At 38.0% G+C, this 66,006-nt stretch overlaps 1 protein-coding gene and 1 pseudogene across 2 annotated transcripts; one reads left to right on the top strand and one right to left on the bottom strand.

Annotated features, from left to right (window-relative positions):
* The first annotated feature begins 49,156 nt into the window (after positions 1–49,156).
* LOC143613684 (uncharacterized) lies at positions 49,157–52,694 on the top strand (annotated as a pseudogene). The gene is made up of 2 exons (XR_013150163.1): positions 49,157–51,805; positions 52,100–52,694. The product of XR_013150163.1 is annotated as an uncharacterized LOC143613684 (transcript).
* A 6,999-nt stretch (positions 52,695–59,693) lies between these two features.
* Positions 59,694–65,071, bottom strand: LOC143613683 (protein arginine N-methyltransferase 7-like). Its single transcript, XM_077087330.1, has 14 exons — positions 64,706–65,071; positions 62,934–63,177; positions 62,726–62,851; positions 62,489–62,653; positions 62,276–62,394; positions 62,126–62,208; positions 61,804–62,051; positions 60,934–61,170; positions 60,781–60,854; positions 60,602–60,695; positions 60,342–60,482; positions 60,195–60,269; positions 59,978–60,074; positions 59,694–59,894 (listed from the first exon to the last, which is right to left on the bottom strand). Exons 1-14 carry the CDS (start codon positions 64,996–64,998, stop codon positions 59,761–59,763), a joined length of 2,130 nt encoding a protein of 709 aa, XP_076943445.1. The 5' UTR covers positions 64,999–65,071; the 3' UTR covers positions 59,694–59,760.
* Positions 65,072–66,006: the final 935 nt, after the last annotated feature.

The raw sequence follows: 66,006 nt of genomic DNA, 5'->3' as shown, positions 1-66,006 counted from the left end.
TCTCCGTCTCGGTAAACATACCCCTTTGACAATACAGGAAAAATTTCGAACGGGCCCCGGGGTTGCGGCAGAGCAAAATTATTGATCTGATTCTTTCGTATGTGTATAAAATATTGAATGGAAGTCTCCATGACCGAATTTCTGATCCGATTCAGTGGTTCGACCCATACTCAGTTTTTCTCCGGCTCGGCTAACATACCCCTTTGGCAATAATGGCAAAATTTCGAACGGGCCCAGGGGTGGCGTCAAGTCATAATTATTGATCTGATTCTTTCATATGTGTATAAAATATTGTGTAAAGTCGCCAAGACCGAATTTCTGATCCCATTCAGTGGTTCGACCCACACTCAGTTTTTTCTCCGGCTCGGTGAACATACCCCATTGACAATAATGGCAAAATTATGAACGGGCCCCGAGGTGGCGTCAAGGCATAATTATTAATCCGATTCTTGCATATGTGTATAAAATATTGTGTAATGTCTCCAAGACCGAATTTCTGATCCAATTCAGTGGTTTAACCCATACTCAGTTTTTTCTCCGGCTCGGTGAACATACCTCATTAGCAATACCGGCAAAATTTTGAACGGGCCCCGGGGTGGCGTCCGGGCATAATTATTGATACGATTCTTTCGTATGTGTATAAAATATTGTATGAAAGTATCCAAGACCGAATTTCTGATCCAATTCAGTGTTTTTGCCCCATACTCAGTTTTTTCTCCGGCTCGGTAAGCATACCCATTTAACAATACTCGCGAAATTTCGAACGGGCCCCGGAGTGACGTCAGGGCATAATTATTGAGATGATTCTTTCGTATGTTTATAAAATATTGTATGGAAGTCTCCAAGACTGAATTTCAGATCCGATTCAATGGTTCGACCCACACTCAGCTTTTTCTCCGGGTCAGTGAACGTACCCCTTTGACAATACTGGCAAAATTTCGAACGGGCCCCGAAGTGGCGTCAGAGCATATTTATTGATCCAATTCTTTCGTATGTTTATATAATATTGTATAAAGTCTCCAAGACTGAATTTCTGATCCTATTCAGTGGTTCGACCCATACTCAGTTTTTTCTCAGGCTCGGTGAACATACCCCTTTGGCAATACTGAAAAAATTTCGAACGGCCCCGGGGGTGGCGTCAGGGCATAATTATTGATTTGATGCTTTCGTATGTGTATAAAATATTGTAAGGAAGTCTTCATGACCGAACTTCTGATTCGATTCCGTGGTTCGACGCATACTCAGTTTTTCCTCAGGCTCAGTGAACATACCTCTTTAGCAATACTGGCAAATTTTTGAACGGGCCCCGAGGTGGCGTCAGGGCATAATTATTTATACGATTTTTTCGTATGTGTAAAATATTAAATGGAAGTCTCCAATACCGAATTTTTGATCCGAGTCAGTGTTTCGACCCATACTCAGTTTTTTTCTCTGGCTCGGTGAACATACCTTTTTGGCAATACTGGTAAAATTTCGAACGGGCCCCGGGGTGGCGTTATGGCATAATTATTGATCCGATTCTTTCACATGTTTATAAAATATTGTATGGAAGTCTCCAAGACCGAATTTCTGATCCGTTTCATTTGTTCGACCCATACGCAGTTTTTTCTCCGGCTCGGTGAACATACCCCTTTGGCAATACTGTCAAAATTTTGAATGGGCCCCGGGGGTGGCGTCAGGGCATATTTATTGATCTGATTTATTCGTATGTGTAAAATATTATATGAAAGTCTCTATGACCGAATTTTTGATCCGAGTCAGTGTTTCGACCCATACACAGTTTTTTCTCTGGCTCGGTGAACATACCTTTTTGGCAATACTAGCAAAATTTCGAACGGGCCCCGGGGGTGGCGTCAGGGCATAATTATTTATCCGATTCTTTCGTATGTGTATAAATTATTGTATCAAAGTCTACAAGACCGAATTTCTGATCCAATTCAATGTTTTGACCCATACTCAGTTTTTTCTCCGGCTCGGTGAACATACCCCTTTGGCAATACTGGCAAAAGTTTGAACGGGCCCCAAGGTGGAATCAGGGCATAATAATTGATCTGTTTCTTTCGTATGTGTTTAAAATATTGTATGGAAGTCACCATGACCGAATTTTTGATCTGATTCAGTGGTTCGACCCATACTCAGTTTTTTCTACGGCATGGTGAACATACCCATTTGGCCATAATGGCAAAATTTTGAACGGGCCCCGTGGTGTCATCAGTGCATAATTATTGATCTGATTTTTTTCATATGTGTATAAAATATTGTATGGAAGTCTCCATGACCGAATTTCTGATCCAATTCAGTGGTTCGACCTATACTCAGTTTTTTCTCCGTCGCGGTGAACATACAGCTTTGACAATACAGGCAAAATTTCGAACGGGCCCCGGGGATGCGGCAGAGCAAAACTATTGATCCGATTCTTTCGTATGTGTATAAAATAATGTATGGAACTCTCCATGACCGAAGTTCTGATCCGATTCTGTGGTTCGACCCATATTCAGTTTTTTCTCCGGCTCGGTGAACATACCCCTTTGGCAATAATGGCAAAATTTTGAATGGGCCCCAGGGTGGCGTCAGGGCATAATTATTGATCCGATTCTTTCGTATGTGTGTAAAATATAGTATGGAAGTCTCCAAGACCGAATTTCTGATCCGATTCAGTGTTTCGACCCATACTCAGTTTTTTTTCCGGCTCGGTGAACATACACCTTTGGCAATACTGGCAAAATTTCGAACGTTCCCGGGCTGGCGTCAGGGCATAATTATTGATCCGATTCTTTCGTATGTTTATAAAGTATTGTATGGAAGTTTCCAAGACCAAATTTCTTATCCGATTAAGTGGTTCGACCCATACTAAGTTTTTTCTCCGGCTCGGTGAACATACCCCTTTGGCAATACTGGCAAAATTTCTAACGGTCCCCGGGGTGGCTTCAGGGCATAATTATTGATCCAATTCTTTCGTATGTGTATAAAATATTGTATGGAAGTCTCCATGACCGAATTTCTGATCCAATTCAGTGGTTCGACCTATACTCAGTTTTTTCTCCGTCTCGGTAAACATACCCCTTTGACAATACAGGCAAAATTTCGAACGGGCCCCGGGGTTGCGGCAGAGCAAAACTATTGATCTGATTCTTTCGTATGTGTATAAAATATTGAATGGAAGTCTCCATGACCGAATTTCTGATCCGATTCAGTGGTTCGACCCATACTCAGTTTTTCTCCGGTTCGGCGAACATACCCCTTTGGCAATAATGGCAAAATTTCGAACGGGCCCCGGGGGTGGCGTCAAGTCATAATTATTGATCTGATTCTTTCATATGTGTATAAAATATTGTGTAAAGTCGCCAAGACCGAATTTCTGATCCCATTCAGTGGTTCGACCCACACTCAGTTTTTTCTCCGGCTCGATGAACATACCCCATTGACAATAATGGCAAAATTATGAACGGGCCCCGGGGTGGCGTCAAGGCATAATTATTAATCCGATTCTTGCATATGTGTATAAAATATTGTGTAATGTCTCCAAGACCGAATTTCTGATCCAATTCAATGGTTCAACCCATACTCAGTTTTTTCTCCGGCTCGGTGAACATACCTCATTAGCAATACCGGCAAAATTTTGAACGGGCCCCGGGGTGGCGTCCGGGCATAATTATTGATCCGATTCTTTCGTATGTGTATAAAATATTGTATGAAAGTATCCAAGAACGAATTTCTGATCCAATTCAGTGTTTTGCCCCATACTCAGTTTTTTCTCCGGCTCGGTAAGCATACCCTTTTAACAATACTGGCGAAATTTCGAACGGGCCCCGGAGTGACGTCAGGGCATAATTATTGATCTGATTCTTTCGTATGTTTATAAAATATTGTATGGAAGTCTCCAAGACTGAATTTCAGATCCGATTCAATGGTTCGACCCATACTCAGCTTTTTCTCCGGCTCAGTGAACGTACCCCTTTGGCAATACTGGCAAAATTTCGAACGGGCCCCGAAGTGGCGTCAGAGCATATTTATTGATCCAATTCTTTCGTATGTTTATATAATATTGTATAAAGTCTCCAAGACTGAATTTCTTATCCTATTCAGTGGTTCGACCCATACTCAGTTTTTTCTCAGGCTCGGTGAACATACCCCTTTGGCAATACTGAAAAAATTTCGAACGGCCCCGGGGTGGCGTCAGGGCATAATTATTGATTTGATGCTTTCGTATGTGTATAAAATATTGTAAGGAAGTCTTCATGACCGAACTTCTGATTCGATTCAGTGGTTCGACGCATACTCAGTTTTTCCTCAGGCTCAGTGAACATACCTTTTTAGCAATACTGGAAAATTTTTGAACGGGCCCGAGGTGGCGTCAGGGCATAATTATTTATACGATTTTTTCGTATGTGTAAAATATTATATGGAAGTCTCCAATACCGAATTTTTGATCCGAGTCAGTGTTTCGACCCATACTCAGTTTTTTCTCTGGCTCGGTGAACATACCTTTTTGGCAATACTGGTAAAATTTCGAACGGGCCCCGGTGTGGCGTTATGGCATAATTATTGATCCGATTCTTTCACATGTTTATAAAATATTGTATGGAAGTCTCCAAGACCGAATTTCTGATCCGTTTCATTTGTTCGACCCATACGCAGTTTTTTCTCCGGCTCGGTGAACATACCCCTTTGGCAATACTGTCAAAATTTTGAATGGGCCCCGGGGTGGCGTCAGGGCATATTTATTGATCTGATTCATTCGTATGTGTAAAATATTATATGAAAGTCTCTATGACCGAATTTTTGATCCGAGTCAGTGTTTCGACCCATACACAGTTTTTTCTCTGGCTCGGTGAACATACCTTTTTGGCAATACTAGCAAAATTTCGAACGGGCCCCGGGGGTGGCGTCAGGGCATAATTATTTATCCGATTCTTTCGTATGTGTATAAATTATTGTATCAAAGTCTACAAGACCGAATTTCTGATCCAATTCAATGTTTTGACCCATACTCAGTTTTTTCTCCGGCTCGGTGAACATACCCCTTTGGCAATACTGGCAAAAGTTTGAACGGGCCCCAAGGTGGAATCAGGGCATAATAATTGATCTGTTTCTTTCGTATGTGTTTAAAATATTGTATGGAAGTCACCATGACCGAATTTTTGATCTGATTCAGTGGTTCGACCCATACTCAGTTTTTTCTACGGCATGGTGAACATACCCATTTGGCCATAATGGCAAAATTTTGAACGGGCCCCGTGGTGTCATCAGTGCATAATTATTGATCTGATTTTTTTCGTATGTGTATAAAATATTGTATGGAAGTCTCCATGACCGAATTTCTGATCCAATTCAGTGGTTCGACCTATACTCAGTTTTTTCTCCGTCGCGGTGAACATACAGCTTTGACAATACAGGCAAAATTTCGAACGGGCCCCGGGGATGCGGCAGAGCAAAACTATTGATCCGATTCTTTCGTATGTGTATAAAATAATGTATGGAACTCTCCATGACCGAAGTTCTGATCCGATTCTGTGGTTCGACCCATATTCAGTTTTTTCTCCGGCTCGGTGAACATACCCCTTTGGCAATAATGGCAAAATTTTGAATGGGCCCCAGGGTGGCGTCAGGGCATAATTATTGATCCGATTCTTTCGTATGTGTGTAAAATATAGTATGGAAGTCTCCAAGACCGAATTTCTGATCCGATTCAGTGGTTCGACCCATACTCAGCTTTTTCTCCGGCTCAGTGAACGTACCCCTTTGGCAATACTGGCAAAATTTCGAACGGGCCCCGAAGTGGCGTCAGAGCATATTTATTGATCCAATTCTTTCGTATGTTTATATAATATTGTATAAAGTCTCCAAGACTGAATTTCTTATCCTATTCAGTGGTTCGACCCATACTCAGTTTTTTCTCAGGCTCGGTGAACATACCCCTTTGGCAATACTGAAAAAATTTCGAACGGCCCCGGGGTGGCGTCAGGGCATAATTATTGATTTGATGCTTTCGTATGTGTATAAAATATTGTAAGGAAGTCTTCATGACCGAACTTCTGATTCGATTCCGTGGTTCGACGCATACTCAGTTTTTCCTCAGGCTCAGTGAACATACCTCTTTAGCAATACTGGCAAATTTTTGAACGGGCCCCGAGGTGGCGTCAGGGCATAATTATTTATACGATTTTTTCGTATGTGTAAAATATTAAATGGAAGTCTCCAATACCGAATTTTTGATCCGAGTCAGTGTTTCGACCCATACTCAGTTTTTTCTCTGGCTCGGTGAACATACCTTTTTGGCAATACTGGTAAAATTTCGAACGGGCCCCGGGGTGGCGTTATGGCATAATTATTGATCCGATTCTTTCACATGTTTATAAAATATTGTATGGAAGTCTCCAAGACCGAATTTCTGATCCGTTTCATTTGTTCGACCCATACGCAGTTTTTTCTCCGGCTCGGTGAACATACCCCTTTGGCAATACTGTCAAAATTTTGAATGGGCCCCGGGGTGGCGTCAGGGCATATTTATTGATCTGATTTATTCGTATGTGTAAAATATTATATGAAAGTCTCTATGACCGAATTTTTGATCCGAGTCAGTGTTTCGACCCATACACAGTTTTTTCTCTGGCTCGGTGAACATACCTTTTTGGCAATACTAGCAAAATTTCGAACGGGCCCCGGGGTGGCGTCAGGGCATAATTATTTATCCGATTCTTTCGTATGTGTATAAATTATTGTATCAAAGTCTACAAGACCGAATTTCTGATCCAATTCAATGTTTTGACCCATACTCAGTTTTTTCTCCGGCTCGGTGAACATACCCCTTTGGCAATACTGGCAAAAGTTTGAACGGGCCCCAAGGTGGAATCAGGGCATAATAATTGATCTGTTTCTTTCGTATGTGTTTAAAATATTGTATGGAAGTCACCATGACCGAATTTTTGATCTGATTCAGTGGTTCGACCCATACTCAGTTTTTTCTACGGCATGGTGAACATACCCATTTGGCCATAATGGCAAAATTTTGAACGGGCCCCGTGGTGTCATCAGTGCATAATTATTGATCTGATTTTTTTCATATGTGTATAAAATATTGTATGGAAGTCTCCATGACCGAATTTCTGATCCAATTCAGTGGTTCGACCTATACTCAGTTTTTTCTCCGTCGCGGTGAACATACAGCTTTGACAATACAGGCAAAATTTCGAACGGGCCCCGGGGATGCGGCAGAGCAAAACTATTGATCCGATTCTTTCGTATGTGTATAAAATAATGTATGGAACTCTCCATGACCGAAGTTCTGATCCGATTCTGTGGTTCGACCCATATTCAGTTTTTTCTCCGGCTCGGTGAACATACCCCTTTGGCAATAATGGCAAAATTTTGAATGGGCCCCAGGGTGGCGTCAGGGCATAATTATTGATCCGATTCTTTCGTATGTGTGTAAAATATAGTATGGAAGTCTCCAAGACCGAATTTCTGATCCGATTCAGTGTTTCGACCCATACTCAGTTTTTTTTCCGGCTCGGTGAACATACACCTTTGGCAATACTGGCAAAATTTCGAACGTTCCCGGGCTGGCGTCAGGGCATAATTATTGATCCGATTCTTTCGTATGTTTATAAAGTATTGTATGGAAGTTTCCAAGACCAAATTTCTTATCCGATTAAGTGGTTCGACCCATACTAAGTTTTTTCTCCGGCTCGGTGAACATACCCCTTTGGCAATACTGGCAAAATTTCTAACGGTCCCCGGGGTGGCTTCAGGGCATAATTATTGATCCAATTCTTTCGTATGTGTATAAAATATTGTATGGAAGTCTCCATGACCGAATTTCTGATCCAATTCAGTGGTTCGACCTATACTCAGTTTTTTCTCCGTCTCGGTAAACATACCCCTTTGACAATACAGGCAAAATTTCGAACGGGCCTCGGGGTTGCGGCAGAGCAAAACTATTGATCTGATTCTTTCGTATGTGTATAAAATATTGAATGGAAGTCTCCATGACCGAATTTCTGATCCGATTCAGTGGTTCGACCCATACTCAGTTTTTCTCCGGTTCGGCGAACATACCCCTTTGGCAATAATGGCAAAATTTCGAACGGGCCCTGGGGTGGCGTCAAGTCATAATTATTGATCTGATTCTTTCATATGTGTATAAAATATTGTGTAAAGTCGCCAAGACCGAATTTCTGATCCCATTCAGTGGTTCGACCCACACTCAGTTTTTTCTCCGGCTCGATGAACATACCCCATTGACAATAATGGCAAAATTATGAACGGGCCCCGGGGTGGCGTCAAGGCATAATTATTAATCCGATTCTTGCATATGTGTATAAAATATTGTGTAATGTCTCCAAGACCGAATTTCTGATCCAATTCAATGGTTCAACCCATACTCAGTTTTTTCTCCGGCTCGGTGAACATACCTCATTAGCAATACCGGCAAAATTTTGAACGGGCCCCGGGGTGGCGTCCGGGCATAATTATTGATCCGATTCTTTCGTATGTGTATAAAATATTGTATGAAAGTATCCAAGAACGAATTTCTGATCCAATTCAGTGTTTTGCCCCATACTCAGTTTTTTCTCCGGCTCGGTAAGCATACCCTTTTAACAATACTGGCGAAATTTCGAACGGGCCCCGGAGTGACGTCAGGGCATAATTATTGATCTGATTCTTTCGTATGTTTATAAAATATTGTATGGAAGTCTCCAAGACTGAATTTCAGATCCGATTCAATGGTTCGACCCATACTCAGCTTTTTCTCCGGCTCAGTGAACGTACCCCTTTGGCAATACTGGCAAAATTTCGAACGGACCCCGAAGTGGCGTCAGAGCATATTTATTGATCCAATTCTTTCGTATGTTTATATAATATTGTATAAAGTCTCCAAGACTGAATTTCTTATCCTATTCAGTGGTTCGACCCATACTCAGTTTTTTCTCAGGCTCGGTGAACATACCCCTTTGGCAATACTGAAAAAATTTCGAACGGCCCCGGGGTGGCGTCAGGGCATAATTATTGATTTGATGCTTTCGTATGTGTATAAAATATTGTAAGGAAGTCTTCATGACCGAACTTCTGATTCGATTCAGTGGTTCGACGCATACTCAGTTTTTCCTCAGGCTCAGTGAACATACCTTTTTAGCAATACTGGAAAATTTTTGAACGGGCCCGAGGTGGCGTCAGGGCATAATTATTTATACGATTTTTTCGTATGTGTAAAATATTATATGGAAGTCTCCAATACCGAATTTTTGATCCGAGTCAGTGTTTCGACCCATACTCAGTTTTTTCTCTGGCTCGGTGAACATACCTTTTTGGCAATACTGGTAAAATTTCGAACGGGCCCCGGTGTGGCGTTATGGCATAATTATTGATCCGATTCTTTCACATGTTTATAAAATATTGTATGGAAGTCTCCAAGACCGAATTTCTGATCCGTTTCATTTGTTCGACCCATACGCAGTTTTTTCTCCGGCTCGGTGAACATACCCCTTTGGCAATACTGTCAAAATTTTGAATGGGCCCCGGGGTGGCGTCAGGGCATATTTATTGATCTGATTCATTCGTATGTGTAAAATATTATATGAAAGTCTCTATGACCGAATTTTTGATCCGAGTCAGTGTTTCGACCCATACACAGTTTTTTCTCTGGCTCGGTGAACATACCTTTTTGGCAATACTAGCAAAATTTCGAACGGGCCCCGGGGTGGCGTCAGGGCATAATTATTTATCCGATTCTTTCGTATGTGTATAAATTATTGTATCAAAGTCTACAAGACCGAATTTCTGATCCAATTCAATGTTTTGACCCATACTCAGTTTTTTCTCCGGCTCGGTGAACATACCCCTTTGGCAATACTGGCAAAAGTTTGAACGGGCCCCAAGGTGGAATCAGGGCATAATAATTGATCTGTTTCTTTCGTATGTGTTTAAAATATTGTATGGAAGTCACCATGACCGAATTTTTGATCTGATTCAGTGGTTCGACCCATACTCAGTTTTTTCTACGGCATGGTGAACATACCCATTTGGCCATAATGGCAAAATTTTGAACGGGCCCCGTGGTGTCATCAGTGCATAATTATTGATCTGATTTTTTTCGTATGTGTATAAAATATTGTATGGAAGTCTCCATGACCGAATTTCTGATCCAATTCAGTGGTTCGACCTATACTCAGTTTTTTCTCCGTCGCGGTGAACATACAGCTTTGACAATACAGGCAAAATTTCGAACGGGCCCCGGGGATGCGGCAGAGCAAAACTATTGATCCGATTCTTTCGTATGTGTATAAAATAATGTATGGAACTCTCCATGACCGAAGTTCTGATCCGATTCTGTGGTTCGACCCATATTCAGTTTTTTCTCCGGCTCGGTGAACATACCCCTTTGGCAATAATGGCAAAATTTTGAATGGGCCCCAGGGTGGCGTCAGGGCATAATTATTGATCCGATTCTTTCGTATGTGTGTAAAATATAGTATGGAAGTCTCCAAGACCGAATTTCTGATCCGATTCAGTGTTTCGACCCATACTCAGTTTTTTTTCCGGCTCGGTGAACATACACCTTTGGCAATACTGGCAAAATTTCGAACGTTCCCGGGCTGGCGTCAGGGCATAATTATTGATCCGATTCTTTCGTATGTTTATAAAGTATTGTATGGAAGTTTCCAAGACCAAATTTCTTATCCGATTAAGTGGTTCGACCCATACTAAGTTTTTTCTCCGGCTCGGTGAACATACCCCTTTGGCAATACTGGCAAAATTTCTAACGGTCCCCGGGGTGGCTTCAGGGCATAATTATTGATCCAATTCTTTCGTATGTGTATAAAATATTGTATGGAAGTCTCCATGACCGAATTTCTGATCCAATTCAGTGGTTCGACCTATACTCAGTTTTTCTCCGTCTCGGTAAACATACCCCTTTGACAATACAGGCAAAATTTCGAACGGGCCCCGGGGTTGCGGCAGAGCAAAACTATTGATCTGATTCTTTCGTATGTGTATAAAATATTGAATGGAAGTCTCCATGACCGAATTTCTGATCCGATTCAGTGGTTCGACCCATACTCAGTTTTTCTCCGGTTCGGCGAACATACCCCTTTGGCAATAATGGCAAAATTTCGAACGGGCCCCGGGGTGGCGTCAAGTCATAATTATTGATCTGATTCTTTCATATGTGTATAAAATATTGTGTAAAGTCGCCAAGACCGAATTTCTGATCCCATTCAGTGGTTCGACCCACACTCAGTTTCTTCTCCGGCTCGGTGAACATACCCCATTGACAATAATGGCAAAATTATGAACGGGCCCCGGGGTGGCGTCAAGGCATAATTATTAATCCGATTCTTGCATATGTGTATAAAATATTGTGTAATGTCTCCAAGACCGAATTTCTGATCCAATTCAATGGTTCAACCCATACTCAGTTTTTTCTCCGGCTCAGTGAACATACCTCATTAGCAATACCGGCAAAATTTTGAACGGGCCCCGGGGTGGCGTCCGGGCATAATTATTGATCCGATTCTTTCGTATGTGTATAAAATATTGTATGAAAGTATCCAAGACCGAATTTCTGATCCAATTCAGTGTTTTGCCCCATACTCAGTTTTTTCTCCGGCTCGGTAAGCATACCCTTTTAACAATACTGGCGAAATTTCGAACGGGCCCCGGAGTGACGTCAGGGCTTAATTATTGATCTGATTCTTTCGTATGTTTATAAAATATTGTTTGGAAGTCTCCAAGACCGAATTTCAGATCCGATCCAAGGGTTCGACCCATACTCAGCTTTTTCTCGGGCTCAGTGAACATACCCCTTTAACAATACTGGCAAAATTTCGAACAGGCCCCGAAGTGGCGTCAGGGCATATTTATTGATCCAATTCTTTCGTATGTTTATATAATATTGTATAAAGTCTCCAAGACTGAATTTCTGATCCTATTCAGTGGTTCGACCCATACTCAGTTTTTTCTCAGGCTCGGTGAACATACCCCTTTGGCAATACTGAAAAAATTTCGAACGGCCCCGGGGTGGCGTCAGGGCATAATTATTGATTTGATGCTTTCGTATGTGTATAAAATATTGTAAGGAAGTCTTTATGACCGAACTTCTGATTCGATTCAGTGGTTCGACGCATACTCAGTTTTTCCTCAGGCTCAGTGAACATACCTCTTTAGCAATACTGGCAAATTTTTGAACGGGCCCCGGGGTGGCGTCAGGGCATAATTATTTATACGATTTTTTCGTATGTGTAAAATATTATATGGAAGTCTCCAATACCGAATTTTTGATCCAAGTCAGTGTTTCGACCCATACTCAGTTTTTTCTCTGGCTCGGTGAACATACCTTTTTTGGCAATACTGGTAAAATTTCGAACGGGCCCCGGGGTGGCGCCGGGGCATAATTATTGATTCGATTCTTTCGTATGCGTATAAAATAATGTATGGAAGTCTCCAAGATCGAATTTCTGATCCGAGTAAGTGTTTCGACCCGTATTCAGTTTTTTCTTCTGCTCGGTGAACATATGGCGATACTAGCAAAATTTCGAACGGGCCCTGGGGTGAATTTAGGGCATAATTATTGATGTGATGCTTTCGTATGTGTATAAAATATTTTATTGAAGTCTCCGAATTTATGATCCGATTAAGTGGTTTGACCCATACCTAGTTTTTTCTCCAGCTCGGTGAACATACCCATTTGGCAATAATGAAAAATTTTTGAACGGACCCCAGGGTGGCGCCAGGGTATAATTATTGATCCGATTCTTCCATATGTGTATAAAATATTGTATGGAATTCTTCAATACCGAATTTCTGATCCGAGTCAGTGTTTCGATCCATACTCAGTTTTTTCTCCGGCTCGGTGAATATACACTTTTGACAATATTGGCAAAATTTCAAACGGGCCCCGAGGTGGGGTCAGGGCATAATTATTGTTCCAATTCTTTCGTATATTTATAAAATATTGTATGGAAGTCTCCATGACCAAATTTCTGATCCGACTCAGTGCTTCGACCCATACTCAGTTTTTCCTCCGGCTCGGTGAACATACCCCTTTGACAATACTGGAAAAATTTCGAACGGGCCCTATGGTGGCTTCTGGGTATAATTATTGATCCAATTTTTTCGTATAATTATAAAATATGTATATAGTCTTAAAGACCGAATTTCTAATCCTATTCAGTGGTTCGACCCATTCTCAGTTTTTTCTTCGGCTCGGTGAACATATCCCTTTGGCAATAATGGCAAAATTTTGAACGGGCCCCAGGGTGGCGTCAAGGCATAATTATTAATTCGATTCTTTCATATGTGTGTAAAATATTGTATGGAAGTCTCTAAAAGCGAATTTCAGATCCGATTCTGTATTTCGACCCATACTTAGTCTTTTCTCCAACTCGGTGAACATACCCCTTTGCAATACTGGCAAAATTTCGTACAGGCCCCGGGGTGGCGTCAGGGCATAATTATTGATTCGATGCTTTCGTGTGTGTAAAAAATATTGTATGGAAGTCTCCATGACCGAATTTCAAAACCGTTTTAGTGGTTCGACCCATACTCAGTTTTTTCTCTGGCTCGGTGAACATACCCCAATGACAATACTGGCAAAATTTCGAATGGGCCCCGTGGTTGCGGCCGGGAATAACTATTGATCCGATTTTTTCGTATGTGTATAAAATATTGTATGGAAGTCTCTATAACCGAATTTCTGATCCGATTCATTGGTTCGACCTATACTCAGTTTTTCTCTGGCTAGGAGAACATACCCCTTAGGCAATAATGGCAAAATTTCGAAAGTGCCCCGGGGTGGCGACATGGCATAATTATTGATCTGATTTTTCGTATGTGTATAAAATATTGTATGGAAGTCTCCAAGATTGAATTTCTAATCCGATTCAGTGTTTCGACCCATACTCAGTTTTTTCTCTGGCTCGGAGAACATAACCCTTTGGCAATAATGGAAAATTTTCGAACGGGCCCCGGGGTGGCGTCATGGCATAATTATTGATCCGATTCTTTCGTATTTTTATAAAATATTGTGTGGTATTCTCTTAGACCGAATTTCTGATCCGATTCAGTGTTTCGACCCATATTAAGTTTTTTATCCGGCTCGGTGAACATACCCCTTTGGCAATAATGCAAAATTTTCGAATGGGCTCCAGGGTGGCGTCAGGGCATAATAACTGATCCAATTCTTTCGTATGTGTGTAAAATATAGTATGGAAGTCTCCAAGACCGAATTTCTAATCCGATTCAGTGTTTCAACCCGTACTCAGTTTTTTCTCCAGCTCGGTGAACATACCACTTTGGCAATAATGGCAAAATTTCGAGCGGGCCCCGGGGTGGCGTCAAGGCATAATTATTGATCCGATTCTTTCATATGTGTATAAAATATTGTGTAAAGTCTCCAAGACCGATATTCTGATCCGATTCAGTGGTTCGACCCACACTCAGTTTTTTCTCCGACTCGGTGAACATAACCCATTGGCAATAATGGCAAAATTTTTGAACGAACCCCGGGGGTTGCGGCAGGGCAGAACTATTGATCCTATTTTTTCGAATGCGTATAAAATATCGTGTGGAAGTCTCCATGACCGAATTTCTGATCCGATTCAGTGGTTCGACCCATACTCAGTTTTTTCTCCGGCTCATTGAACATACCCCTTTGGCAATACTGGTAAAATTTTGAACGACCCCCGGGGTTCGGTAGGGTATAACAATTGATCCTATTTTTTCGTATGTGTATAAATTATTGTATGGAAGTCTACAAGACAAAATTTCTGATCTGATTCAGTGTTTTGACCCATACTCAGTTTATTCTCCGGCTCGGCGAACATACCCCTTTGACAATACTGGCAAAATTTCGAACGGGCCCCGTGGTGGCCTCAGGGCATAATTATTGATCTGTTTCTTTCGTATGTGTATAAAGTATTGTATGGAAGCCTCCATAACCGAATTTCTGATCCGATTCAGTGGTTTGACCCAATACTCAGTTTTTTCTAAGGCTCGGTGAACATACCCCTTTGGCAATAATGGCAAAATTCGAACGGGCCCTGGGGTTGAAGCAGGGCATAACTATTAATCTGATTCTTTCGTATGTGTGTAAAATATTTTATGGAAGTGTCCAAGACCGAATTTCTGATCCTATTCAGTGGTTCGACCCATACTCAGTTTTTTCTCCGGCTCGGTGAACATACCCCTTTAGCAATACTGGCAAAATTTCAAACGGTCCCCGGTGTGGCGTCAGCGCATAATTATTGATCCGATTCTTTGGTATGTGTATAAAATATGGTATGGAAGTCTCCATGACCGAATTTCTGATCCGATTCAGTGGTTCGACCCATACTCAGTTTTTTCTAAGGCTCGGTGAACATACCCATTTGGCAATAATGGAAAATTTTCGAACGGGCCCCGTGGTTGCGGCAGGGCATAACTATTGATCCAATTTTTTCGTATGTGTATAAAATAATGTATGGAACTCTCCATGACCGAAGTTCTGATCCAATTCAGTGGTTCGACCCATATTCAGTTTTTTCTCCGGCTCGGTGAACATACCCCTTTGGCAATAATGGCAAAATTTTGAATGGGCCCCAGGGTGGCGTCAGGGCATAATTATTGATCGGTTTCTTTCGTATGTGTGTAAAATATAGTATGGAAGTCTCCAAGACCGAATTTCTGATCCGATTCAGTGTTTCGACCCATACTCAGTTTTTTTCCAGCTCGGTGAACATACACCTTTGGCAATACTGGCAAAATTTCGAACGTTCCCGGGCTGGCGTCAGGGCATAATTATTGATCCGATTCTTTCGTATGTTTATAAAGTATTGTATGGAAGTTTCCAAGACCAAATTTCTGATCCGATTAAGTGGTTCGACCCATACTAAGTTTTTTCTCCGGCTCGGTGAACATACCCCTTTGGCAATACTGGCAAAATTTCTAACGGTCCCCGGGGTGGCTTCAAAGCATAATTATTGATCCAATTCTTTCGTATGTGTATAAAATATTGTATGGAAGTCTCCATGACCGAATTTCTGATCCAATTCAGTGGTTCGACCTATACTCAGTTTTTTCTCCGTCTCGGTAAACATACCCCTTTGACAATACAGGCAAAATTTCGAACGGGCCCCGGGGTTGCGGCAGAGCAAAACTATTGATCTGATTCTTTCGTATGTGTATAAAATATTGAATGGAAGTCTCCATGACCTATTTTCTGATCCGATTCAGTGGTTCGACCCATACTCAGTTTTTCTCCGGCTCGGCGAACATACCCCTTTGGCAATAATGGCAAAATTTCGAACGGGCCCCGGGGTGGCGTCAAGTCATAATTATTGATCTGATTCTTTCATATGTGTATAAAATATTGTGTAAAGTCGCCAAGACCGAATTTCTGATCCCATTCAGTGGTTCGACCCACACTCAGTTTTTTCTCCGGCTCGGTGAACATACCCCATTGACAATAATGGCAAAATTATGAACGGGCCCCGGGGTTGCGTCAAGGCATAATTATTAATCCGATTCTTGCATATGTGTATAAAATATTGTGTAATGTCTCCAAGACCGAATTTCTGATCCAATTCAGTGGTTCAACCCATACCGGCTCGGTGAACATACCTCATTAGCAATACCGGCAAAATTTTGAACGGGCCCCGGGGTGGCGTCCGGGCATAATTATTGATACGATTCTTTCGAATGTGTATAAAATATTGTATGAAAGTATCCAAGACCGAATTTCTGATCCAATTTAGTGTTTTGCCCCATACTCAGTTTTTTCTCCGGCTCGGTAAGCATACCCTTTTAACAATACTCGCGAAATTTCGAACGGGCCCCGGAGTGACGTCAGGGCATAATTATTGAACTGATTCTTTCGTATGTTTATAAAATATTGTATGGAAGTCTCCAAGACCGAATTTCAAATCCGATTCAATGGTTCGACCCATACTCAGCTTTTTCTCCGGCTCAGTGAACGTACCCCTTTGACAATACTGGCAAAATTTCGAACGGGCCCCGAAGTGGCGTCAGGGCATATTTATTGATCCAATTCTTTCGTATGTTTATATAATATTGTATAAAGTCTCCAAGACTGAATTTCTGATCCTATTCAGTGGTTCGACCCATACTCAGTTTTTTCTCAGGCTCGGTGAACATACCCCTTTGGCAATACTGAAAAAATTTCGAACGGCCCCGGGGTGGCGTCAGGGCATAATTATTGATTTGATGCTTTCGTATGTGTATAAAATATTGTAAGGAAGTCTTCATGACCGAACTTCTGATTCGATTCAGTGGTTCGACGCATACTCAGTTTTTCCTCAGGCTCAGTGAACATACCTCTTTAGCAATACTGGCAAATTTTTGAACGGGCCCCGGGGTGGCGTCAGGGCATAATTATTTATACGATTTTTTCGTATGTGTAAAATATTATATGGAAGTCTCCAATACCGAATTTTTGATCCGAGTCAGTGTTTCGACCCATACTCAGTTTTTTCTCTGGCTCGGTGAACATACCTTTTTGGCAATACTTGTAAAATTTCGAACGGGCCCCGGGGTGGCGTTATGGCATAATTGTTGATCCGATTCTTTCACATGTTTATAAAATATTGTATGGAAGTCTCCAAGACCGAATTTCTAATCCGTTTCATTTGTTCGACCCATACGCAGTTTTTTCTCCGGCTCGGTGAACATACCCCTTTGGCTATACTGTCAAAATTTTGAACAGGCCCCGGGGTGGCGTCAGGGCATATTTATTGATCTGATTCATTCGTATGTGTGTAAAATATTATATGAAAGTCTCTATGACCGAATTTTTGATCCGAGTCAGTGTTTCGACCCATACACAGTTTTTTCTCTGGCTCGGTGAACATACCTTCTTGGCAATACGGGCAAAATTTCGAACGGGCCCCGGGGTGGCGTCAGGGCATAATTATTTATCCGATTCTTTCGAATGTGAATAAAATATTGTATGGAAGTCTCCAAGACCGAATTTCTGATCGATTCAGTGTTTCGATCCATACTTAGTTTTTTCTCCGGCTAGGTGAACATACCCCTTTGGCAATACTGGCAAAAGTTTGAACGGGCCCCAAGGTGGAATCAGGGCATAATAATTGATCTATTTCTTTCGTATGTGTTTAAAATATTGTATGGAAGTCACCATGACCGAATTTTTGATCTGATTCAGTGGTTCGACCCATACCAGTTTTTTCTACGGCATGGTGAACATACCCATTTGGCCATAATGGCAAAATTTTGAACGGGCCCCGTGGTGTCATCAGTGCATAATTATTGATCTGATTTTTTTCGTATGTGTATAAAATATTGTATGGAAGTCTCCATGACCGAATTTCTGATCCAATTCAGTGGTTCGACCTATACTCAGTTTTTTCTCCGTCGCGGTGAACATACAGCTTTGACAATACAGGCAAAATTTCGAACGGGCCCCGGGGATGCGGCAGAGCAAAACTATTGATCCGATTCTTTCATATGTGTATAAAATATTGAATGGAAGTCTCCATGACCGAATTTCTGATCCGATTCAGTGGTTCGATCCATACTCAGTTTTTTCTCCAGCTCAGTGAACATACCACTTTGGCAATACGGACAAAATTTTGAACGTGCCCCGGGGTGGCGTCAGGGCATAATTTTTTATACGATTTTTTCGTATGTGTGTAAAATATTATATGGAAGTCTCTAAGACCGAATTTTTGATCCGAGTCAGTGTTTCGACCCATACTCAGTTTTTTCTCTGGCTCGGTGAACATACCTTTTTGGCAATACTGGCAAAATTTCGAACGGGCCCCGGGGTGGCGTCAGGGCATAATTATTTATCCGATTCTTTCGTATGTGAATAAAATATTGTATGGAAGTCTCCAAGACCGAATTTCTGATCGATTCAGTGTTTCGATCCATACTTAGTTTTTTCTCCGGCTCGGTGAACATACCCCTTTGGCAATACTGGCAAAAGTTTGAACGGGCCCCAAGGTGGAATCAGGGCATAATAATTGATCTATTTCTTTCGTATGTGTTTAAAATATTGTATGGAAGTCACCATGACCGAATTTTTGATCTGATTCAGTGGTTCGACCCATACCAGTTTTTTCTACGGCATGGTGAACATACCCATTTGGCCATAATGGCAAAATTTTGAACGGGCCCCGTGGTGTCATCAGTGCATAATTATTGATCTGATTTTTTTCGTATGTGTATAAAATATTGTATGGAAGTCTCCATGACCGAATTTCTGATCCAATTCAGTGGTTCGACCTATACTCAGTTTTTTCTCCGTCGCGGTGAACATACAGCTTTGACAATACAGGCAAAATTTCGAACGGGCCCCGGGGATGCGGCAGAGCAAAACTATTGATCCGATTCTTTCGTATGTGTATAAAATATTGAATGCAAGTCTACATGACCGAATTTCTGATCCGATTCAGTGGTTCGATCCATACTCAGTTTTTTCTCCAGCTCAGTGAACATACCACTTTGGCAATACGGACAAAATTTTGAACGTGCCCCGGGGTGGCGTTAGGGCATAATTTTTTATACGATTTTTTCGTATGTGTGTAAAATATTATATGGAAGTCTCTAAGACCGAATTTTTGATCCGAGTCAGTGTTTCGACCCATACTCAGTTTTTTCTCTGGCTCGATGAACATACCTTTTTGGCAATACTGGTAAAATTTCGAACGGGCCCGGGGGTGGCGTCAGGGCATAATTATTGATCTGATTCTTTCGCATGTTTATAAAATATTGTATGGAAGTCTCCAAGACCGAATTTCTGATATGTTTCATTGGTTCGACCCATACTCAGTTTTTTCTCCGGCTCGGTGAACATACCTTTTTGGCAATACTGGCAAAATTTCGAACGGGCCCCTAGGTGGCAACAGGGCATAATTATTGATCTGGTTTTTTCGTATTTGTATAAAATATTGTATGGAAGTCTCCATGACCGAATTTCTGATCCGATTCAGTGGTTCGACCCATAATCAGTTTTTTCTCCGGCTTGGTGAACATACCCCTTTGACAATACTGGCAAAATTTTGAACGGGCCCCGGGGTTGCGACAGGGCATTAATATTGATCCGATTTTTTCGTATGCGTATAAAATATTATATGGAAGTCTCCATGACCGAAATTCTGTTCCGATTCAGTGGTTCGACCCATAATCAGTTTTTTTCTCCGAGTCGGTGAACATACCCCTTTGGCAAAACTGGCAAAATTTTGAACGGGCCCCGAGGTGGCGTCAGGGCATAATTATTGATCCAATTCTTTCGTATGTGTATAAATTATTGTGTTAAGTCTCCAAGATCGAATTTCTGATCCGATTCAGTGGTTCGTCCCATACTCTTTGGCAATACCGGCAAAATTTCGAACGGCCCCGGGGTGGCTTTAGGGCATAATTATTGATCCGATTCTTTCGTATGTGTATAAAATATTGTATGAAAGTCTCCATAACCTAATTTCTTATCCGATTCAACGTTTCGACCCATACTCAGTTTTTTCTCCGTCTCGGTGAACATACCCCTTTGACAATACAGGCAAAATTTCGAACGGGCCCCGGGGTTGCGGCAGGGCATAACTATTGATCCGATTCTTTCGTATGAGTATAAAATATTGTATGGAAGTCTCCATGACCGAATTTTTGATCCGATTCAGTGGTTCGACCCATACTCAGTTTTTCTCCAGCTCAGTGAACAGCAATACTGGCAAAATTTTGAACGGGCCCCGGGGTAGCGTCAGGGCATATTTATTGATCCGATTCTTTCGTATGTGTGTAAAATATTATATGAAAGTCTCTAAGACCGAATTTCTGATCCGAGTCAGTGTTTCGACCTATACTTAGTTTTTTCTCCGGCTCGGTGAACATACCTCTTTGGCAATACTGGAAAAATTTCGAACGGTCCCCCAGGCTGGCGTCAGGGCATAATTATTGATCTGATTTTTTTCGTATGTGTATAAAATCATGTATGGAAGTCTCCATGACCGAATTTCTGATCCAATTCAGTGGTTCGACCTATACTCAGTTTTTTCTCCATCACGGTGAACATACCCCTTTAACAATACAGGCAAAATTTCGAACGGGCCCCGGGGTTGCGGCAGAGCATAATTATTGATCCAGTTCTTTTGTATGTGTATAAATTCTTGTGTAAAGTCTCCAAGACCGAATTTCTGATCCGATTCAGTGGTTCGACCCATACTCAGTTTTTTTCTTCGCCTAGTTGAACATACCTCTTTGGCAATACCGGCATAATTTCTAACAGGCCCCGGGGTGGCGTTAGGGCATAATTATTGATCCGATTCTTTCGTATGTGTTTAAAATATTGTATCAAAGTCTACAAGACCGAATTTCTGATCCAATTCAGTGATTTGACCCATACTCAATTTTTTCTCCAGCTCAGTGAACGTACCCCTTTGGCAATACTGGCAAAATTTCGAACGGGCCCCAAGGTGGCATCAGGGCTTAATTATTGATCTGTTTCATTCGTATGTGTATTAAATATTGTATGGAAGTCTCCATGACCGAATTTCTGATCCGATTAAGTGGTTCAACCTATATTCAGTTTTTTTTCCATCTCGGTGAATATACCCCTTTGGCAATACTGGAAAAATTTTGAACGGGCCACAGAGTTGCGTCAGGGTATAATTATTAATCAGATTCTGTCATATGTGTATAAAATATTGTATGGAAGTCTTCAAGACAGAATTTCTAATCCAATTCAGTGGTTCGACCCATAATCAGTTTTTTCTCCTGCAATGTGAACATACCCCTTAGGCAATACTGTCAAAATTTCGAACGGGCCCCGAGGTTGCGTCCGAGCATAATTATTGATCTGATTCTTTCGTATGTGTATAAAATATTGTATGGAAGTCTCCATGACCGAATTTCTGATTCAATTCAGTGGTTCGACACATACTCTATTTTTTCTCCGGCTCGGTGAACATAACCCTTTGACAATAATAGCAAATTTTCGAATGGGCCCCGGGGTGGTGTCAGGGCATAATTATTGATCTGATTCTTTCGTATGTGTATAAAATATTGTACGGAAGTCTTCATGACCGAATTTCTAATCTGATTTAGTGGTTCCACCCATACTCTATTTTTTCTCATGCTCGTTGAACATACCCCTTCGGCAATACTGGCAAAATTTCGAACGGTCCCCCGAGTTGCGGCCGGGCATAATTATTGATCCGATTCGTTTGTATGTGTATAAAATATTGTATGGAAGTCTCCATGACCGAATTTCTGATCCGAGTCAGTGTTTCGACCCATACTCGGTTTTTTTCACCGGCTCGGTGAACATACCCATTTCGCAATAATGGCAAAATTTCAAACGGGCCCTGGGGTGGCGTCAGGGCATAATTATTGATCCGATTCTTTCGTATGTGTATAAAATATTGTTTGGAAGTATCCAAAACTGAATTTCTGATCCGAGTCAGTGTTTCGACCCATACTCAGTTTTTTCTCCGGCTCGATAAACATACCCCTTTGGCAGTAATGGAAAAAATTTTGAACGGGCCCCGGGGTGTCTTCTGGGCATAATTATTGATCTGATTCTTTCGTGTATGTATAAAATATTGTATGTAAGTCTCCATGAACTAATTTCTGATCCGACTCAGTGTTTCGACCCATACTTAGTTTTTTCTCCGGCTTGGTGAACATACTGATGTGTGGGTAAAAGTACACGCCTTAAGCGTTTTGTATTGTTTGTTTTATTTGTTTATATGTATCGAACACAAATACTTTGAGAGGTTTTAGGTTTACAGGTGTGTGGAGCTTAACGGAGCTTAAAGAAGCTAATTTGGGTCATTCATGATGGAGTGGAAATGAAAGTGATGATCTATGAGGTGATAGAGAACTGAAATACGAAGACGTGGCTGCAAACGAGGAGGAAAACGGAGTTGAAACGAAGATTCTATCAAGGAAACAGTGTTTTGGCCTAGCAGACCGTAAAGCAGATTGACCAGACCGTAGCTTACGGTCTGAGCGTAGCTTATGGTGGCCAGACCGTAGCTTAAGGTCTGGTCTGACGGAAATTGTGATTTTGGTGATTTTTCTTCCATATTTAAGCCACAAAAACCCTAATATCGAAGGCATTCAATAATTATCAGGAGAGGGACTTCTTGGAGGCCATCTTACACCATCCTAACACCTACCAATCACCACAATCATCCATGTTCTCATAATCTCAATCAAGAATCAAGATCTTCAAGATGCATATGCTAGGCTAAAGCTTTTGTGACCATCTCCGGACGTAGGGTTGTGTTTGTGGTTAGACTCTTTGATATTTTGAACCTTAATATTAGATTTGGATTTGGTTAATCATTCGGTTAATTGAATCTTTACATTTGTTTATGCATTTAACAGTTTTAGCCAATAGTTAAGTCTTTTGATTTATATATTTTAACACGAAAACACCCAAAGAAGTTTATCAATTCCTTAACTTGTTGCAAAACCCGAACCCTGGAGTTTAGTTATTCTCATATCATCATTTACAAACTACTCATTTAAACCGATTGACATCGTCTGTCCACTTTAATTATTTTTACAATAAAATTTGAGTTCCACTTGCACTTTCCACTGATTCCCTGTGGATTCGACACCTTACTTTCCCTAGCTAGTAAAGGTATTTTTATAAGTGTTTTTGATTGACCTTTCGACATCGATCAAAATGGCGCCGTTGCTGGGGAATCAACGCGCAAAGTGCTAGTTTAGTGTTTTGTTTACTTTTAGTTTTATTTTATTTTTGTCAGTTTTATGTTTGGTATTTGTGTGTCTCATGTGTGCAGGTAACTAAAGATGACGTAGAGTTGGGTCTCTGACCCACATGAAGGATATAAGGCCGTGGAGGACGATGACTTGTACCGTACACATACATATCATGGCCCACCTTCACCAAACTCTCAAGGCTCCTACGAGTCAGATAACCAAAGGAGCTTCAACCAGCAGGGTCGCAACATGTGTTCTCAATCTGAGAAGAGAATTAATGATTACCAGTTTGAGGATGATTCGGAGTATAATAGTGAAGGATCCGATACGCCAACTTTTGTAAGTTATCAAGAGGAGGATTACTACTACTACCATGAACATCCTCAACCAATCAAAGGATTTATCAACAAGATCAAGAAGATTCCTTGAAGCAAATGAAGATAGATAAAGAGATTCAGAATAAAAATCAAGAGGCTAAAAATAAGGCTTTAAATCAAAGGATAGATCTTCAAGAATCGTCTAATGCTGCCCAAGATAAACTGGTGAGTCGACTATTAGAAGAGGTGGCTCAAATTGAACGAGAACAAGAAAAGTTGGCTAGTGGTGTCATGGTTGATGAGGAAGTGATAGAAGAGGATCTTGATCAATCAGAGAATGAAGTTGAGGATGTGGTTGTGGAGACTAATACTACACCAATTCCTCCGGTTACTAAAGAGCCATCGAATGCAACGGTTATAGTTGCTGATTATGAAGTTGAAGGACATGATCCAGACTTGTTGGAGCATAGAACTGAATGCCTAGACCCGGATGAAGAGATATCGCTAGAAGAAGCAGAGACTAAGATAGTTTCAAATCATCCCGATAATCCTCTATTACACATTATTCATATTGATAAAGTAGGGGATGATGAATTGAACTCGAATAAAGAGAAGGTGAATGTGAAGAATAGTGGGAAGAATGGTAAAAAGTGGGGTCATGTGGGCTCTATAGACATGTCAACCATGAGGAATAAGGTATGGGACCAACACCTCAACTACCAAGCATACACGGGAAACTCAGTTGGAAAATGCTCAGATCGGCCCCGTTCATTATTTGATGTTTCGAAGATAAGAAAGAGTGTGTGGGCTCGATGTCTTCACTACAGAGCATATGCTGGAAATTCTGAAGGTAAATATGCATTTACATCGACCCGCTTTGGTTTATCGGACATGCTGAACATGAAGAATGAAGTAGAACCGAGGCGTGTCAACTACCATGCTTTTATAGGAAACTCAGTAGGTAAATGTTCCATACGACCACCATAACCACAAAATGAGGTAACGGTCTGGCTGAAGACCTTAACAAAAATTTTGCGTTGACCGGGAGGCAACCCGACCTTTTTGTTTTGTTTTGTTTTCTTTATTTTTGGTTTTCTTTTTGTGTGTTACTTTTTGTTTGTGTTTTGTGGTCATAGTGAACCCTAAGTGTGGGGAAGCTCATGGTGGTTTTGTCAAGATTCGGTGAAGTAGATATTGGCATATCATTTTTAAGAAGTGTGGGTCAAGGTTGCAAAAGTACTCATCAGCAGGACCCGTTTGACATAAGAGATTTGAATAAGGTCCATGTGTCTCTCCCTATCTTTTATTTGTTGTTGATTGTATAATAATTGTGTTATGGTTGGTCGGGTGGTGTGATGAACTTTTGGGTCGTGTGGTTGATGCTAGTGTCTATGCTTATGTTTAAAAACTTTATGTGTTTCGTTTAATGGTATGCAACTTTATTTAAATCTGAAGATGGGTAATTGGTTGTCAATTGAATTGCAATCGGTATGAATATCCCGTGTTTGCATATGTTTTTGAAAATCTGAGTTACATTGAGGGCGATGTAAATCTCAAGTGTGGGGATGGAAAAATATGGAGAAAATAAAAATTTTTAGCCTTAAGAGTAGCTTAATTGTGCGCAAAAGCCGAAATTGTAATTTGTTAATTGTTATTATTAATGCCAAGTAGAGGTCTTTGGTCATGGTCAATTTTTAAGTTTCTCGAAAGTCTTCCCATGAAAATGTTTTTCAAAAATTGGACAATTAAAATGAACGGTTTAGATGGGGATAACGAGTCATGGGGACAGGTACACATGTTTCATGTCGGCAGCCTAATTCCTCCGGTACGTGTGTAAGATTTGCCTTATATATAATACACATATAATATATAGTATATACACATGTCATTTGAGAGCCATTATCGAGAGTAACCGTTATGTCCATGATATCTAGAGCTTGGTTGTCTCATGCATTTCGAGATCTTAATACCACCACCTGTATGGAGATATAGGACTGTAGAAAACCTACTTTATATTGGCCTTATAAAAAAATAAAAAAATAATACTCCCTATCCTACATTATCCCTTAGGAGCCAAGTTTGTGCCTTTTCCCTTTCGTTTGCTTAAACCCACATTACAAGCCGTGTTAGCCTTAGCCTTTTGTTTTAACCCTGTGGATGAAACTTGGTATGTTAAAAGATGTATTTAAGTTATTTGTCGAGCATAGTACACAATGTACGTATGTCTCGGGTCAGTTGTTTGTGTATATTGATGTTAGTATTTGTCAGTTAAAAAAAAGAAAAATCAAAGAAAAACTCAAAAAGAGTTCGTGTTTAAAGTCGTTATTGGTTGTAAATGATAGTTAGTGAGTTTGTTTGTTCGTTTGTTTGTTGGTGTCAATAGATTGGGTTTCATCCACCATAAGTCACTAAATAAATCCACTTCCGCACCCTAACCTAAGCCATATCAAAACCCTTAGTTCTTTTCTCTATACAACCGGCGGGTAATGGGTGGAGATATGACTTGCTACCAAGCTTATTACATTGTGTTCATACTTGGTATAGAGGGTAAAGAGATACTAGCACATTTTTTGTTGGTCCATATATTAAACCGAGAGGAGAGATGTTATATTATGAGGGGTATGAACATGTGTGTCTTAACCGGAAACAAAGTACACTCATTTGGGCGGTTTCATAGTTTTGAAATGTATCATTAAATTATTTGGTGGGTTATCAACCTTGACAGTGTCAGTTCTTGGGAATTGGGTATGACTTTATACCTCACTAGTATTAATACTGATAATTGATGAACCGTCGATCGAGGTGTATGTGTTGCATGAGAGTTTGCTTAAGGGCAAGTAAATGATAAGTATGGGGATGTGATGTGTGGGTAAAATTACACGCCTTAAGTGTTTTATATTGTGTGCTTTACTTGTTTATATGTATCGAACACAAATACTTTGAGAGGTTTTATGTTTACAGGTGTGTGGAGCTTAACGGAGCTTAAAGAAGCTAATTTGGAGCATTCATGATGGAGTGTAAATTAAAGTGATGATCTATGGGTAAAATTACACGCCTTAAGTGTTTTATATTGTGTGCTTTACTTGTTTATATGTATCGAACACAAATACTTTGAGAGGTTTTAGGTTTACAGGTGTGTGGAGCTTAATGGAGCTTAAAGAAGCCAATTTGGAGCATTCATGATGGAGTGTAAATTAAAGTGATGATCTATGAGGTGATAGAGAATTGAAATACAAAGACGTGGCCGCAAACGGGGAGGAAAACGGAGTTGAAACGAAGATTCTATAAAGGAAACAGTGTTTTGGCCTAGCAGACCGTAAAGCAGATTGACCAGACCGTAGCTTACGGTCTGACCGTAGCTTACGGTGGCCAGACCGTAGCTTACGGTCTGGTCTGACGGAAATTGTGATTTTTCTTCCATATTTAAGCCCAAAAACCCTAATATCGAAGGCATTCAATAATTATCAGGAGAGGGACTTCTTGGAGGCCATCTTACACCATTAAAGCTCATCCTAATCACGAGATTGATCCATGAAATCATTCCTACACACAACCATCAAGAGCATGAAGATCAAGATGCAAGGCTAAAGGCTTCATAACCATCTCCGGGTGTAGGGTTGAGTTGCATGTTATGTTTTGATATTCTAAACTTTAACTTTGGATTTGTAATTGATCAATCATTCGGTTGATCTATTGTTTGTGTTTGATTTTGTGCTTAAACGGTTTTTATTAATTGATTACTTAATCATTTATCAGTTAATTGATTTGGGGTCATCAACAATTAGGATTAAGTTCTTTCGTCATTGACCCATTTATCGTTAACCATATTATTGATTTTGTGTTTCAACAAGTAAAACAAACTATCAATTAGATTTTCATTAAGCCGTTCAACTGTTCGGATTCAGTTCTGACAATCAACATAGCCAATAGTTAAGTCTTTTGATTTATATATTTTAACAGGAAAACACCCAAAGAAGTTTATCAATTCCTTAACTTGTTGCAAAACCCGAACCCTGGAGTTTGGTTATTTTCATATCATCTTTTACAAACAACTCATTTAAATCGCTTGACATCGTCTGTCCACTTTAATTATTTTTACAATAAAATTTGAGTTCCACTTTCACTTTGCACTGATTCCATGTGGATTCGACACCTTACTTGCCCTAGCTAGTAAAGGTATTTTTATAAGTGTTTTTGATAAACCTTTCGACGTCGATCAATACCCCTTAGGCAATAATGGCAAAATTTCGGACGGGCCACGGGGTGGCGTCAGGGCATAATTATAGATCCGATTCTTTCGTATGTGTATAAAATATTGTATGGAAGTCTCCAAGACCGAATTTCTGATCCGAGTCAGTGTTTCGATCCATACTTAGTTTTTCTCCGGCTCGGTGAATATACCCCTTTGGCAATAATGGCAAAATTTCGAACGGGCCTCGGGGTGGCGTCAGGGCATAATTATTGATCTGATTCTTTCGTATGTGAATAAAATATTGTATGGAAGTCTCCAAGACCGAATTTCTGATCCGATTCAGTGTTTCGATCCATACTTAGTTTTTTCTCCGGCTCGGTGAACATACCCCTTTGGCAATAATGGCAAAATTTCGAACGGGCCTCGGGGTGGCGTCATGGCATAATTATTGATCTGATTCTTTCGTATGTGTATAAAATATTGTATGAAAGTCTCCAAGACCGTATTTCTAATCCGAGTCAGTGTTTCGACCCATACTCAGTTTTTTCTCCGGCTCGATGAACATACCCATTTGGCAATAATGGCAAAATTTTGACCTGATTCTTTCGTATGTTTATAAAATATTGTATATAAGTCTCCAAGACCGAATTTCTGATCCGACTCAGTGGTTCGACCCATACTCAGATTTTACTCCGGCTCGGTGAACATACCCCTTTGGCAAAAATGGCAAAATTTCGAACGGGACCCGGGGTGGCGTCAGGGCATAATTATTGATTCGATTCTTTCGTATGTGTCTAAATATTGTATGGAAGTCTCCATGACCGAATTTCTAATCCGATTATGTGGTTCAACCCATAATCAGTTTTTTCTCCGGCTCGGTGAACATACCCCTTTGGCAATAATGACAAAATTTCGAACGGTCTCCGGGATCGCGTTAGGGCGTAGTTATTGATCCGATTCTTTCGTATGTGTATAAAATATTGTATGGAAGTCTCCAAGACCGAATTTCTGATCCGAGTCAGTGTTACGACCCATACTTAGTTTTTTCTTCGGCTCGGTGAACATACCCCTTTGGCAATAATGGCAAAATTTCGAACGGGCCTCGGGGTGGCGTCAGGGCATAATTATTGATCTGATTCTTTCGTATGTGAATAAAATATTGTATGGAAGTCACCAAGACCGAATTTCTGATCCGATTCAGTGTTTCGATCCATACTTAGTTTTTCTCCGGCTCGGTGAACATACCCCTTTGGCAATAATGGCAAAATTTCGAACGGGCCTCGGGGTGGCGTCAGGGCATAATTATTGATCTGATTCTTTCATATGTGTATAAAATATTGTATGGAAGTCTCCAAGACCGAATTTCTAATCCGAGTCAGTGTTTCGACCCATACTCAGTTTTTATCCGGCTCGATGAACATACCCATTTGGCAATAATGGCAAAATTTTTAACGGGCCTTGGGTGTCGTCAGGGCATAATTATTGATCTGATTATTTCGTATATTTATAAAATATTGTATATAAGTCTCCAAGACCGAATTTCTGATCCGATTCAGTGGTTCGACCCATACTCAGTTTTTACTCCGGCTCAGTGAACATACCCCTTTGGCAATAATGGCAAAATTTCGAACGGGACCCGTGGTGGCATCAGGGCATAATTATTGATTCGATTCTTTCGTATGTGTCTAAATATTGTATGGAAGTCTCCATAACCGAATTTCTAATCCGATTATGTGGTTCAACCAATAATCAGTTTTTTCTCCGGCTCGGAGAACATACCCCTTTGGCAATAATGACAAAATTTCGAACGGTCTCCGGGGTCGCATAAGGGCGTAATTATTGATCCGATTCTTTCGTATGTGTATAAAATATTGTATGAAAGTCTCCATGACCAAATTTCTGATTCGAGTCAGTGTTTCGACCCATACTCAGTTTTTTCTCTGGCTCGTTGAACATACCACTTTGGCAACAATGGCAAAATTTCGAACGGGCCCCGGGGTGGCTTCATGGGAATAATTGTTAATCCGATTTTTTCGTATGTGTATAAAATATTGTATGGAAGTCTCCAAGAACGAATTTCTGATCCGAGTCAGTGTTTCGACCCATACTTAGTTTTTTCTCCGGCTCGGTGAATATACCCCTTTGGCAATAATGGCGAAATTTCGAACGAGCCTCGGGGTGGTGTCAGGGCATAATTATTGATCTGTTTCTTTCGTATGTGAATAAAATATTGTATGGAAGTCTCCAAGACCGAATTTCTGATCCCATTCAGTGTTTCGATCCATACTTAGTTTTTTCTCCGGCTCGGTGAACATACCCCTTTGGCAATAATGGTAAAATTTCGAACTGGCCTCGGGGTGGCGTCAGGGCATAATTATTGATCTGATTCTTTCGTATGTGTATAAAATATTGTATGGAAGTCTCCAAGTCCGAATTTCTAATCCGAGTCAGTGTTTCGACCCACACTCAGTTTTTTCTCCGGCTCGATGAACATACCCATTTGGCAATAATGGCAAAATTTTGAACGGGCCTCGGGGTGGTGTCAGGGCATAATTATTGATTTGATTCTTTTGTATGTGTATAAAATATTGTATCGAAGTCTCCATGACCGAATTTCTAATCCGATTATGTGGTTCGACCCATAATCAGTTTTTTCTGCGGCTCGGTGAACATACCCCTTTGGCAATAATGGCAAAATTTCGAACGGTCTCCGGGGTCGCGTAAGGGCGTAATTATTGATTCGATTCTTTCGTATGTGTATAAAATATTGTATGGAATTCTCCATGACCAAATTTCTGATCCGAGTCAGTGTTTCGACCCATACTCAGTTTTTTCTCCGGCTCGGTGAACAAACCACCTTGGCAACAATGGCAAAACTTCGAACGGCCCCCGGGGTGGCGTCGGGGCATAATTATTGATCCGATTCTTTCGTATGTGTATAAAATATTGTATGGAAGTCTCCAAGACCGAATTTCTGATCCGAGTAAATGTTTCGACCCATACTCTATTTTTTCTCCGGCTCGGTGAACATACCCCTTTGGCAATAATGGAAAATTTTCAAACGGGCCCCGGGGTTTCTTCACAGCTTAATTATTGATCTAATTCTTTCATATGTGTATAAAATATTGTATATAAGTCTCCATGACCGAATTTCTGATCCGGGTCAGTGTTTCGAACCCATAGTCAGTTTTTACTCCGGCTCGGTGAACCTACCCCTTTGGCAATAATGGCCAAATTTCGAACGGGCCCCGGGGTGGCGTCAGGGCATAATTATTGATCAGATTCTTTCGTATGTATATAAAACATTTTATGGAAGTCTCCAAGACCGAATTTCTGATCCTAGTCAGTGTTTCGTCCCATACTCAGTTTTTTCTCCGGCTCGAAGAACATACCCCTTTGTCCATAATGGCAAAATTTTGAACGGGCCACGGGGTGTTGTCAGGGCATAATTATTGATCTGATTTTTTTCGTATGTGTATAAATATTGTATGGATGTCTCCATGACCGAATTTCTGATCCAATTCAGTGGTTCGACCTATACTCAGTTTTTTCTCCGTATCGGTGAACATACCCGTTTGACAATACAGGCAAAATTTCGAACGGGCCCCGGGGTTGCGGCAGAGCAAAACTATTGATCCGATTCTTTCGTATGTGCATAAAATATTGAATGGAAGTCTCCATGACCGAATTTCTGATCCGATTCAGTGGTTCGACCCATACTCAGTTTATCTCCAGCTCAGTGAACATACCTCTTTGGCAATACTGGCAAAATTTTGAACAGGCCCCGGGGTGGCGCAGAGCATAATTATTGATCCGATTCTTTCGCATGTTAATAAAATATTATATGGTAGTCTCCAAGACCGAATTTCTGATCTGTTTCAATGGTTCGACCCATACTCAGTTTTTTATCCGGCTCAGTGAACATACCCCTTTGGTAATACTGGCAAAATTTCGAACGGCCCCTAGGTGGCGACAGGGCATAATTATTGATCTGGTTTTTTCGTATGTGTATATAATATTGTATGGAAGTCTCCATGACCGAATTTCTGATCCGATTCAGTGGTTCGACCCATACTCAGTTTTTCTCCGGCTTGGTGAACATACCCCTTTGGCAATACTGGCAAAATTTCGAACGGGCTCCGGGGTTGCGGCAGGGCATAACTATTGATCCGATTTTTTCGTATGCGTATAAAATATTGTATGGAAGTCTCCATGACCGAAATTCTGATCCGATTCAGTGGTTCGACCCATAATCAGTTTTTTCTCCGGGTCGGTGAACATACCCCTTTGGAATACTGGCAAAATTTTGAACGGTCCCCGAGGTGGTGTCAGGGCATAATTATATCCAATTCTTTCGTATGTGTATAAATTATTGGGTTAAGTATCCAAGACCGAATTTCTGATCCGATTCAGTGGTTCGTCCCATATTCAGTTTTTTCTTCGGCTTGGTGAACATACCTCTTTGGCAACACCGGCAAAAGTTCGAACGGGCCCCGGGGTGGCGTTAGGGCATAATTATTTATCCGATTCTTTCGTATGTGTATAAATTATTGTATCAAAGTCTACAAGACCGAATTTCTGATCCAATTCAATGTTTTGACCCATACTTAGTTTTTTCTCCGGCTCGGTGAACATACCCCTTTGGCAATACTGGCAAAAGTTTGAACAGGCCCCAAGGTGGAATCAGGGCATAATAATTGATCTGTTTCTTTCGTATGTGTTTAAAATATTGTATGGAAGTCACCATGACCGAATTTTTTATCCGATTCAGTGGTTCGACCCATACTCAGTTTTTTCTACGGCTCGGTGAACATACCCCTTTGGCCATAATGGCAAAATTTTGAACGGGCCCCGTGGTGTCATCAGTGCATAATTATTGATCTGATTTTTTTCGTATGTGTATAAAATATTGTATGGAAGTCTCCATGACCGAATTTCTGATCCAATTCAGTGGTTCGACCTATACCCAGTTTTTTCTCCGTCTCGGTGAACATACAGCTTTGACAATACAGGCAAAATTTCGAACGGGCCCCGGGATTGCGGAAGAGCAAAACTATTGATCCGATTCTTTCGTATGTGTATAAAATATTGAATGGAAGTCTCCATGACCGAATTTCTGATCCGATTCAGTGGTTCGATCCATACTCAGTTTTTTCTCCAGCTCAGTGAACATACCACTTTGACAATACGGGCAAAATATTGAACGTGCCCCGGGGTGGCGTCAGGGCATAATTATTTATACGATTTTTTCGTATGTGTGTAAAATATTATATGGAAGTCTCCAAGACCGAATTTTTGATCCGAGTCAGTGTTTCGACCCATACTCAGTTTTTTCTCTAGCTCGATGAACATACCTTTTTGGCAATACTGGTAAAATTTTGAACGGGCCCGGGGGTGGCGTCAGGGCATAATTATTGATCCGATTCTTTCGCATGTTTATAAAATATTGTATGGAAGTCTCCAAGACCGAATTTCTGATCTGTTTCATTGGTTCGACCCATACTCAGTTTTTTCTCCGGCTCGGTGAACATACCTTTTTGGCAATACTAGCAAAATTTCGAACGGGCCCCTAGGTGGCGACAGGGCATAATTATTGATCTGGTTTTTTCGTATGTGTATAAAATATTGTATGGAAGTCTCCATGACCGAATTTCTGATCCGATTCAGTGGTTCGACCCATAATCAGTTTTTTCTCCGGCTTGGTGAACATACCCCTTTGGCAATACTGGCAAAATTTCGAACGGGCCCCGGGGTTGCGACAGGGCATAAATATTGATCCGATTTTTTCGTATGCGTATAAAATATTATATGGAAGTCTCCATGACCGAAATTCTGTTCCGATTCAGTGGTTCGACTCATAATCAGTTTTTTTCTCCGGGTCGGTGAACATACCCCTTTGGCAAAACTGGCAAAATTTTGAACGGGCCCCGAGGTGGCGTCAGGGCATAATTATTGATCCAATTCTTTCGTATGTGTATAAATTATTGTGTTAAGTCTCCAAGACCGAATTTCTTATCCGATTCAGTGGTTCGTCCCATACTCTGTTTTTTCTTTGGCTTGGTGAACATACCTCTTTGTCAATACCGGCAAAATTTCGAATGGGCCGCGGGGTGGCGTTAGGGCATAATTATTGATCCATTTCTTTCGTATGTGTATAAATTATTGTGTTAAGTCTCCAAGACCGAATTTCTTATCCGATTCAGTGGTTCGTCCCATACTCTGTTTTTTCTTTGGCTTGGTGAACATACCTCTTTGACAATACCGGCAAAATTTCGAATGGACCGCGGGGTGGCGTTAGAGCATAATTATTGATCCGATTCTTTCGTATGTGTATAAATTATTGTATTAAAGTCTACAAGACCGAATTTCTGATCCAATTCAATGTTTTGACCCATACTCAGTTTTTTCTCCGGCTCGGTGAACATACCCCTTTGGCAATACTGGCAAAAGTTTGAACGGGCCCCAAGGTGGCATCAGGGCATAATTATTGATCTGTTTCTTTCGTATGTGTATATAATAATGTATGGAAGTCACCATGACCGAATTTCTGATCCGATTCAGTGGTTCGACCCATACTCAGTTTTTTCTCCGGCTCTGTGAACATATCCTTTGGCAATACTGACAAAATTTTGAACGGGCCCCGGGGTTTCGGCAGGGCATAACTATTGATCCGATTCTTTCGTATGTGTATAAAATATTGTATGGAAGTCTCCATGACCGAATTTCTGATACAATTCAGTGGTTCGGCCCATACTCAGTTTTTTCTCCGTCTCGGTGAACATACCCCTTTGACAATACAGGCAAAATTTCGAACGGGCCCCGGGGTTGCGGCAGAGCAAAACTATTGATCCGATTCTTTCATATGTGTATAAAATATTGAATGGAAGTCTCCATGACCGAATTTCTAATCCGATTCAGTGGTTCGACCCATACTCAATTTATCTCCAGCTCAGTGAACATACCTCTTTGGCAATAATGGCAAAATTTCAAACGGGCCCCGAGGTGTCGTCACGGCATAATTATTGATCTAATTCTTTCGTATGTGTATAAAATATTGTATGTAAGTCTCCAAGACCGAATTTCTGATCCGAGTCAGTGTTCGACCCATACTCAGTTTTTTCTCCGGCTCGGTGAACATACCACTTTGGCAACAACGGCAAAACTTCGAACGTGCCCCGGGGTGGCGTCAGGGCATAATTATTGATCCGATTCTTTCGTATGTGTATAAAATATTGTATGGAAGTCTCCAAGACCGAATTTTTGATCCGAGTATGTGTTTCGACCCATACTCTATTTTTTCTCCGGCTCGGTGAACATACCCCTTTGGCAATAATGGCAAAATTTCAAACGGGCCCCGGGGTGTCGTCACGGCATAATTATTGATCTAATTCTTTCGTATGTGTATAAAATATTGTATGTAAGTCTCCAAGACCGAATTTCTGATCTGAGTAAGTGTTTCGAACCCATACTCAATTTTTACTCCGGCTCGGTGAACAAACCCCTTTGGCAATAATGGCAAAACTTCGAACGTGCCCCGGGGTGGCGTCAGGGCATAATTATTGATCACATTCTTTCATATGTATATAAAACATTTTATGGAAGTCTCCAAGACCGAATTTCTGATCCTAGTCAGTGTTTCGTCCCATACTCAGTTTTTTCTCCGGCTCGAAGAACATACCCCTTTGTCCATAATGGCAAAATTTTGAACGGGCCACGGGGTGTTGTCAGGGCATAATTATTGATCTGATTTTTTTCGTATGTGTATAAATATTGTATGGATGTCTCCATGACCGAATTTCTGATCCAATTCAGTGGTTCGACCTATACTCAGTTTTTTCTCCGTATCGGTGAACATACCCGTTTGACAATACAGGCAAAATTTCGAACGGGCCCCGGGGTTGCGGCAGAGCAAAACTATTGATCCGATTCTTTCGTATGTGTATAAAATATTGAATGGAAGTCTCCATTACCGAATTTCTGATCCGATTCAGTGGTTCGACCCATACTCAGTTTTTCTCCAGCTTAGTGAACATACCTCTTTGGCAATACTGGCAAAATTTTAAAGGGGCCCGGGGTGGCGTCAGGGCATAATTATTTATACGATTTATTCGTATGTGTGTAAAATATTATATGGAAGTCTCCAAGACCGAATTTTTGATCCGAGTCAGTGTTTCGACCCATACTCGGTTTTTTCTCTGGCTCGGTGAACATACCTTTTTAGCAATACTGGTAAAATTTCGAACGGGCCCCGGGGTGACGTCAGGGCATAATTATTGATATGATTCTTTCTTATGTGTATAAAATATTGTATGGAAGTCTCCATGACCGAATTTCTAATCCGATTCAGTGGTTAGACCTATAATCAGTTTTTTCTTCAGCTCAGTGAACATACCCATTTGGCAATAATGGCAAAAGTTCGAACGAGCCCAGGGGTTGCGTCAAGGCATAATTATTGATACGAATCTTTCGTATGTGTATAAAATATTGTATGGAATTTTTCATGACCAAATTTCTAATCTGATTCAATGGTTCGACCCATACTCAATTGTTTCTCCGACTCGGTGAACATACCCCTTTGGCAATACTGGCAAAATTTCGAACGGGCCCCGAGGTTGCATCAGGGCATAATAATTGATCTGATTATTTCGTATGTGTATAAAATATTGTATGGAAGTCTCCAAGACCGAAGTTCTAATCTGATTCAGTGGTTTGACCCATACTCAGTTTTTTCTCCATCTCGGTGAATATACCCTTTTGGCAATACTGGCAAAATTTTGAATGGGCCCTAGCGTTGCGTCAGGGCATAATTATTAATCAGATTCTGTCGTATGTGTATAAAATATTGTATGAAAGTCTCAAGACAAAATTTCTAATCCAATACAGTGGTTCGACCCATAATCATTTTTTTCTCCGGCTCGGTGAACACTCTAAGGCAAAACTCGAAAAATTTCGAACAGGCCCCGGGGTTGCGTCAGAGCATAATTATTGATCTGATTCTTTCATATGTGTATAAAATATTGTATGGAAGTCTCCATGACCGAATTTCTGATTCGATTCAGTGGTTCGACCCATACTCAGTTTTTTCTCCGGCTCGGTGAACATACCTTTTAGCAATAATAGCAATATTTCGAACGGCCCCGGGGTGGTGTGTCAGGGCATAATTATTGATCTGATGCTTTCGTATGTGTATAAAATATTGTATGAAAGTCTTCATGACCGAATTTCTAATCCGATTCAGTGGTTCGACCCATACTCAGTTTTTTCTCCGGCTCGTTGAACATACCCCTTTGGCAATACTGGCAAAATTTCGAACGGGCCCCGGGGTTGCGGTAGGGCATATTTATTGATCCTATTCTTTCGTATGTGTATAATATATTGTATGGAAGTCTTCATGACCGAATTTCTGATCCGATTCAGTGGTTCGACCTATACTCGGTTTTTTCTCCGGCTTGGTGAACATAACCCTTTGGCAATAATGGCAAAATTTCGAACGGGCCCCGGGGTGGCGTCAGGGCATAATTATTGATCCGATTCTTTCGTATATGTATAAAATATTGTATGGAAGTCTCCAAGACCGAATTTCTGATCCGAGTCAGTGTTTCGACCCATACTCAGTTTTTCTCCGGCTCGGTGAACATAACCTTTGGCAATACTGGCAAAATTTCAAACGGGCCTCGGGGTTGCAGCAGGGCATAATTATTGATCTGATTCTTTCATATGTGTATAAAATATTGTATGGAAATCTCCATGACCGAATTTTTGATCCGATTCAGTGGTTCGACCCATACTCGATTTTTTTCCGGCTCGGTTAACATACCCCTTTGGCAATAATGGCAAAATTTCGAACGAGCCCCAGGGTGGCGTCAGGGCATAATTATTGATCCAATTCTATCGTATGTGTATAAAATATTGTATGGAAGTCTCCAAGACCGAATTTCTGATCCAATTCAGTGGTTTGACTCATACTCAGATTTTTCTCCGACTAGGTGAACACATAGAGATAATTGATGAGACATTCCTCCTTAACTTCCCGTTGTTAATTTTAATAAAAATACTTTCAAAAACCCATAATACAATCCTTTATTTTAGATGGAGGCCCGATAAAACTGTAAGCCTAAATCCTTGGCCTTATTGGCTTACCTACGAGACAGCTCTGGTCTTAAATATTGACAGTGTATGAAAAAAAGGTTTAGTTAATGGCATGTGAACGAATGGTTTTATTAATAGTAAATGTAGATAAGTGGATGTGTGTTCCAAATTCCCATTACCTATATCTATTTTGTTTTCATTAAATTCTCTTATTCTTGTTGCCTTGTTATGTCTATTGTTCTAATCACTATTGAATAGGGCTGTTCAATCCGCTCGCGCTCGTCGCTCGCTCGCCGCTCGCTCGGATTTTGCTCGGAAAATGCTCGCTCGGTTTTTCGCTCGATTGTAAACGAGCCGCTCGGCTCGGTTCGATCTGTAAACGAACCAAGCACGAGCAAAGGCCTGCTCGGTTCGGTTCGGCTCGAATATTTTTAATTTATATATATATATATATATATATATATATATATATATATATATATATATATATATATATATATATATATATATATATATAAATACATATTTATATAGTATAACTTTCTTGTTATTTTTAAAAAAACGTTATTATTAATAAAGATTTTATTAATAAATATATATAAACATTTTTAAATAATATATATAAACATATATATTAAAAACCTAGACATCCAGACATCTAGTCCACCCCGATCCAGTCCGCCGCCCCTGCTGCTGTTACTCCAGACTCCGGCTGCTGTTACTCTTCCGCCACCATCACCATCCACTCAATCGCCGTCTGCACCACGACGGTTACGTTTCCGGACGGTAATAAGAAGAGCGTTACTCCGTTGAAGCTTGAATCGGAAGGAGCTGAGCAGGAAACGAATCCTGTTGTACTCTGGAAATTGAGGTGTTGGTTCCGAAAGAGTGTACAAGCAATTGAAAAGAAGGTGTTGGTTCCGAATGAGCGAGCCACCATGATGCTTGGAGTTTTAGATGTTTGTATGTTTTTTGAACGAAACAATTTTATATTTGTATTTGTTAAACTTGTTGTGTGTCTTTGAAATTTGAAAACGGTGGTGTTTAAGCTTGAAATAATTTTATTTAAATTACAGGTTGAAAATCGAGCAGAAAACGAGCAGAACCGAGCCGTTCGGTTTCAATTCGAGCCGAGTTCGAGCATCAATTTTCTGCTCGGTTTCTTAAATCCGAACCGAACCGAGCCGCTCGGTTTCAATTCGAGCCGAGTTCGAGCAGACGCTCGCTCGGTTCGGCTCGGTTCGTGAACAGCCCTACTATTGAATGATGATTATACAGTCTATTGTCTGATTATTCTTTCTAGAGATGCCACACTTTTTTTTTACCTAGTTATAGTAGAAGATCACTACAATGTTATACAAAAATTCATGCAAAATTTTTTTGGACATCACCATAACACATTTGTTTTGGTCTCTTTTTTTATATTACCTCTTACCTGACCTCTCACTCACCAAATGCATGGTAAATGAAACGTATTGGTGATGTTCTAAGTAAAATCTTTACTTGAAGCATGTTTGTTAAGTAACAACATACAAACTTAGAGCATGTTTGAGATTGAGTTCGAAAATAACTTATTGACTTATTGGCTTTTTCAAAATGCCAATAAGTTTAAAAAATTATTTGGCAAACATAAATGTCTCTCTTATTTTAGTTTTTTGAAAGAGTTATAAAACTGTTTTCAAAATGACTTTTTAAAAATGCCAATAAGTTAAAAAGTAATTTTCAAACTCAATCCTAAACATGCCCTTAATCTTTATGAAAATATTAATGAAAAACGATTTATGCAATTCTTTTTAACCACCAATAACACGTGGAGGTTGGAACCTAAAAATTCTGACGTGGATTTACCTGATCTGAGTTGACAGGACTCGAAAATTCTGGTATTCGGTTATTAAAATTCCATGTATCAAAAAATAGTGACTTTGTAGGTAAAAATCCCGGTTCTTTCACTGATCGCATGTGTCTAATTTTGTAGTAGTGACTTCTTAACGATATATATCTGTTACTTTCAAGTCAAACGAACCTATAAAATTTTGACCCGGATGCATAATTATTCAAGAACGAAACCCGACATCAACACGCAATTGAAGTTATCACAACTTTCTTAACGTTCAAAATCCATATATAAATAATATTCAGAAAATTACAAGTGTGATATATATTGTTTTGGAATGGAGCATCAAAAGAAATACAAATTGAAAACAGTATAAATAGTGGATTGAAGAAAATAAGAAAATGATTGAAGAGTGAAGTGCACTGGTGCTTCCATCTAGTACATATATACACAGATGACCGGTTTCTATGTACACACACATCATAATCATCATAGTATAGTACTGTACGTATGTCAAATTAAAATTTTTTGTTTTATATATATATTTGATCAAGACATGCATTATACCAATTTATAATTATTTTCTTTTAATATTTTTTATGTCATCTATACCGACACCATGTCTCTTATCTTGTCTTATTAAATTAAATGGTATAAGTATGTAACATCTTAAAGTGTTATAATTTTATTTAACGTTTTGCTGAAACAAAATGATAATAGGTGGGTCGAAATTTAATGTGCAGCTGCCGTCTAGCCATATACACATAATAAATATATATTAAAATTGATGATTTTCTGATTATTGCATCCGCTATATATCCATATGATTAACGTATCATATGTATATAATTACACGTTTATAAAATAATTACGCCATAAAAAAAGTACGTGGTGGTTATAAGGCTGGCGGCCGGGCACACATCACTTTGGATTGAGGATCCTACGTGACACTTAAATTTGAGATTGACCTCATTTGAACACCACCTCTCTATATATCATCTCACGTATGAGATGAGGAGAATGACAGTGGTCATTCAAGTCATTTCCACCTATAAACCATCATCCAATCCAATTTTTTTCGTTTTTTGTTTTTTTTTGCCGTTTCTTTATGTTATTAAATAAATAGAATGGTGAAGAATGAAGAGAATGATTCATACCTTTGAATGAAGGGTGCTGTTGAATGATGGAGGAAAACCGATATGACGTGAACGTGGGAAATGAGAGAGAACGGTTCAAATGAACCGTACCCTTTAGCTTAATCAATAATATAAAACACTTTTATTAAACTGTGTATGCTTCTCATGCATAAAAGAAATATGCTTAAAAGTAGAGTTGTATTATTTAAAAAATAAAAAAAAATTAGACATAACATTAAAATGAGTTTTCAGTTTACGATAATATTGGATAAATCATAGATCCGTATTTTTATTTTTCTTTTTCTTTTTCTTTTTCTTTTTTTTTGTAACAATTTCTTCATAAATACAGTAACTCACGTCATATATTTTGCGAGTTGCGTATATTGAACGTATGACAATGTGCTTGTTTTAGAAAGTCCAACAATTAGCTATATATATTATTGATATTTGTATCGCATATAATTAAGCGACATATCTTTAAATATATGATATAATGGATAGTTATATAAGATCATATTTTTGTAATCACACCAGGGGGCCCGTAGGACAGCGAAAACAAGTTAGGGTTTTAGGCCCACGCTTAATTAAGGCCCCAAATCTAAAAAAAACATTATATATAAATATATTATAATGGGCAAAGTAAACTCAAAGTAATGTATTGGTGTGGTGGTAATCTTGGTTGTTACTAATGTATAAGTTGTACTAAGTCCGCCTCCCTCGGTTTTTTGCTCGGTTGTGTAAATTTATCATTTCTTTCCCTGGAAAATTTTATACATAATGTAAATTTACCTGTTTCCGGCCGAATTTTTAGTCTGACCTCCTTTTTTTCACTCGGGTGTGTAAATTTATCCTTTTTCAGCCAAAAATTTTTATACATGGTATAAATTCACCCGTTTCTGACCGAAATTTTGAGCTCGCCCCCCTCTAGTCTATGCATTTTTTATACATATTGAGTCCGCCCCCTCGACATGTATGTCCAAGCTTCGCCATTGTTGCCGGGTGCCCATATTGCCCCTCCATAAGGCCTCCCCTACATATCAAGTCGTAGAATAAGTACTTACGCAAAATATGAGCAAATGCATGATCGTTTATGGTGCGCGAACCTTTGCAAGCGTGGGGTTGGGGGGGATCCAAGTCCAAAAAGCGAAAAAGTTTTACGACAAAACAAAAGTGTTCAATCCACTAGCTGTTAATTAGATTGTGAATCGATCATTAAAGTTTGGTCAACTCTAAAGATCATGTCCAAGTCCGACTATTCAATGCATAACACAACACCAAAACATTAGTGGAGTAACCACTTTAAGTTTAGATAAAACTCTTTTTAAGTTAAAATTCATACACAAAGATATTCAAGCCATGAGTGATTGAGTTGTGTTCAAAATAATCAAAGATCACTCAAATATGAAGTAAAAAAATCCAATGTTTTAATTAAACACCATTGGGGGGTTAAATTTGCTTTGCATTTTAACGGTTGGGTTCAAATTGAAAGTTTTGTTTTCGTAGAAAAGCTAAGAAGGGGGAGCTCTCCTCCGCTCTGCCACCGCCACGGGCTCCATTGCACTACCCATTAGAATCAGTTTTTAAACGTAAGAACCCGCACCAAACTTATGTTCAACACTATGAACCATAATATACTTAGCACTCTTTTGTCTTAATGAACTTCATCAATTTAATATTTGCCCTCCGTTACAATATTGAATGATTATGATTATTTCTTAACTTTTTTTAAGAAAAAACAAATTATTATATCTTAACCCTGTAGATGTGTGACACCCGTCAAAGCATAAAAAAAAAAGAAAAAAAAGAAAATAGTAATCCGTTCTAATTAGAAATTTAGAAGAGTACATCTAGTATTTATCAAACCTACTACACATAATAGTTTGTTAAAAACAAATTTAGAATAAGTAACTTGAAATAGATCTTTCTAATATAATAAGGCGAGCTTTAACACATTTTTTTAAACGTTTAAAGCATTAACCTTTTAGTAAAAAAGAGAGATGATATGACGGATTTAACAGTAAAACTAAACATATAAGGATGTATGTTTATCACTAACATATACAAATTTGTGTTGGAATGAGATTTCGATATTTTTAGTACTTTTAAACATCCACGTATGTTAAACTTTTATACCTTTTTTCTTTGTTAAGTGACATGAGTTATTTGGATTTTTCGAGATTCCATATTAATCTTTTCTAGTGGCCATGGAAGAGCACGTGAAAAAGACCCTTATTCATGGGTTTGAAAATCAAATCATTCACTAGAAATACACGGTTTATACCTTATAATAGTAATAAGTTTCAGTATTGTGTTCTTTAAAATCACTGGTATTGGTTTTTCTAAACTATAATTACTATCAAAGTTTTGGTATTATTTAATGGACCCTTGTTTAATTGTTGTTGTGAAGCTTTCATAATTATGTAAGATAATTATAAATTTTGGTGGGCTAAAGATGAAAAAAAAAAATAGTAACAAACTTTATATGTATATTTGTACGCGGTATGTTTGAAGTAATCACAATAGACATATTAATCAAAAATTTCTTTTAAAAAACAGATACACCTTTTTAGCTCACAAGTCTTTAGTCATTCCCCCTTTTAAACCAATTAGAAGGCGTCACTTAAGATATGCCGGTTGAGATTTAGCCGATGTTTTTGAACACAAAAGAACAACGGGTTCCACAAATTGAACACTCAAAGGGCGGCACGTGTCAATTAGTAGCCTACCAATACATCTCATTAGCTTAACTCACCATGTAGGTCTGTAGGCTAATTTAGCTGGTTTTTACATTCACTAACTGTAAACAGATGGCTTAAAAGACATCTACGAGTGCAACCTACCCGAGCTCAAGCCTCACTCTACTGAAGCTTAGCTCGTTAACTTTTAATATCTCCGAATTTCAAGATCTAGCTTGACTCGGTTCAAGCTTTCTTTTTGGAGATAGAGCTCGGCTTGTAAAGAAAACTTAAACGAGCTTCACATAAAATGCTATTTTTTATAGATTAAGCTTGGTTTGTTTAGGCACACGAGTCTAAATACTCTTTAGTCTTTACAAGAAGGCTCAAGTTTGGGCCTAATAAATAAAGAATTGCAGTTTTGACTCCTGTAGTGAGACCTAAAACATATGGGTTAAAACTAGAGGTGCACAAAAAACCCGAACCCGGAACCGGACCCAAAATAAATACCCGGAACCAGTTTTTCTAATACCCGGGTTTTTAATACCCGAACCCGTACCCGACCCTACCCGTAGGGTACGGATAGGGTATGCATTTTGGCACTAAAACCCGAACCCGAACCGAACCCGATTTGTACCCGGTAATACCCGAAAACCCGATTTGTACCCGGTAATACCCGAACCCGAAACCGAGGTTTTCCAATACCCGAAACCGGGTATTTCAAATACCCGATATATACCCGAAAAATACCTTAAAATACCCGAATAATACCCCTAAAAAGTGTAAAATCAATCTATGCCAAAAAAATACCGGAAAAAACCAGTAAATAGGGTTTTTTCAATACCCGATAATAGGGTATTCAAATACTCGGTTTTAGAATACCCCGTTTTATACCCGACCCGAACCCGATGCATAGGGTATGGTTTTTAGAGACAATACCCTACACGAACCCGACCCGATTACTACCAATACCCGGTCATACCCGTACCCGGTTCTATACCCGAACCCGGGTATTTAAAAAACCCAATTTATGCACTCTAGTTAAAACTGCAATTAAGTCATAAATAAACAATCTTTATTTAAAGTTTGTGCTCAATTAAGCTCAATTTGTTTCGAGTTTTTTAATGATCTGATCTGATCTCTAGTACCAAACATGCAATAAATTTCGTGAAATGAATCTAGAAGCACCTGTCTAAATCCATTGATATATAAGAATCTTTAAAACAAATCATAAGCACCTCATTCTTTGTCTTTCATTTCATCTCTTCTCTTTCACTTCAATCCTTAGTAGGCCTGCCTCCAACCCACCATCTTATATTATTATCTTTCTCTCTCTCTCTCTCTCTCTCTCTATTCAAAGATTTATTGAAAACCACTCAATCTCTTCCATCCCAATAATAATCTCTAATAATAATACACTCAAATCATGATTTATTATCTTCAAACCGACATTCCACAATTCCAATATATATCATGCATCATCTTCCTATGTAGATATCATTTGGGTTGATTTTAAATATTGGAATTAAAACATTAATCTTCCATTACCAAGTCACAAGCTTTCTGAATTTTGGTATCAAGAACACCATAACAATATCATATTTCCAGGTATGCTTTAATAGTTTTCATTTGAATTTTGAATATTTGAAGTTGTTACCTAATGATTGCTAATGATAGTGGGGTAAAGGTAGGTTTAAGTTTATAATTATGAGAATTATTTTCATGTGATAATTATGAGTAGATTGAATATAAATTTATATTGTCTAGTTATGCAATTCTGAAGAAATAGTGGATATAATCAAATATGTTCGGTTAATTGTATTAATATATATTATCTATACTTGTTAGTTATTTTGGTATTTATTTTAGAATTATACTTCAATATGCAAGTAATACTAAGCAAGTAATTTGGATAATCTAAATACTTTTTATTTTAAAAATAATTTTTTTAAACAGAAAAGTAAACATATAAAACTTTTAGCTAAGATGTTGCTCATTGAATAAATAAACATGAGTCCGAGCTTCACACACTGAGCGTCCGAGCTTGATTAGGTTGCGCATTTTAAAATAGTATTACATATTTATATAAATATAAAACAATACAGTATAATATAACTTATTGTAAAATAATACAACATACACTTACATAGATTATGCATTATTCTTACATAATTTGAGTCAAGTTTGATCTTGTAAACTATTTACCAGCATAATTTGAGCTCAAACTCCATTAAGAAAACAAGTCTTGTGCTTGACTCGTTTACACCCCTAGATATACATGGAGAGTTTTGGGGTAGAAAATTAGATAAAAGATACGTGCTGAAGTGGTCATATTTGTACAAACTAATAATGTTTAGCTGTTAACTTTTGTAATTTGCAAGATTATAATACAAATACAGTGTGACAAAATTTAATTTAGAACACGATATGCAATATTATACATCTACACTTGTAAGTAAACACGATTACGTAATATATCAATTGAAAATACGACATAGTTGATTTATATATCCGAACGAAAATTTCGACCTACACATATGCATGTAAGTAATGCATATGAATGTCTAACAAAATTGCTCTAAATTTATATAATATTAACGTTGCATGATATATAGTCCATAGACCATAGTTACCTTAAAGATTTGCATGTACGTTGAACAAAGATGGCGATGAGCCCTTGTGCGGGGAGGTGATGGTTAAGTTCAACGTTGATTTGAGAGAGTCGAAACAACGCTAGCTTAAATGAGCCCTTGCGCGGGGAGGTGATGGTTTTAGAATTCATAGGACTTATATATCTATCTATCTAAATCATGTTGATATAAAAATTGGAATATTTCGATTATACATATTCAATCGAATAATTCAAAGAAAAAACACAAACAATAATCGAATAATTCAAAGAGAAAACAAAAACAAACAAATTTTGTTAAAAAAACTTGCTTCACATAAGTAGATCAAAGACCTTTAACATCTCAGTTGGCGTCCTAACTGTTGGAAGTTATTTAGTTACATCAGCACACTGATGCGTAAGTTGTTGCTCCATTGATCTCAGCTGCTCTCACTGATGCACTGATTGACTGAGTTACCGCTCATCTCAGTTATCATAATGATCATGTTACAATTGATAATCAATTAGGTATGATGATCAATCCCTATGCAAATTTCCATCCATTATACACATATGGAATAACTTCTATAAGGTAATTCTAAACTTGAGATAACTATATTAAGGGCTATGCCCCTTGGACATCCTTTAGGGCATTACCTCCAAACCCCACTAAAGGGGAAAAGGGGGGGGGGGGCCTTCCTTAAACCTTCGAATTCGTTGGTTAATGAAATACTAGAATAGGCTCGAACAAATGTAATTCAGATTTACTAAATCGCAACTCTTATCGACGAGTACTATAATTCCATTTTTGTTTTAAGTCGAACCCCGCTCATATAAAAATACTCATTTTCGTGATTGTTTTACGCGAGTGAACTATATTTCTTGAAAAAATGAACAAAGTTTTGTGCTCATTAGTCAATAGTCATTTCTATTCTATTTTAAAAGAACCCCCTTTTACTTTTGAGGCCTTTGATAAATAAAAGTTAACTTTAATTATTTTCATACTTATATTATTATTATTATTATCATTATATATTAACCACTAATCATCAATCATCCAAAAACTCCATTCATCCATCCATCTAATCTTAAATTATTGTTTTATAATCATCAAAACCATCTTAATCATAACCCTGGATGTCATGTTTATCGTTTTCCTGTTTCTTCACATTTTAATTTCAACAAGGCCAACAAAAATAATTATTATATAGTTACAAAACAATAACTAACTTTTCAAGACTTATAAATTATAATCACAAATAATTAATACCTGTCATTAAAAATAACTAAATTAATTATTAAACTCATATGTTATATCAACATCATAATCATAAACAAAAATATAATCCAAATCATAGTTTTGCAAATGGAAGTACAAAAGACAATTAATATGAGACATGATTAAGGTCAAATTCCATTAATATAAAAACATATTTTTTATTTTTTAATAACTCATACAAAACAATTGAATTTAAGTAATAAAAGGCATAAGATAGGTGTTTGTTATTACTGATGCCCCACATAAGATATGCACAAAACCTTAAGTAGATATCTTTCATTTTCTCATCTCAGTATGCAGTCCACTACTAGACCCAAATTGACCCCTCAATGTCACCATCTCATTTGTCCTATACCATTACTCTACATATATGTGTACCATATGGACCCCTCAATGTCAATGTTAATGTTAATGTCAATGTCTCTGTTCTCTCTCTCACACACCTAGTATGTATATTTATTTAACTTTATAAATAAGATTTGAATCAAGTAGATCTTGATCAAACTTGAAATTTTCGCAATTCATTTCATAAAATGAACTTGAACTTACGTTTTGTTTGATTTTGACGGTTTTAGGTTAAACCATTAGTGGTATTATTATTATTATTATGAAAAACAGAAATTAAACCGTTACTAATAGTTTGATTATAATATTTTGGGGGGTTTTTGAACCAGTTTGGGACTTTATACAAGTCATCTTAAATATATTAAAAAACTAATAAAAAAATTGTCCAAAATAAATTCTCTTATACAAGATGCCAAGATAAAAATAACATATATATGAAGCTTCTGAAATACAAGTGTTAACACATACATTTAAGCTGCCAATATATTTGTCAACATATATTATGTATAGTAAGTATAATTAGTTTTGGATTAAGTTGATAATACATATAGCCTAGTTGTTTCACTTCATTTCCTTAATTCATTTGTACTTCAATTAATTATATTTATGTTATGCTTAATTGAATTAAGCATAATATAAATATAACTAATTTAATATATCTAGTCTTAATAACTAAATACAACAAAACAAAAACATATTGTCTAATCTTACGATCCAGTCATGTTTTACACGACTTGTTTTTTATAAAAACCGTTCACTACGGTTTGAATTTAATTAAAAAACCGTAAACACCTCAACCCTAAACACCTAATCCCTAAACATTTTAGATTAATGTACATATTCAAAATTCAATTTATGTCGGTATACATTCTTATTTTGCTTTTTTTGTTTTTTTTGTCAATATGAATAGAATATATATATGAAATGAAATGATAACCATAACTTTAAATGTTTTTAACAGGACACTGCACCTTCCACAACCAATAATAGAGCATCCTACCTGGCAACACAAAATGACCAATTAACCCTACACTTCACCCAAAATGTCAAAACTACCCCTCACACCCACTTCCCGCCAAATCTCAACTTCCACCATAATATTATTATCATTATTGTTATTTACCGGCGTCTTTTTCCGGCAAACATTATCCTCATCTCCGGCGTTGACCGAAGTCAACGCACTACTCGAATTCAAGTCAAACCTTAAAGACCCATTAAAGTTTTTAGCCTCATGGGTACCCGGTGACTCCCCGTGCCAATTCTTCGGTATCCGGTGCGAAAACGGGTCGGGTCGGGTCACCGAAATCAATCTGAATTACAAGTACCTCACCGGAATAATCTCGCCCGCGATATCCAATCTCCGGGGACTGAAGTCTTTAATCCTGCCGTCGAATTACATCTCCGGCGAGATTCCGGCGAGTATTGTGAACTGTACGGAGCTTAAAGTTTTGAACTTGACCGTGAATAATATGACCGGAGAGGTACCCGATCTCTCGGGGCTTATTAATTTGGAGGTATTCGATATTTCGGATAATTATTTCTCTGGAAAGTTGCCGGATTGGACCGGGAAGTTGACCGCGTTGACTTCACTCGGATTAGGTGATAATAATTATGAAGAAGGATCGATTCCGGATAATATCGGGTTGTTAAAGAATTTAAATTGGCTTTCTTTACGCGACTGCGCATTGACCGGTCAAATCCCGAATTCGTTATTTGAATTGAAACATTTAGGAACATTAGACCTCGCCGGAAATAAACTTTCCGGCGATATTCCGGCGAGTATAAAACATATGTCAAGTCTTTACAAAATTGAGCTTTCTGATAATCAGTTGACCGGAGTTATCCCGCCAGAGATCGGTGCGTTGGCTTTACTTCAAGAAATTGACGTGTCGAGAAACCGGTTGACCGGTGAATTGCCGGTGGAAATTGGGAATTTGAAGAATTTGACGGTGTTCGAGTGTAATACGAATGGATTCTCCGGTGGGTTACCGGTCGGGTTTGGTGATATGAAGTATTTAAAGGGGTTTTCGATTTACCGGAATAATTTCTCCGGTGAGTTTCCGGCGAACTTCGGGAAGTTTGCGCCGTTGGTTGATTTCGATATATCGGAGAATAATTTCTCCGGTGAGCTTCCGAGGTTTGTATGCGGGTCCGGGAAGCTTCAGAAGCTGTTAGCGCTTGATAATAAGTTTTCGGGCGAGTTGCCAGAGAGTTACGCCGAGTGTAAATCTTTATTGCGGTTTCGGGTTAATCAGAATTTGTTGTCGGGTGATGTTCCGGATGCGTTTTGGGGGTTACCGAATGTTGAGATGTTGGATCTTAGTGATAATATGTTCACCGGAAAAATATCTCCGGTCATCGGAATATCCACAGGGTTGACCCAATTGTTATTGTTTGATAATTTGTTTTCCGTTCAACTCCCGTCGGAAATCGGTCAACTGACTCGCCTTGAAAAGATTGATTTTTCGAACAACAAATTCTCCGGTGAAATACCGAAGAGCATCGAGAGTTTAACGCAGTTATCGTATTTGCATTTGGAGAATAATATGTTTTCAGGTTCGATTCCGGTTGAGCTTGGTGAATGTGATAAGCTAGTTGATTTGAATTTGGCGCGAAATTTTTTAACCGGAAGCATTCCCGACAGTTTGGCGGATATGTCGTCACTTAATGCGCTTAACTTGTCGCGAAATATGTTAACGGGTGTGATACCGGATAACCTTAGAAGGTTAAGGTTAAGTTCGATTGATTTTTCAGTTAACCATTTGTCGGGACAGGTCCCGCCTGATCTTTTAAACATGGGAGGCGACGACGCGTTTGTGGGTAACGAGAAATTATGTGTGAATGAGAATTCGGGTCGGAGAGTGAATTTGGGGTTGGATATTTGTGACGGTAAACATCACGGTCGCGAAATTAATAAAAGTAAACTAGTTATGTTTTGTGTTATAATCTTTAGTTTGATGGTGCTGTTAGTAGGGTTTATGTATGCGAGTTACAATAGCGTCAAGACCCGTCGCGAAAAAACCGACACCAAAAACGGGTTTGATGAGGAGAAAGGGACTGAAAACCCGAATTGGAAACTTGAAAATTTTCATCAAATTGAATTTGATGTTGATGAGCTTTGTGATTTGGATGAAGGAAACTTGATTGGAGTAGGTGGGACCGGAAAAGTGTATCGGGTCGAATCGAAACGGTCCGGGCTAACTGTTGCGGTTAAGCAAATCGGGAAGGGGAATAAGTTGCAACTTATGGCAGCCGAAATCGGGATCCTCGGGAAGATCCGTCACCGCAATATACTTAAATTGTATGCTTGTTTGATGAAAGGTGGTTCGAGTTTTTTGGTTTTCGAGCATATGGTTAATGGGAACGTATACGAGGCTTTGGGTCGGGTTGTGAAGAACGGGCAGCCCGAGTTGGATTGGGTTCGGAGGTATAAGATTGCGTGTGGGGCTGCGAAAGGGATTGCTTATTTACACCATGATTGTACTCCGGCTATATTGCATCGCGATATTAAGTCGAGCAACATTTTACTCGATGGGGATTACGAGGCAAAGATTGCTGATTTTGGGGTGGCAAGGATCGCAGACAAAGAATGTTTAGGGTCGGACTCCAACTGTTTTGTCGGGACACACGGCTATATCGCGCCCGGTGAGTTTTTTTTTTCTTTTTTTTTTTCATTTTGTTTATAAGGGTAAGCCGAAAATAGTCATACGGCCATATGACTTTGTATGAGTCCAAACACATGATAAGGGCCGTATATTTTCAAACATGACCAAACGGCCCATATGACTATTTCTGGCCGTCATATGACTCATATGACGTCATACAGCCCGTATGACACATCAGTGGTGTCTAGATAGTTTGTAAGTGGTGTTTCTTTAGCCACACCCATTTAAAAACTTAAAGCTTTAATTAACATTTTGATTACTTTTTGTTTTATAGAACTAGCGTACACACTTAAAGTGACAGAAAAGAGTGATATTTATAGTTTTGGGGTAGTGTTACTGGAACTGGTGACGGGGAAAAGAGCGATAGAGGAGGTATACGGTGAAGGAAAGGACATAGTGTATTGGGTTTTGTCTAACCTCAACAATAGCAAAAACATCCTTAAACTTCTTGATCCTAAGTTAATCTCGAACGACACAAACGATTTAGCCGAAGACATGAAAAGAGTGTTGAAGATTGCTTTGCTTTGTACCACAAAGCTCCCGAACCTAAGGCCGAGCATGAGGGAGGTTGTCAAGATGCTCACTGATGCTGAACCTGCATGGGTTTAAGCCCGAGAGATAATCGTGACAAGTGCGAAAAGGGTTTGTTCTAATGGTGTATCTCTATGATCTCTTGAGGTTGAAATTGGGAAGTTTTGGTGCAACTAGGCATTTTTATAATTATGTAAGTTTGTGTATTAAATTGAATAAGAACCAATTGGAACTTGTAAGATAAGATATTGGGTAGTGTTTGTGGTACCATTTAAAATATAAGAATAGGTTGAACAATCAATAAATCTGTCTTAATTGTAGCATACATATGTTTTTGTTTATATGTTTTTGTTTATATGTCTAGATCCTTATTTCAATCATATGACATGAATAAACAGATAACATGTGGCATAATTACAAATGTACAGTTACAAGTTACAACCTAACCAAAAAAAACTACAACTATATATAAAAATGCATAAAAATGACAGTGTGCAATAATCATAAAGTACTAATTAACAGTTTATTTACCAACTTAACAAACAAAATAATCTGATTAAATAAGAAAAAAAGATGAAACTGAATTAACTAACTACACAAATTTACGGATTCCATATGGTTCCCGCGCGTCAGGGGGCACAGTCTCACAGCGGTCGAGAAGTCAATCTTGAACATGGCCCCGAAAAGGTTTACACGTGAGATTCTCTGCCGTTAAAAAAACTACACAAATATAGGAGTGTTTTAGAGTAGATGGCTGAAGATGTAGTTTAATTATTATTAGTTTACTATATATAAAAGAGAAGTTTGGTGACGCTGAAGCATGATTGGTTCACCTGACAGTGTGTTATTGGGCCAACTTCTTTTATATATTATTTTTGCTTTTTTTAAGTTTTATATTTTTAATTTTTTTTTGTTTTTTATTTGTTTTATTTTAGTTCTGATACTGCAACGAACGTGGCTGAAACCGACCTAATCCGCATAGATTGGTCTTGTCTTGTTTTGTTTTAGTTCTGGTTTCGTAACGAACGCGAAAGAAACCGACCGCATTTGTATAGACTCGCCGCCTCAACGCTCGAGTTTTACCAACCGACGCCACCTCATTGATCCACCTCAAGTTTCAGAACTTTTTTGTTTTAGTTCCCGTACAATAATACACGCGTCGACTTACCGCCTCAACACGTATGACCGATAACACTTGAGTTTTCCCACTGTCCGGATTTACCAACCTGCTTAGCGCAACACGCCAGGTAAGAAGCTAGTTAATACATAAAATTGCTACATTTAAAGATAAAAGAGTGAATTGCACTTTATGTCTTTTACGTTTATACCAAATTACATACGGTGTCATTTAACTAAGAAAATCACAGGCGGTGCCCTTTAAAATTTAAATTACCATTTTTGTCACCTTATATATCCTTTAGCCCTACACTCACATAGAAGCACATGGTCAGGTCGGCTAAATGATGTAGTGTGTCAAAAATAGTAACGTTAAGGACACCCCCTATAATTTTCTTAGTTAAAAGACACAATCTGTATTAAATACAATAAATATAATTAACATGGTTACATATAAATACAATAAGAACAATAAATAAGAAATTACAATTAATTGATATTTTGTTGATCAAGATGCAAGGAAAGAATAATTCAAAATCATTTAAATTGTAAATTATTCTTTATCTTTAATAAATAATAATCTGGTGTAAACATAAACGACAAAAAGTGCAATTCATGACAAGTTAGAAGACTATAACTCGGTTCATTGTTGGAGAAAGTAATGGAGTGAACGGTATTCGGCAACTGCTGATGCAGTAGTTGGCTAATCCGGTCCCATCAACTCCTGCGGCCACCTTCATCGTCTTGAGAAAAAATTATCCGACTTAACTGAAACAGGAAAAGCCTTGAATCTTGTGACATGGGCATGATGAGATTCTTAAATGGTGTCAAACTCAATAGTACTTTTAGAAAGAATGGCCATGCCATAGTGGCCAAAATTGGAGAAGCACCACCATAAAGTTTACAAAACCCTAAAAGTGTAAGCCCATTGCTAGCTTTGAAGTGAGAGAAAACAGAAATTGATACTTGATACTTGATAGGTTGTGTTGTGTTGTGTACTTGTGTTAAGTAAAGTGTGTCTATATATATACACACACACATTAGATTTCAGTCAGCAGTACTTGAGAATGAGCTTAAAATTAGTTAAATAAATAATATGATGTTAGTGAGGCCCTTTATATTTTAGAGTTTGATTACGTTCGATTCTACTTGTAACGATACAGAGAAGATTAATGACCAACTGTAACATCGGACGTGGACAAAATTTTTTTTTGGTTTATGTAGTTAAGAGGAATGTCATGTCTTGTAAATTATCAACGTGTTCTAAGCTTTGTTGACTATGGAGCACATGAAAACCCCACAATTAAACGTACTCAGGTGAGGTAATACTAGGATGGGTATCCTTCATGAAGTCTTCACCAAGGCAACCAAAACAAATCCGTGAGTTTCTGATGAGTTATCTATCGAGAACAAAATGAACAGTATTGATGGTATGAGAAGCCGGATGTTACACCACTATCATTATATGTTCAATTCTTCTCTAATTAAAACTCGATCAACTCTTATTAATCTCTACAATTGTCTTTTGGAATTGCTACTATCATACATCAAGCAATGTCGATTGACATCTCCACTGCACAACGACGACACTAGAAAACTTCTGAAGTATGATATCTAACGTCATTGGATTTTTCATATGAAGTATTGTCTTAAACAGTTAGCATATAAAAAGTGTATCGTATTCAACATTTAAAAATTTCAAGAATTTTTTTTTTCTTTTACGACGACACTATATAACCTTCGCCCCTGTTAGTAACTAATTATCCATTGAAGTTTAATGCTTTGGGTACATTTTTACTATCAGATAGTAAATTATATTGATTGATATGCTTGTTGCTATAACATACGTTAAATATTCAATGTATTTACTCTATTTTTATGTATCGTGTTAATTATTTAAAAGAGAAGATAAAGTAAATAAGTTAAAACTGAATACACTACATATATGAAATATATTTTTACCTACAAGTACAAAGATAAGAGTGGATTAGGTTTGTACACTTTCAAGAGATGTATGATAACACGCAAACATTAGATACACGAATAATTTTACACATTCGTGTAAGTAAAACCTTATCGGACTGATAAAAAGACATATATATACCAATGATGATTAATCTTGAGATTTTTTATAGTACTAATGATCTATTCAAAAGTTTTTTTTTTTCAAAAAATAATAAATAAATAATTTGTAAATAAATAAAACGAAGAAGCGAATCCAGGTTGATACGGATGATACGATATCCGGATCCGTTCTCCAAGGAAACCTTCTTGGTGAGAGCATTAGCAAATACCCACAACTAAGCATGCAAAACAACTATCGTCAACCTTGTTATAGAAAGTGGGTTCTTCCAGTAACCACTATCCGACAGAAGAGTCATTACGAATTTCTTTCGAGAATAAGTATGAGAGTAAAGTATTAGTGAGTAAGAAAGCATGTCTGAGTTCTTTAAAAATTGTGGTATTTATAGAAATGGAGAGCAGGTTGATGTCATCGATCACGTTTATCGGTCATCACATGGTTATAAGTCATAACGGCCTAACAGAATGTGATTTGACTTATGTAATCCTATCGGTTGAAAGTACATATTTATTTTGTCTCCTTGAGTGGTCGAGATTATGGAATGAAATGTCTATTAGTAATCTTGTATAATAAAATCTGAAAGAACAGAAATAAACATGAAACAATGAACCACGCTTGTGTTTGACACAATTCCCTGAAATAGATTCGCGATCTGTTTTCAGGGTACTCCGGTTCGAAGCAGAAGCGTAGCACCGCCGGACTTAACCACCTGCCTGAACCGGAAATCCTATAAAATAACATCTTCATTCTTTGCCAACTTGGTTTATCTAAAGAAACTGTAATTGAATATAAATAAAAATGATGAAACTTATTCGTAAAATAATATAAGATCAAGGTTTTGTTGAGTCATGACTCATGAGTGAGTAGTGTGATAAGATGATTGGAGTACTGACTGACGTTAAGGATCCAGACAAACTTTTGTTGTACAAACCCAATAATTGATTATGTCATGATGGATTTTTTGTGTTTGATACACGAAACCATCATGTGTACGCATTGAATATGCTAGTTTAACAAGGGTGCATGTGCATGTGGATAAGGTTTTTATTCACGACATAAGTTTGTCTATTGTGGGCTAACTAGTAGCGTCAAGGGAGGGTCACTTCAGTTCTATAACGCCCTGAACGCCGCGCTGGGTGAGTTAAAGGGGGGCGTTAAGGGCAATGGCTGTAGCCCACTAACACCATCTTTACCAAATGATGGGTGGGGTTCACCAGATAACAACTTATCAAACTTTTTTTTTAGTTTTTTTTATTTAATTTTAATTACCTTACAACACGCTAGTTAAAGTTTGGTTAAAGTGTTTGAACAAATAGGCGATGCGAACTCATGTGAAAGCTGACAAAGAATTTTTGTGTTTGCTTGTTAAACGAGGCACTTCTCTGCCTTCTCAGAGATTTTAGGTAAAGTTTACCTTAGCAAACTTTTAGAATTTGCTTGCCCCACCAGACACCAGTGAGCTCAACGGGTTTGTTTGCCACAACGACGAACACCAAAATTCTAATGTTAGCTTTTGTATGAGTTTGCTACTAGTCATAGTAGCGAACTACCTATTTGTACAACACTTTCAAATTTGCCTGGAAACGCTTAGTCATTCTCTCCAAACTATAATTCAAAAAATTCGATTAGGCTATGTGTAGTGGTTGATGTTAAAAGGGCATGTTAAAGTATAACGTCATTGTCACGTAGGTATTGAGACTTTAACCAACCCACTCTTTAACAATTGTGCAGTGTTGTAAACTAAATAATAATAATAATAACATGTGATTGGTTCGTTTGCAAGTGGCTATTACCTCCTTTGACTCTCAAGTTCATTAACCCCAAGTTAACAAAGGTGTAGTGGTTTAACAGGTAACAAATAAATCATCACATTACCCCGGTTCGATTAGATGCGACAAAATGTTTATAATGTAGTCCATTTGATGTGATAAATAACCTTTGAAGGGTTTGCGTGTTTGAAGAAGTGACAATAGACGATTTGGTTGTCGTCAAAGAGGGGAAACGTTGATCACAATTAAAATAATAACATATTGTATAAACACATGATGTAATGGAAAGGGGCAGAATAGTCTATTTGTTAAAAAATTGGCAATATATGAAATTTAAAATTTCATAAAATAGTTGTAGAATAGTCATTTGTTAAATTGTTATTAATAAATTGGTGTATATAAGATACTTTAACTATTTAGCAATGACATATATGATATTATAATTGTTTTATAAGGGTACATATGATATTTTAAGTTTTCCTTGGGTATATATGATATATCTAATATTGTAAAAGTATATATGAAATTAATCTTATTTATAAATGTTGGTTCATTAGTTTGTGGTCACAAAAGTTTCACATATTTATTTTTCGGCTCATCAACTTTTGTAGTTAAGTGATGAAACTTTAGCCTAAAAACTTTTACCTTAACGAATCAACCCGTCGAGTATCTACCGCACTTCACGATAGTTTTCAAACATGTAATACATTTAATTCGCTTCGTCGCAACACACTGGTAAAAATACTTTGTTTACACTTAATATATAATCCAAAAATATTAATGAAGTTATTCTTCCAAAATATGAGCTAATGAACACCAAGACAAAAAAAACAAAAAATTAATTAAGGAATGCAAGTATGCAACAACTGAACACAAGGATATGAAGTTTGGTTTGTAGCCTGTTCCTAGGGGTGCAAATGAGCCGAGCTGTTCGCGAGCTACTCGAGATCGGCTTGTTAAAAATCTCGATCGAGCCGAGCCCGAGCCTGAGCTCAAGCCTAAAAATAAGCTCGTTTAATAAACGAGCCCGAGCCCGAGCTTTACTTATCGAGCTCGAGCCGGCTCGCGAGCCTAAACGAGCCTGCCATTTATATAACTTTTTTAAAATATACATTTAATAATTATTAATTAATAAATATATCTTTATGAAAAAATAAAGAAAAATTACCAAATAATATATATTCTTTTATACATAAAATTATAATAGAAAAAAATATATAAAATAATTATAATTATATAAAAAATAAATGATAAATAGCAAACGAGCCGAGCCGAGCTCGAGCTTCAAAATCCATTCACGAACCGAGCTCAAGCTCTGTGTAAGTTAAACGAGCCGAGCTCGAGCCTAGTCGAGCTCGGGCTCAGCTCGTCTTGTTTGCACCCCTACCCTTTCCTATATTATAAGACTTGTGATAGATGTCTCACAGATGCTGACGAGTTGGTTGTTAGAAGACACACGGGTGATGATTGGATTTAATCATATTACTGCTAAGGCTATGCGTAGTGGAGGGGCTAGTGGCTACAAATTGAGCGAATTGCGACACGTGGCGCCCAGTCAGCAAAGGGTATGAATTTGTTTTTGGAATGTAATGGTGTTGTAGGCTAATATATATATATACATATATATACACCACACACAAACATATATATATATATAATAATATTTACACACACAATACAGACACAGCACACATACATCTCACGAATATATTTGCATTTTGGTTAACCAGGACCTGAGCACAGTTCGATTCGGTTCGGGTATTAGGTAAAACCGAAAACGAAACTAAAGTCATCGATTTTTTTTAATATGCAGATCGTTCGGTTTTCCGTTTTTCGGTTATTTTCGGTTTTGGTTCGTTATATTCGGGTTTTTTTTTTCAATTCTATGTACATTGCAAAAAAAAATTAAAAAATAAAAATGAAGATTTTAAGCTTAAGAGCGTATTATTAGAGTACCACATATATATTGAATTCAAAAAACAAACATAGGCACGTGTTACGTTGAACCATATGAATAAAAAGTTACTAGAAAATAAAGTTTTTAATAAAAAAAACACTTAAAGTTTAGTCCCAGTCTTCATCATCTTCATAATTTTTATCACCATAAATCGGTCGGTTCGGTTTGAAAAATGGAACACCGAACCGAAACCAAAAATTCAGTTTTTTCGAAAAAACAAAAAATTAACCGCCAATTTGTTATTGAATAGTTTATCGTTCCTGGACCTCCATATCGATCTAGCAATGGATTGAAAGTTGGTTCGTAAGAGGTTATTAGTTTAACATTCTCAGTTTTCACCAGTGATTTCTAAATTTTCCGTCATAACCCACAACTTCTCCGTATTGCGTGCATGTGTGTATCGGCAACCATGAACATGTAACTTGTACCAGGATGTTGTGAACCCGAGCGATGATGATAACATCCAAAGTTGTGATCATCTATCTATTCTTGACGGAAAGCTCACCACTAGATGCATCAAAATACGCTTCGATAACTGTTGAACATATTCCAGGTTGTACTATATTTAACGGCTCTGCTAGAAGCTTCACACCTTGCTTCCAGTATCGTTGATCTATAACCAAAAACACCAAAATTATATCATATTATTACTAAAAACACGTCTCGTATTTGCTAAATATTAAAGCATTGGTCAACCTGGTCCCGTTGACATCACAACATCGTTCGTTGAATCCATTACCCAATCTATCCAAAGTGCAAAGCCGTGACACACTCCCGCCTCAGTAAACTCAACCTGTAATAAAAATCGTCAAAGTTAATATTAAAATTAATATTATATTAATATTAATGTGCATGTGCTAATATTAATATTAATGTGCATGTGCAAAATAGTTAAATCGAGAGAATTTGCTACCTTGGTTTTCCCGTGACATGAACTCAACGGTTTCAAGAAATCAAACTCCATAACGGTGAATGTATCGCTCAGTTTCTGAAATATAATTTAACTCAAAAAAAAAAGAATGATTAATTTAAGTTTTTAGGTATTAAAAATATAAATAACCTCCATCTCTCCACATTGCCAAATGAAAAAGGGAAAACACGGGCTTTCACTCGACGGTCCACACGCTCCCAAAGTATCGTTGACCATCGTGTGGTTAACCCCTTCAATATCCCCTAACGCATGACGGCTTCTCCAAAGATCCTACACTTTCACTTCCATTAAACAACGAAGCTCAAAAGTACAAAATATTCACAGCTACTTTTATAAGAAATATACAAAAAAGAACCGCTAAGGTCCTAACATATTTTGTACTCGCTTACCGGGAGAGACATTGCACACGCCTTTAGAATTCCTTTGCATGGCATTATGCACACGTCATCCGATAACATGGAATCAAGCATCGTTCTTTTGCTCCTAAAAACCATTTCAAAGTTAGTAACACGTGTAAAAATTTTAAGCTTTTGTATTATAATAATTATTAATATTAATGCAATCGTACCAAAACTGCAGGCCATGCCACGGAAGCATCCCATCGGCACCAAAGTAAAACGGTTCCGCTATCAAGAGATCAACCTATACATTGTAAAAACTAAAAAGTATCATACGTGTCGTTAAATTGTTATTTTAAGAAAGTGAAGAAGTTAAAGGCAACCTTGTTTTGATGAGTATCATTCATGGTCAGTTGTTGTTTCCTTGTGTTTATAACGCGTACTTGGTCCATAGAGTAACCATTTTCATCAGCAACCGCTTGCAAGTATTGGGAACCCTTATCACTGATACCAGGAAACAATGATATTATGTGTGATGTTTTAGAAACACAAGCAATAGCAACTGATAAGAAAACACTATCGTCTGCAATAACACACAAAGGTGACTCTATCCCTTTCAACTGCAATCGCATTAGATCTTATTAGAATATACACACACACACACACACACACAAACATATATAGGATTGGAATCGTGTGAGAACCATTTTGGACCACAAAAAAAAAACAAAAAAAAAACTTCAAGAAAAAAATACAAAAAAATTATAAAGCAAAAAAAAATGCAAAATTAAAAAAAGTAAAAAAAAAAACAAATCGTTTATCTAGCATCCTGGTTTAAATAAAACTCGGTTTAGCTGAATTATGCATATATGTATAATACTTATTTTTTAATTTTAAACATGTATGTACATATATGTACATACATGTTATTTCTTATACACATATGTACAAATAAGACAAATGATAACGTGCATGTATGTATATTATGTAGCTGGAGATTAAATGAAAACATGCGTATATGTACAATTAAATTTGTTTCTTTCTTTTAGACCAATATGCTCGAAAAACATTTTGATTTTTTTACTTTTAAAAACTTTTTGTGTTTTTTTTTTGTTTTATAATTTTTATTTTATTTCTATTAAGTCTTTGAAGGGGGATTTTTAAGTGGTCCAAAATGATTCTCAAAGTTCATATATATATATATATATATATATATATATATATATATATATAGAGAGAGAGAGAGAGAGTACAGCATAGTTTAAGGCTTTCAACATGGAATGTCTCCACTGCTTATCTCCATAGATTGAAATTCTTTCGGGTGAGAGAGTTATGTGTGAGTCTTGAGTGGTCAACCAATGATGATCATTAAATTTATATGAGATGCTAATATCTGTATGAGTAGCATCCATATAAACACTCTCATCTTTGCAAACCGCTAAACCTTTTCCTTTTGTAAACCACACACACTGTTTCCAATGATCACACCAATCCTTAGTGCCTGCAAAGGTACCACTACAACTAATATATACCTGACTTGTCGCGCATAATAACCAATAAAACAAGAAAACTTACCAGAATGTGAAGACGGGCTACTTATCCATTTAGGAGATGTGGAATAAAAGATTTTTCCTTCCTTATCAAGCTGAAGCACCCACCTAAAACATTAAAAAAAAGTAAAAAAAAAACGCACGTCTCGAATGACTAAATATGAAAACAACATACCATGAAATAACCGCATGAACTGTACCATCACGAGTTGGCTTTATATGTACTCGTGTTTCTCCATGACTCTCGGGTCGTTTCCAGAAATCAAATTCAAAAATTTGGAATGGTTCCGAAAGCTGAATAATAATAATAGCGTATGTTCATAACATACTGCATAGAAATATAAACTATGGAATGGAAATTAATAAAGAATATATGTTCATAGCATACCAGTTGAATATCTTCACCAAATGCATCACAATGCATTGCAAACTGTTGTGGTTTGACTTGTAAAATACCCTCCTTTCCTTTTGGAACAAGATGAATACCGTCTGCTACATTTGCTTCATTGTTATATAGATCATGTAACTTCCATAGATACGTGCTTTCCACTAACTGGTGAAAGAAAATAATAAGTGAAGACAGTATTATTATTATTCACAAGTTTGCACAAGTCTTAATTATCACCTGGCCATAAGTAGTAGCTTTGTGAGGAACCGTCTGATAATTTTCGACCAGTAGATTATCATGCGCATGTTGAAGAGTCGGGATTAGACCTTCACCAAGGAGTTCTGAGTCGAGTATCTCACTAACCTCCATTTGCAAAACAATAATCAATTAATGTACTTTTGTTATTATTATTATTATCAAATTAGAGGTTGCAAATTATACTCACTAGAACATCAGCACGAGAAGCAATGTCAGCACCAACTTCTAGTTCATCGGATCTCTTATTAAGAACACGTATCTTATGGTTCATGTTATTGGCACGTAACACCTTCTTCATCAGTTTCACCATCGGAAGGTACGACTCACAAGCTGTGACTGTTCCTTTAGACGATGATAATGATGATGTTGATGATGTGGTATCAATGTCCATAGCCCTTGCAGCCATCATTGATAGCAAGCCAGTTCCCGATCTACACAAATCATGCCAAGTTCAAGCTTATTCATATGATTACAAGCATGCTAATAACCAATTTTAAATCAATAAAAGATTAGCCACTGCAAACATACTCAAAACCTACAATCTTCAAATTATTCATGTGAATACACGCATGCAGATAACCAATTTCAAATCATTAAAAGATTAACCTCTGCAAACATACTCAAAACCTAAAGTTTCCAACTTATCCATGTGAATACAAGCATGGCATTAACCAATTTCAAGTCAATAAAAAACTAACCTCTGCAAACATACTCAAAACCTACAATATCCAACTTATTCATGAAAATCAATTATGCTGTTACCAAATTTCAACAGACACAGAAGCTGAAACCACTACTAATTTCACACAACTTGTAAAAAGATCAGATTTTTAACAGACCCAAAAGCTGAAATCACCACTAATTTCACCAAACTTGTAAAAAGATTGGATCTTTAACTGACCCAGAAGATGAAATCACTACTAGTTTCACTATAATTCAAAAAAGATCAGATTTTTAACATACCCAGAAGCTGAAATCACTACTAGTTTCACTATAATTCACAAAAGATCATATTTTTAACAGACCCAGAAGCTGAAATCACTACTAATTTCTAAGCAATTAATGCGGAAATATATCGGATATCGGTCAAGGACCGACATTTGAGATATCGGTATCTTTAGTAGATTCATATATATAGCAATTTAACATTGGTAAATCAGTATACTCTCCTACTACTACCATTAACAAATTAACCTTTTGCAACTTGCAAATAATACTAAAAATCATAGCAAGTAGGAATTAATTAAGACTTAAAAGTTAAAACACTAACATTGAACATTAAAAACTGATAATTAAGACTTAAAACGGAAAATATCGGGAATATCGGTGATACATTGATCAAATATCGGTCAAATATCACCGATATTATCGGTACCTATATTTTCAAAGGGACTAATAATCGATATATCGTATATCGAGTGATATCGACTGCATAGATTAATTTCACCAAACTTGTAAAAAGATCAGATTTTTAACAGACCCAGAAGCTGAAACCACTACTAATTTCACCAAACTCATGAAAAGATCATATTTTTAACAGCTGAAATCATCACTAATTTCACTAAAGCTCATAAAAGATCACATTTTTATCAGACCCAGAAGCTAAAACCACTAGTAATTCCACTAACATTCAAAAAAGATCACATTTTTATCAGACCCAGAAGCTGAAATCACTAATAATTTCACTAAAACTCATAAAAGATCACATTTATAACATACCCAGAAGCTGAAACCACTACTAATTTCACTAACTTCACTAAAATCACCACTAATTTCACCAAATTTATAAAAAGATCAGATTTTTAACAGACCCAGAAGCTAAAATCACCCCTAACTTCACTAAAACTCATAAAATATCAGATATTTAACAGACCCAGAAGCCAAAATCAGATATTTAACAGACCCAGAAACCCAAATGATGAAATGGGTTATTAACTTATAATTCCATGTATTACATACCCAATATCCAGAACCTGAGAGTGTTTGGTAACAGCTTTATCAATGGCCAAACAATAAGCTCTGTTTCTTGGGGCATCATTAAGCATATCAAGGTAAGAAGTAGTTGCTAGTAATGGCTTAGGTGACACGTCATCAACCTGTTCTTCTTCAATAACTATCCATTCTGATGTACCGTTGACCGGGTTGACCTTCAGCTGGAACATCAGACCGGTGCTCATTGTCCGAGTTGACGGGCCGGTGAGTGTACGGACGACGGTGGTGATGTGAGTTAGGGTTTTGAGGTGGTAATGCATTTATTTACTCCGGTGGGTTGTTTTCACCGGGTTTTGTTGGTGTAGATGTCGGGTTTGGAGTGGTTATATGGGTCGGGTTTATTTTAACCCGGTTTATGAGTAGAGTTAGAGAATGTATTACTTACGCACATTTGGCCCTTTTACTCGTTTCATACCTTTTTACTATTTAACTAGGTTAGTTTTATATCAATTGATTAATATACTCTTTCTGATCAAAAGCCATAAAACATTAGGTTGGAATTCGGAAAAGAAAAATAACGACGGTAAGTTATTTTTAACGGATAACCATTATGGGCCAACTTTTTCAAATTTGAGATCACTAGTAACAATAAAATAAATAAGGAATTATATCGGCCAAAGACTATTTAATAGGAATTATTAAAATCTAATAAATCAAAAAAGATATTGCCATGTGCTTATACGGAGGAAGAAGAGTGAAAATGTGGGGAAAACTTATATATATATATATATTAGTAGTATATCCGCGCGATGTTGCGGTGACGACAATATGTTTAAACGGATTTTTGGTAGTTGCAACCTTTTAAGCATATGGTACGATACGGTTTTTACAAAAAATGAATGTTTCTTTTTGTACGTAACAATTACCATACGAATCATAAAAACCAAGTTTTATACTCGTGGCATGGTAGTTTAAGAAAAATGATCGAAACTCATTTTGCTGAGCATTTTGACCTGAACCAAATCTATTATGGTAGTCAATGTTTATTTGAAAGTCTTTTGAAATTTTCATGCACGACCAAAAATTTAACGTTCACCCATAAGCAAAATTGATATTTTCTTTAAATGACCCAAATTCGTTTTTGTATATAATTGTTATGACGCAAACCAAAACCTATTTTTTTAAGATGACTCGAACTCATTATTCTTATAAAATGCTCTAACCAGAATCAAAGGTGACACTTTTTTTTATTGTCCCGAACTCATTTTACTTATTACTCATCTTAATATGAACAAAATAACTTTTTTTATAATGACCTAAACTCATTT

The sequence above is a fragment of the Bidens hawaiensis genome, unplaced genomic scaffold (genome assembly GCF_021521415.1).
Source record: "Bidens hawaiensis isolate Kalapana, Puna unplaced genomic scaffold, B.hawaiensis_p1.1 tig00038016_1, whole genome shotgun sequence".
Lineage (NCBI taxonomy): Eukaryota > Viridiplantae > Streptophyta > Magnoliopsida > Asterales > Asteraceae > Bidens > Bidens hawaiensis.
The sequence above is the reverse complement of the archived record's forward strand: the minus strand, read 5'-3'. Positions and strand labels throughout refer to the sequence as shown.

Bases quoted from the DNA above. Each gene is read 5' to 3' on its own strand.
- LOC143613683 (XM_077087330.1), bottom strand. From the start codon at position 64,998: ATGCATTACCACCTCAAAACCCTAACTCACATCACCACCGTCGTCCGT. The intron at 62,052-62,125 runs GTAAGTTTTCTT...GTACCTTTGCAG, and splicing joins TAGCCCGTCTTCACATTCTG to GCACTAAGGATTGGTGTGAT. The intron at 60,855-60,933 runs GTTGCCTTTAAC...TACAATGTATAG, and splicing joins ATGATACTCATCAAAACAAG to GTTGATCTCTTGATAGCGGA.